Below are 60,948 nucleotides of genomic sequence, written 5' to 3'. Positions count from 1 at the left end.
AAGGATTGAGAACTTTCAGTGTGGGACAGAAGTTGTTTAAGGTGAGCCAACACATTCCTGATCAGCACAGAGGGAGCTCACTGGTCAGCTCCCCTTTGTTGCGGTTGTTGTGCCAGAGGTTTCTGTCATACAGCGGTTATCACGTTTTCTTTGCATGAGATAGGGCCCTCGTTCAATCCTGGCCACGAACTTTATGTTTCAACTTGCTTTAGAGGAACAATCAGAGGCGAGTTTATTCTCCTGGCAAATGCTGCCTGATCTGCTGAGATTTCCAGCATTTGCTGTTTTTATTTGCTATTTATTCTCCTGGCAAAAGGGCTCCCTTATTCCTTCATTGCTCTTTATTTCACTTCAGTAAATAGATAACTTTCAGTGAGAGAAAACGGATCCATCGGGGACCTTTCGTGTGTGAGGCCAACGTGATATCCGCTACACTGCAGCCCATCAAAGGGCGAGAAACCACTGAATATAAAGGATGAGATCACAAATATCAGGGTCAGTGCAGTCTGGTCAACGTCAAACCCTCCTTTCTTATTCAGCAGAGGCATGAACGGGAGTCAGACGCCACAAAATTTAATTAAAGACACAAATATAAGTAACACTTCCAAATCTTTTCACTGTAAAATTCTTTCACTTTATTTGAAATCCTACTGAATTGAATCTGAAAATGAGCACCATGGGATTTTATCCTCACTGCTGATTCTATTTTCTGTGCACGGTAGGAATAACCGGTGCTGTTAAATTTGACAAAAGTTGCCCCAGATTCCTGGCGTTATCGGCAATGAAGGTTTTGAACCAGAATCCTAAAATACAGTGTGTAAAATGGGTTAATATGCAGAAGAACATAAGAACATAAGAAATAGGAGCAGGAGTCGGCCACACGCCCCTCGAGCTTGCTCCGCCATTTAATACGATCATGGCCGATCCGATCATGGACTCAGGTCCACTTCCCTGCCCGCTCCCCAAAGCACAGGACAAATGATTGATGTATCGACTGTCCCTCAGTTAGCATTTCTTTCATTGTGCAAAAGAAGGTGAGGGGTTAATTAATGATGCTTTCCCGTGAAAGCAACACAAATGTTTCAGAAAAAAACATAAGGTGACTGGCAGTTGAGCGCTGCTTCTGATACCTGGTGGGAATGGGCAGGGATTTTAAAGTCACTTGTATTGTGAAACCTTCATATAGACGAACATCCCACACGTTCTGCGTAGGCGTCGTGGCGCAATGGTAGCGCGTCTGACTCCAGATCAGAAGGTTGCGTGTTCAAATCACGTCGGGGTCACTGTATTTTTGGAAATTGTTCTTCCAGAATTAATATTTTCTTTGCTGTTTGGCAATAACCAGACCCTTGCTCCAAAGTCTGTCTCACTGTTTCCCCGGTGTCAGGCAGAGATACGCCTGGTGCCCTCATTTATTTCATGTGACAGGACACTACAGTTCAAAATCAACCTGCAGGTGGCCACACCCAGCACTCAATAGTCAGGATGTCCGAGCGGTCTAATGTGCTGTGTTCCGTTCGCAGTCTCCTCTGGAGGTGTTGATTTGAATCTGACATTTCTTACTTTTTATCATTAAGTGAAACTCATTGTTTGACACCACAACTCACTCCAAAAAACTGGGATTCAGCAGTTCACCTGCTCACTTCACATTTCCGTCTGACCTGGTGCTGAAAGTGGAGATGTTTCCGCAGTGTAGCGGTTCACATGTTTGCCTCACAAGTGAAAGCTCACTGGGCGGGAATGTTTTCTGTAGCTTTCTCCTCATGCATGCTCAGGGGCGAGTTTGTTCTCCTGTGAAAGGTCATAAGATCATAAGTATGGAAAGATTAGGGGCCGGAGTAGGCCATTCGGCTCCACAAGCCTGGTCCACTATTGAAGAAGATCCTGGCAGTTCCTCGACAGCAAGTTTAAACATCTGGTTATGTTCCTAACATCATTTGAACCGCAGTGTTTCCGTAGCGTCGTTGTTATCACGTTCGCTTCACACGCGAAAGGATCCCGGGCGGAACGTGATTTTTGAGACTATTTTTGCTGTGAAATAAATTGAACAAAACTCACCCCAGATTCCTTGTCACATGAGCAATAAACATTTTAAACCTGTCTCCTAAATACAGAGTGTTATGTCTTGAATAATGAATCTGACCAGATACTGCAAACTGAAAGTAAGGTGTGACCGTCGTCCTTTATTACAAGTCTCCAGTGTGCCTCTCCAACCTGTGAGGCCTCCTGGTGTACAGTGCTCCCAAGGGATTGTGGGATCCCTTGGGACTCCAGTGGATGAGCCCTCTGATGGTTAAACAAGGTATTTACAGGTTTACATATGTAACAACACTCCCCCCGCACCGCTCCCCCCAGCCTCCCCAAAGTCAGTAGTGTAACTATTTACAATTTGAGTCAATCTGTGGCCTTCCTTTCCCTGGTTGAACTTCTCGGTGCAAATGCTGGTTTTGGTGAGTCATTTGTTGGGCCCTCGCTGGCCTGCTGGGCGTGGTGAGTCCTGCTGGGCTGCTGCGGGTGATGGGTTCTGCTTCGTGGTCAACCGCTGGGTTGAGTGCCACTTGTGTGTGTGTTGGAGGAGCGAAAAAGGTAGAGTCTATTGTGGGTTGTTCTGGATAGTCCGTGAATCTGAGTTTGGTTTGGTCCAAGTGTTTTCTGCAGGTGAGTCCATATGCAAGTTTGACCAGGAACACCCTCCTTTCCTCTTTGGCCACGACAGTGCTGGGAAGCAACTTGGGACCTTGTCCATAGTTCAACATAAATACAGGACAATTAATCTCGATTTCGCGTGACACATTTGCTTCATCATGATATGTATTCTCTTGAAGCCGCCTGCTCTCTACCTGTTTGTGTAGATCAGGGTGGTCTAACGAGAGCCTTGCCTTTAGTGCCCTTTTCATGAGCAGTTCCACGGAGGGAACGCCAGTGAGCGAGTGGGGTCTTGTGCGGTAACTAAGCAGGACTCGGGATAGGTGACTCTGCAGTGAGCCCTCAGTTACCCTCTTCAAGCTCTGCTTGATTGCTGCACTGTTCTCTCTGTCTGACCATTGGATGTTGGTTTAAACGGGGCAGATGTGACATGTTTGATCCCATTGCGTGTCATGAACTCTTTGAACTCAGCACTGGTGAAGCACAGCCCATTGTCACGGACAAGAACGTTAGGCAGGCCGTGCGTGGCAAACATGATCCGCAAGCTTTCAATGGTGGCAGCGGACATCATCTCACATTCAATCCACTTGGAGTACGCATCTACAACCACAAGGAACATTTTACCCAAGAGCGGGCCTGCATAGTCGACGTGTGCCCTAGACCACGGTTTGGAGGGCCAAGACCAAAAACTTAGCAGCGCCTCCCTGGGTACATTGCTCAACTGCCAGCATGTATTACATCTGTGAACGCAGGACTCTAAGTCCGCATCGATACTGGGCCACCACACGTGGGATCTGGCTATTGCTTTCGTCATTACAATGCCTGGGTGGGTACTGTGGAGATCACTAATGAAAGTGTCCCTTCCCTTTTCTGGCACCACTACTTGATACAGTCTGCCTGTATGGACATTTTATCTCTGCGCCGCTGGTACGGCTTTATTTCTTCCTGCATCTCTAACGGAACACTGGACCAACTCTCGTGGAGCACACAGTTTTTTACTGAGGACAATGAGGGATCTGGGCTCATCTAGGTTCTAATCTGTCGGGCGGTAACAGGTGATTGCTCACTCTCGAAAGCTTCCATTACCATAACTAAATCTGGGGGCTGTGCCATCTCCACCCCTGTGGTGGGCAATGGCAGCCTACTGAGAGCATCGGCACAGTTTTCTGTGCCTGGTCTGTGGCGGATGGCGTAGTTGTATGCGGACAATGTGGGCGCCCATCTCTGGATGCGGACCGATGCATCTGTATTTATCCCCTTACTTTCAGAAAAGAGGGATAAAAGTGGCTTATGGTCAGTTTCCAATTCAAATTTGAGCCCAAACAGATATTGGTGCATTTTTTTTACTCCATAAACACATGCTAACACTTCTTTTTTGATCATGCTGTAGGCCCTCTCAGCCTTAGACAGACTCCTGGATGTATAAGTAACGCGTTGCAATTTCCCAGATTCATGAGCTTGATGCAATACACACTCAACATCGTATGACGACGCATCACATGTTAGCACCAAAGGCTTACATGCATCATACAGCACAAGCAATTTGGTTGAGCATAACAGTTTTCTAGCTTTTACAACGGCATTTTCTTGGCTTTTACCCCATACCCATTCATTGTCTTTATGCAGTAAAGCGTGCAGTGGTTCGAACAGTGTTCTGAGACACGGTAAGAAGATACGAAAGTAGTTCAGGATTCCTGGAAACGACCGCAGCTCCGTCACGTTCTGTGGCCTCGGTGCGTTGTCGATTGCCTCCATCTACGAATCGGTGGGCCTGATGCCGTCCGCCGCAATTCTTCTCCACAGGAACTCCACTTCAGGCGCCAGGACAATGCACTTCGAGCATTTTAACCTTTGCCCCACGCGATTAAGCCGACTAAGAACCTCCTCCAGGTTCTGCAGATGCTCATCTGTGTCCCGACCTGTAACCAAGATGTTGTCCTGGAAGACCACGGTGCGTGGGACCGAATTCAGTAAGCTTTCCATGTTTCTCTGGAATTCGCTGGCTGATCGAATCCCAAATGGGCATCTGTTGTGAATGAAGAGAGATTTGTGCGTGTTGATGCAGGTGAGGCCCTTCGATGATTCCTCCAGCTCCTGCGTCATGTAGGCTGAGGTCAAGTCCAGCTTCGTGAACGTCTTTCCTCCGCCAGCGTCGCAAAAAGGTTGTCTGCCTTTGGTAGTGGGTATTGATCCCGAAGGGAGAAACATTTGATAATTACTTTGTAATCACCACAGAATATGACGGTGCCCTCTCCCTTGAGGACTGGAACAATCGGACTGGTCCGCTCGTTCAATTCGATCGGCAAAATGATGCCCTCTCGTTGCAGCCTGTCCAGGTCGATCTCCACCCTCTCTCTCATCATGTACGGTACTGCTCTCGCTTGTGATGGATAGGTCGCGCCCCGGGGAATTAGGTGGATCTGCACTTTTGCTCTTTGGACCTTCATGATGCCTGGTTCGAACAACGAGGGGAATTTGTTTAAGATCTGGGCAGACGAAATGTTGTTGACGGGCGAGAGCACCCGGATGTCATTCCAGTTCCAGCGTATATTCCCCAGCCAGCTCCTGCCGAGCAGCGTGGGGCCATCGCCCGGTACCACCCAGAGTGGTAACTTGTGTATCGCTCCATCGTAGGAGACCTTTACAGTAGCACTGCCGATTACGGGAATCAGTTCATTTGTGTAAGGTCTCAGTTTAGTGCGAATGGAAGTCAGGACTGGCCTTGAGGCCTTGCTGCACCTCAATTTATCGAAAGTCTTTCTGCTCATAATGGACTGGCTCGCGCCCATGTCTCGCTCCATTGACACCGGGAGTCCATTTAATTCAACCTTCAACATTATCGGGGGCACTTTGTGGTAAATGTATGCACCCCATATACCTCTACCTCCTCGGTCTGATGCTCTGGTTCATTGTGATCTGCCGTGGATCTGCCCTCCTCTGCAACATAGAGGTTTGCAGGATCAGCAGGGTTTGCAGCTTGCCTGCACATTCGTTGCAGGTGTCCCATTGTTCCACAGCCCTTGCAAACGTATCCTTTGAAGCGGCATGATTGGAAACGATGATCACCCCCGCAGCGCCAACAAGATGTTAATGGCGTAGCATTCATCACTCTTGATGGTGGACTCTGAGACATCTGCAGACGTACAGCTACAGGCATGTGAGGCCTGCCCTGTACGTAACGATTTGAAAACAACATTACTTTGTTCACAATATTTGTACAGCACTCGTGTGCTGAGAGATTTGTTTGGTATTGTCACTGGTGGCGATAAACGCTTGGGCTATCGCTATGGCTTTACTCAAGGTTGGGGTCTCGACTGTCAAAATTAGTTTACGAAGTATTACTTCATGGCCAATGCGAAGTACAAAGAAGTCCCTGATCATGTGCTCCAAATGTCCTACAAATTCCAAATGCCTGCAAGGTGTCTTTGAACGACGACATAGCTCGCCACTTCCTGGCCTTCAGAACTTTTGCACATGTCGAACCGGAACCTCGCCATCAGAACGCTTTCCTTCAGGTTAAGATGCTCCCGGACCAGTGTGCACAAATCAACATACGATTTCTCTGTGCGTTTCGCTGGAGCAAGCAGCTTTAGTATGAGGCCATAAGATGGTGCCGCACAAACAGTGAGGTGAATCGCCCTTCCTTTGGCAGCATTCGCTTCTCCTTCCAGCTCGCTGGCCACGAAGTATTGGTCGAGTCGCTCCACTAAGGTTTCCCAATCATCTCCCTCCGAAAATTTCTCCAGGATGCCCATTGCTCTCTGCATCGTTGCGGTGGGGTTCGTCATCTGTATCTCATCACCAGATGTAGTGCATGAATAAAGAGTCTGACCAGATACTGTGAACTCAAAGTAATTTGTGACCTTAGTCTTTTATTGCAGGTCTCCAGAGTGTTTCTCCAGCCTGTGAGGCCTCCTTAAGTACAAGTGCTCCCAAGGGATTGTGGGATCTGTTGGGACTCCAGGGGATGAGCCCTCTGGTGGTTAAACAAGGTATTTGCAGGTTTACATACACAACACTTGTTTGCATAAGTTCTATGCAAATTGAAAGGCCTCATTCGGTATCTGAACGTGGAATCTCTCGCAAATTGCCATTAACAACCCTGAAGTGAGAATCATATCCCTGGACCAACGAAACGACTGCTTGACAAGAATGGCGATAATGTGTAACCATTATAAAAGCATGTTATTGTGTGTATCTATTCTTTGTAGCCGGAGCACATGAGACCGAATCAGTGACTTTGCTTTTTCGACCTGTCTTCTGAAGCGCCGCACGGTCCCACTCTGACAGTCAATGAGCTGTTGGGACGTTAGTATATCCAGGCTGTGGGTGGCCACCCCGAGCGCAGCAGAGGAGTTTCTGCATTAGTTCTGGGTGGGGACAGTATTTCCCCTTCTCTCTTCCTCTTGTCTATATCGTTGTGCTTTGATTTCTCTATTTATTCCTCGTCTCAGTTTCTCGTGTTTAAAAGGGAACAAACGATGAAATGGGTTTCACTGTCGAAAAGAATTTCTCTCACTTAAATTTAGACGTGCTACCGTTGCGTCCTGAGGTCTAGGCAGCTAGCCGTTGATATTCACGGTCATATATAAATATATATAAATATATCTACATGCATCGTAGCTGTTCCCTGGTGGTCGAGGGGTTAAGATCCGGCGCACTAACCTGGTAACGATACTCGATCAATTCGTCAAATAAAAATAATTGAGGTCTGTGAGACGATTAGCAATTGCTGTAATCACCATGAATAACCCCATTACTTTCTGTTACGGACCGAACTGACAGATTGTCTTGTTTCTCCTGCCCGTTGCTGGACACGTGTTCCGGGTTTAATTTTGAGTTCGCTGATCGCGGGGAGACGGTAGGAGCCTCTGTGGCCCCACTGTGAGGATGTGGAAGTGAACACGGTGGCTGGGTGATCCGTGACATTTCTGTAAAGGGCAGTGGAGGATAAGGATTGAGAGCTTTCAGTGTGGGACAGAAGTTGTTTTAGGTGAGCCAACACATTCCCGATCAGCACAGAGGGAACTCACTGGTCAGCTCCCCTCTGTTGTGCCAGCTGTGCCAGAGGTTTCCGTAGTGTACTGGTTATCACGTTCGCTTTGCACGCGAAAGGTCCCTGGTTCAATCCCGGGCGGAAACATTATGTTTAAAGTTGCTCGAGTGGAACAATCCGAAGCGAGTTTCGTCTCCTGGCAAGTGCTGCCTGACCTGCTGAGATTTCCAGCAATTGCTGTTTTTATTTGCTATTTATTCTCCTGGCAAAAGGGCTCCCTTATTCCTTCATTGCTCTTTATTCCACTTCAATAAATAGATAACTTTGAGTGAGAGAAAACGGATCCACCGGGGACCTTTCGCGTGTGAGGTCAACGTGATATCCGCGACACTGCAGCCCATCAAAGGGCGAGAAATCACTGAATATAAAGGATGAGCTCACAAATATCAGGCGCAGTGCAGTCTGGTCAACGTCAACCTCTCCTTTCTTATTCAGCAGTGGCATGAACGGGAGTCAGACGCCACAAAGTTTAATTAAAGATACAAATATAAGTAACACTTCCAAATCCTTTCACTGTAAAATTCTTTCACTTTATTTGAAACCCTACTGTGTTGAATCTGAAAATGAGCACCGTGGGATTTTATCTTCACTACTGATTCTATTTTCTGTGCATGGAAGGAATAACTGGTGCTGTTAAATTTGACAAAAGTTACCCCAGATTCCTGGTGTCATCAGCAATGAAGATTTTGAAAGAATCCCCGACAGAAATTGTGTAAAATGGGATCTGGTTTAACAGTTAACATGCAAAACAAAGAAGAAATGATTGAAGTATCGACTGTCCCTCAGTCAGCATTTCTTTCATTGTGCAAAAGATGGCAGTGGGTTCAGTCATGATGCTTTCCCGTGAAATAAAAACAAAAGTTCAATAAAAAAACGGACGGTGACTGGCAAGTGAGCGCTGCTTCTGACTCCGAGTGGGAATGGGCGGGGATATTAAAGCCCTTATTTTGAGGAACGTTCATATAGATAAACACCTCATATTCGTTGTGTCAAGCTAGTGGTGCAACGGTAACACATCTCACTCGAGATGAGGATACTGCTGTCGAAATCATGTCAGGGTTCCTGACCATTGGGATAATTCCGGAATCAATATTTTCTTTACTGTGTCTTAATAACCAGACCCTTGCTCCAAGGTCTGTCTCACTGTTTCCCCGGTGTCAGGCAGAGATACGCCTGCTGCCCTCATTTATTTCATGTGACAGGACACAAAAGTTCAAAATCAACCTGCAGGGGGCCAAACACAGCAGCACCGAGTCAGGATGGCTGAGCGTTCAAAGGTGCTGTGTTTGGATTACAATTGCATGTGGAGGAGTGGGTTCAAATCCAATGTCTGACACTTTCTGCTTTTAATCATGAAGCGAAACTCATTGTTTGACTCCTCGACCAACTCTTTAAAAGTGGCATTCTGCAGTTCACCTGCTCGCTTAACATTTCCGTCTGACCGGGTGCTGAAAGTGGAGATGTTTCCGCAGTGTAGCGGTTAACACGTTCGCCTCACACACGAAAGCTCACTGGGCGGGAATATTTTCTGGAGCTTTCTCCTCATGCATGCTCAGGGGCAATTTGTTCTCCTGTGAAAAGTCATGAGATGATAAACATGTAAGGATTAGGAGCCGGAGTAGGCCATTTGGCCCCTCGAGCCTGGTCCACCATTCAAGAAGATCCTGGCAGTTCCTCAACAGCAAGTTCAAACATCTGGGGCGGGGCCAACAGGCGCCTGGCTGCAATCAGCGACAAAAACCCGCATTTGGCAGAAGCCCCGCTCGATCAATTGGGAGAGCATGAAACTCTTAATCTTAGGCTCGCGGGTTCAAGCCCCACGTTGGGGCTTTTTGTTCAAGGTTATCCTGCATTCAATGGATCATTAATTAACCGATGATCTTCATTTGCATAATTAAAGAAATGCTAACTGAATGAGAGTCAATAATTTAATAATTTTGGACAAACAAGTGAAAGACACCTGGTGCTGGTGGGCAGTTTTGTTACCTTTATCATTGATGCTTGATCTACAATTCTAGTTATCAAATCGTGTGCTCAACCAGCAGTTACCTGTTAGAAATCAGCGGAGGAGAAATCAGTTTGTTGTCTAATGCTGCCTTTGCCTGCACAATGTGTGCTGAGATTATCTGTGCAATATGCATTCAGCAGGATGAATAAAAGCAACGCTTTTTGAAATGCAGGCACTGCATGTTTTGCACTCAATAAAAAATTGCATTTTCTTTTCATGCCAAGTATTTTGCATTAATGCATTGCAATGCCAACGCACTTTTTACCTGGCAAGACTGAAGTACAAGCTGTGATGAACAGTATGAAACAGAAAAAGCTTCTTGAGAACCCATAGCCTCGACGGTATCTGTGTGAATTGCTCTGCATCGATAATTAGCAGAGCGTAAAGTGGGGAAACTGACGGTGTGGATGAGAAAAGGCCGAGCCAAAGTGTAATGTTGGAGATGATCTTGTTTTTGAGAAATGTTTCAAAGAATTTGGCATCGTTGGTTCCATGGTGTAATGGTGAGCACTCTGGACATGAATCCAGCGATCTGAGTTTAAATCTCGGTGGAAACTGAATGCTTGCTGTCGCAGCTGCTAAAAATTTGGGACAAGCAAGTGAGAGACACCTGGTGCTGGTGGGCAGTTTTGTTGCCTTTGTCATTGATGCTTGATCTCCAAGTCCAGTTGTCAAATCCTGTGCTCTGTGTTAGCACAGTCCCGCATTGCTGAACTCTTTGCTTCAGCACGCAGTCTGAAGTTTGGATTAAATAACAGGAAGATTGAAGTTTGGATGGTAAAGAGACTGTTAGACAATGTTGTGCCTTCCAGCCAGTGAGATGTGTAACTGGTCATTGTCTGGATGTTAAATATTTGAGTACCTTGTTACGGTGGGAATAATGGAAACTCAGGACGAAACGATTTGATGATGTCTGTATGTTAAGTATTTGAGTGTAACCTTGTTACTATTTAATGACATCTGCAGGTTAAACAAGCAACATTAAGTCTGTCTGTTAAAAGATTCAGAAAGCAGTTAGTCAGGATTGTCTAAATGGAAAGAATAAGAGTTCAAAGGCTTTTTCAGTATAAAGATGAGACTTTTATGGACTGCAGAGACACAGACAGCAGAGACACTGGACATTCGGAAGGTGTGCGTCTCAAGCAGCCACGGAAATCGAAGCAAGCTGCCTTTGTGAAGTGTTCTCAGTAACTTTCATACTTGGTTTGTTTAGTATGAATGTTTAAATAAAAGACCCGATCCTGCCTTTACTACAACGGAGTGCGTGCGGGTAATTCGATATTAAAAGCAACGAAGCGAAAAGAGCAAGACAGCCGTTTACAACATTTTAGTGATTTTCAAAATTTCGTTGGCTTATTCGAAGTCCCCGACATGAAGCAGAAAGTTGGCTGAGTTGTTGGGATAAGTGTTTCCCACACATCAGTTCGAGGGGTGAGCATTCTCTTAGTTATCGTGATTAAACGGATCTTCAGTTAGTAATGGGAGGCTCAGGGGATATTCCAGTTGAGCTCCAGTCATTTCTTAATGAATGTATTGAGTCGAAAGGGGGAACTTATGGGATAAGACAGGAAACAGTGACAGGAGGATGGAGAGAGACACGGCAGTCCTTAGTGAAGAGTGTCCAATTAAAAAAGATTAAAGTGTTTGGGTTAAAAAGTGATAAAAAGAGAAAAGCGTTCGTGTTGCAGTGTCTCATGCTGGGGATTCAAATGTTACGAGAAGAGGCTGAGGCTCGAGATAGGGAAGTCTCAGAACGCAGAGAGCAGCTAACAGCAGTGAGTAAAGAAGTAGAAAATTGGTGATTTCAGGCACTCGGGGCAGCCAGGACTGTTCTGACACTGGATCAGCATCTTGCTGATGAACAGAAGCGTAATCAAGATCGAGAGAAAGGAATATCTAAGCTGCAGCAGATGGTGTTATTAGGTTGCCCACGGAGACATCAATTGATAAAGCTGGGTGGTATTCGGAGGATTCCCCGGGTCTGTGAGTTGAAAAGGGAATTAAGGGACAGGGAAAATGCCCACCGTTCCCATCCACAGCTCCTTTGTCTTCTCTTACTTCGGAGCCTCGAACCCGTGTGGTTCACGTGGCAACGTTAGGATCGGAGGCGGAGCACGTAAATGCCTCTTTGGTTACTCAGCCGCTTAACACCCCACAACATTACACACGACCTTCCGGTAATGTGGAGAGTGGGGGAAGCACGCTCGAGCGGACAAGGCCAGAGCAGGATCATGATTCCTCTACTCCCTGTGGAGCTCGTGAAGGGAACACGACCTTAAGTGGTTTTGGGGTTTCCTGGTATGAGCGAGGAGGGGTAAAGTTACAGGACATGAGAGCTATCCTTAGTGAAGTGGGACCCGCACACCTTCAGGATCTTAATAAGTTTGCCCATTGGTGGTGTAATATTCTGGGATGGTGACAGTCTGGGAACATATCAGAGAAACCGAGGGTTCACATGGTTCTGTGAGCTTTAGGGAATCACTGGGGAACGGGAGTCGGTTTTGAAACAACTTCCCGGTCTCATGCTTGGTAGAATAATAGCTGCAATCTTTGTTACTCACTCAGGAAGGGGATTTCCCTCTTCAGAGACAGTTCCCCAACACCCCAGATACACGAGGAGCAGTTACTGAACAGTCAGAGATGAAAGCAGTGGGAGAAGCTTGTTCAGAAACATTTATAGTGTCTGCAGGAATGGGCTGTCTCAGAACTGATGAGATGTTCAGTGAAAAGCTCAAATGTGGGAGTTACATACATGATCTTGAAGGATGCGAAATAGAAGTTGGATCGTTGCAAATGTCGAGAGAGTGAATTACAGCAGTTCCGAAGGGTGAACTGAGAGAAGGACTGGGTCTCTCGACTGACTAAATAGCATTTCCGTCATCCTTTACTGCATGTTGTTACACTTCTCGCACAAAGCAGAGGAAATTGTTAAAACCTGTGCAGAGGGTAACAGACTTAGTCGAAGACACCGATTGTGAGTTTACATTTAAGAATGTAAACAGCATGGAATTCAATTAGAAACATCAAAAATTGAAAACTGACTTTTAGGTAAAAATGGATATGGTGATCACAGACTAAAGGACTTTAAAATGGCATCCTGAGAATCTGAATCTACAAGAACCCTACTTTGACCCGAAGCGTGCTGCTATTTGGAAGAAGGATATACGGAAATGGAATACAACATTTCAACAGCTACAGAGTTTGAATCAAGCAATCGTTGTGGACATTAACCATCACACTGCGGAAATCGAGAACGTGCACACAACTTTGGACCAGATTGAACATGTGAGTTGGGGGGAGTCATTGTTGGGATGGAGCCCGACGGCAACAGGTGTGATGAACACAATGATACACCCTGTCCTTATGCTGGTGCTGGTTCAGCTGGTCGTGCTGGTCATTTTGGTTTACTGTGGATGTTGTGTCAGAAAACAAGGACAACAACTGGACAATGCTGTTGAACGAGCTCGAGCCAGCATGCAAATGTATGTTACCCAGATAAGACCTGCAGAGAGGCGAGGAGAAGAAGTGGGGGAATGTGGGAGCACAGTCCCGCATTGCTGAACTCTTTGCTTCAGCACGTGGTCTGAAGTTTGAATTAAAAAACAGGAAGATTGAAGTTTGGATCGAAATAGACTGTTAGACAATGTGGTGCCTTCAGCCATTGAAATGAGTAATTGGTCATTGTCTGTATGTTAAATATTTGATTGTACCTTTGTTACTATTTAATGACATCTGTAGGTTAAACAAGCAATATTAAGTCTGAATGTTAAACAATTCACAAAGCAGTTAGCTGTGATTGTCTAAATGTAAAGAAATAATAGTATAAAGATGAGACTCACACACGCAGACACCAGAGACAGTGGACATTCAGAAGGTGTGTGTCTCAAGCAGCCACGGAAATCGAAGCAAGCTGCCTTTGTGAAGTGTTCTCAGTAACTTTCATACTTGGTTTGTTTGGTATGAATGTTTAAATAAAAGACCCGATCCTGCCTTTACTACAACTGAATGTGTGCGGGTAATTCGAGGTTAAAAGCAACGAAGCAAAAAGAGCAAGACAGCCGTTTACAACATTTTGTAACAGATAACTGATGGTTGAGCACACGATTGGATAACTAGACTTGTAGATCAAGCATCAATGACAAAGGCAACAAAACTGCCCACCAGCACCAGGTGTCTTTCACTTGTTTGTCCCAAATTTTCAGCAGCTGGGACAACAAGGAATCAGGTTCCACCGAGATTTGAACTCAGATCCCAGTGTGCTCACCATTACACTATGGAACCAACCACAGTCAAATCTTTGAAACAATTCTCAAAAACAACAAAATCATCTCCAACAGTACACTTTGTCTCGGCCTTTTCTCATCCACACCATCAGTTTCCTCTCTTTGCTCTCTGCTAATTATCGATGCAGAACAATTCACACAGATGCCATCGAGGCTATGGTTTTACAAGTAGCTGTTTCTGTTTCACACTGTTCATCACAGCTTGTACTTCAGTCTTGCCAGGTAAAAAGTGCGTTGGCATTGCAATGTATTAATGTAAAATGCTTGGCATGGAAAGAAAATGCAAAGTTTTGGTCAGTTAGCGAGTAGGTGACGAGGTTTGGGGTTGATGTGCGTCGCTTTCAATCTTTGAAATTTCACCAAGCAAAGAAACTGTGAATTGAACTGTCCCTGTGAGCATTGTGTTCGCATTTAATCACAGCAATATCCGCAGTCAGGAGCTGAAAAGGAATTAATACCTAATACCGGCTTCGGGACAATCAGAATACTTTGTCACAGACAAGGCACCGGAAGGCTGGAAGGTAGATCACACCGGTTGTGGGAGAGCTGGTTGGCGGTGACATGGAAGTGTCTGCAGTGTGCGGGACCAGACTGCTTCCACACATCCACAATGAATCTCCCACCCTTTACTTGGGAAAAGTACAACTGAGAGTGGACAAGTTCCATCCCGGTCAGAGCAATCTGAAGCTTTAACTGACTGACACCCTGGTTTGGGATGTCTTGCAGTGTGCAATTGTGGCAGTCTCTGTGGCGCAATGGGTTAGCGCGTTCGGCTGTTAACCGAAAGGTTGGTGGTTCGAGCCCACCCAAGGACGAAGCATTTAACTGTTTTTCCCCGTGGATTCGGTGCTGCACGATTCCAGGTTGTCATTGTGCGTTTTGGCTGCGCGAATATATTCCACAAACATTGCCAGCTGTGGTGTTCTCCAGTGAGTTCCCACTCCAGTATTTTTATGAGCATTCAGTTTGAGTGTATACAGAACTGAACAGAGATATCAGAAAATTTAACAAGGTTGTGGGACATTGTTTTTTGTTAATATTGAACCACTAATATGAATAAATCCATTTCTTCAAATATTTAATTGAACATGTTTTCAAAATGTCTCTGCGCAGTTTTGAACCAGGGACATTTCGCGTGTGAGGTGAATCTAATAACCACTACAGTACGGAAACACTAAAGCTATGTTCGGAACATAACCAGAGCTTTAACCGACACAGCTGATCTATACTTCAGGACCTGGTTTTATGAGAATAGAAAGATGGTGCTATATTTAGGAAGGCTGTGAGTGTGGCAGAAATTGATCTCGTGTTTCCCAGACTTTACACATAGGAACAGGAGATGGCCATTTAGCAGCGAGTGGTTAGGATCTGGAATGCACTGCTTGAAAGGGTGGTGGAGGCAGATTCAATCTTATCTTTCAAACGGGAGCTGGATCAGTGTCTGAAGGAAAAACAATTGCAGAGCTACAGGGAAAGGGCGGGGGAGTGGGACTCGCTGAGAGTCGGCACGGGCTCGACGGGCCGAATGGCCTTCCATGCTGTAACCATTCCATGATTCTATAAGTTAGTGGCACATTTCATAGTGTGGGTGGAAGCAGAACATTGCAAAGGGACATGGATTGAGTCGGCAAAACTAGAGGCATCTGATTCAGGAGATTCGGGGGGCGGGAAAATTCGAGAGTTTAATGACTTTGAAAGGAACATTTTTGTTTTGTGCAGTTGCGGTCAGAGAAATGTTTGTGAAAGGAATTTTTTGAACAGAGGAATGCAGCATTTAATCTTCTGCCTTAACACTTCTTCCTGGGTGTCGGGTTCACATTTCTTTTCGAGGTTATTCTTCTCAAAAAGGAGCTAGATGTAGTCCTTCAGACTAGGGGGATCAAGGGCTAGGCGAGAAAGCAGGAATGGGGTATTGAAGTTGCATGTTCAGCCATGAACTCATTGAATGGCGGTGCAGGCTCAAAGGGCCGAATGGCCTACCCCTGCACCTATTTTCTATGTTTTCGATGTTTCTTGAATTTATATTTCCTTTGGTGTTTCACAATAACCAGACCTTTGCTCTAAAGTCTTTCTCACTGTTTCCCCAGTCTCCTGTTGATGTTACCAGCAATGAACATTTTGAACCAGACACCGAAAACACACTGTGCAAAATGGGACATGCTTTAACAGTTAACGTGGGGCTCGAACCCCCAAATTCGAGATTAAGATTCTCATGCTCGACCGATTGATCTCACGGGGCTTCTACCAAATTGACGTTTTTGTCGTTGATTGCAGCCAGGCGCCTGTTGGCTCCGCCCCAGATGTTTAAACTTGCTGTCAAGGAACTGCCAGGATCTTCTTGAATGGTGGACCAGGCTCGAGGGGCCGAATGGCCTACTCCGGCCCCTAATCCTTACATGTTTATGACCTTATGACCTTTCACAGGAGAACAAACTCGCCCCTGAGCATGCATGAGGAGAAAGCTCCAGAAAATATTCCCGCCAGGTGAGCTTTCGCGTGTGAGGCGAACGTGTTAACCGCTACACTGCGGAAACATCTCCACTTTCAGCACCCGGTCAGACGGAAATGTTAAGCGAGCAGGTGGACTGCTGAATCCCACTTTGAAGGAGTTGATCGTGGTGTCAATCAATGAGTTTCATTTAATGATTAAAAATAAGAAATGTCAGATTTAAACACTGACCTCGAGAGAAGACTGCAACCTGAACACAGCACCTGAGACCGCTCGGCCATCCTGACTATTTAATGCTGTATGTGGCCATCTGCAGGTTGATTTTGAACTTTTGTATCCTGTCACATGAAATAAATGAGGGCAGCAGGCGTATCTCTGTCAGACACCGGGGAAACAGTGAGACAAACCTTGGAGCAAGGGTCTGATTATTGCCAAACAGCAAAAAATATATTAATTGTGGAAGAACAATATCTAAAAGTACAGTAACCCTGATGTGATTTAAACACGCTACCTTCGGAACTGAAATCAGTCACGCTACCATTGCGCCACGAGGTCTACATCATAAGACTCAGATGTTCGTCGATATGAAGGTGTCACAATACAAGGAGCTTTAAAATCTCCGCCCATTCCCACCTGGTGTCAGAAGCAGCGCTCATCTCCCAGTCACTGTATGTTTTTTTCTTAAACTTTTGTGTTGCTTTCACGGGAAAGCATCATTAATTAACCCATCACCTTCTTTTGCACAATGAAAGAAATGCTAACTGAGGGACAGTCGGATACTTCAATCATTTGTCCTGTGCTTTGTGGAGCGGGCAGGGAAGTGGACCTGAGTCCATGATCGCATCGACCATGATCATATTAAATGGCGGAGCAGGCTCGAGGGGCGTATGACCGATTCCTGCTCCAATTTCTTATGTTCTTCTGCATGTTGACCCATTTTACACACTGTATTCTAGGATCTGTTTCAAAATCTTCATTGCCGATGACATCAGGAATCGGGATAACTTTTGTCAAATTTAACAGCACCGGTTATTCCGACCATGCACAAAAATAGAATCAGCAGTGAAGATAAAAGCCCATGGTGCTCATTTTCATATTCAATGCAGTAGGATTTCAAATAAAGTTTAAGAATTTTGCAGTGAAAAGATTTGGAAGTGTTACATGCATTTGTGTCTTTAATTAAACTTTGTGGCGTCTGACTCCCGTTCATGCCTCTGCTGAATAAGAAAGGAGGGTTTGACGTTGACCAGACTGCACTGCCCCTGATATTTGTGAGCTCATCCTTTATATTCAGTGGTTTCTCGCCCTTTGATGGGCTGCAGTGTGGCGGATATCACGTTGGCGTCACACGCGAAATGTCCCCGGTGAATCCGTTTTCTCTCACAGAAAGTTATCTATTTATTGAAGTGAAATAAAGAGCACTTAAGGAATAAGGGATCACTTTTGCCAGGAGAATAAATAGAAAATAAAAACAGCAAATGCTGGAAATCTCAGCAGGTCCGGCAGCATTTGCCAGGAGACGAAACTCGCCTCTGATTGTTCCTCTATAGCAAGTTAAAACATAATGCTCCTTCCCGGGATCGAACCTCATACCTTTCATGTGTGATGCAAACGTGATAAGCACACGTGATAACCACTACACGACAGAAACCTCTGGCACAGCTGGCACAACAGTTGGGAGTTGACCAGTGAGCTCCCTCTGTGCTGATCAGGAATGTGTTGGCTCACCTGAAACAACTTCTGTCCCACACTGAAAGTTCTCAATCCTTCTCCTCCGCTGGCCTTTACAGAAATGTCACGGATCACCCAGCCACCGTGTTCACTTCCACATCCTCACAGTGGGGCCACAGAGGCTCCTACCGTCTCCCCGCGATCAGCGAACTCGCCCAGTTTACAAAATTAAACCCCAAACACGTGCCCGGCAAAGGGCAGGAGAAGCCAGATAGTCTGTAAGATCGGTCTATCACAGAAAGTATTGGTATTCATGGTGATTACAGCAATTATTAATCGTCTCACAGAACTCAATTATTTTAATGCGATGAACTGATCGACAATTGAAACCAGGTTAGTGCGCCGGATCTTAACCTCTCGACCACCAGGGAACGGTTATGATACATGTTGATATATTTATATATATTTATATATGAACCTGAATATCAACGGCTAGCTATCTAGACCTCATGGTGTAACGGTAGTGCGTCTAACTTTGAGTGAGAGAAATTGTTCCACAGTGACACCCATTTCATCTTTTGTTCGCTTTTAAACACGAGAAACTGAGACAGGGGGAATAAATAGAGAAATAAAAGCACAGGGATATGGACAAGAGGAAGAGAGAAGGGGAAAGTTCCTGTCCCCACCCAGAACTAATGTAGAAACCCCTCTGCTGCGCTTGGGGTGGCCACCCACAGCCTGGATAGACTAACGGGAGAACACGAGCGGCAGGTCGGGGCCATAAAAGGAACAGCGAGCGGCCCTGGGAGCAGCTTGGAGGTCCCGGGAGACTACTCCAGGGAGCAGCGCGAGCTGGTGCAGGAGGGCGGCGGCAGCGAAGAGTGACGTCATCAAGGTCCCGGTCGGTGATTGGAGCGTGGGCAGGTACCGCAGGAGCGCCGAGATCTGGGCGAAGGAACGGTGACAGACTGTAGAGGGATGTGATCAGGGCCCAGGGAAGGCATGAGTTCTGGGCCAGGGGCCCAGGGTTAGCACGGGCCAGCCCACACTGCGATATGTGTGCGCACCAGGTCTGTGCAGCAGAACTGGTCTCCAGTCGACCTGCATAACCCTTGCCACTGGACCAAGACCAAGCTCTGTCAAGCCCGTTTGAAGGCTGGGGTGCAACGGCCACCACACGTTGAAAAAATCCACGCACAGATATCTTCCACCCTTCGGGATGTAGTTCGGGTCCTTCATTGAAACACCTGTGAACTCATCCTTTTTCGGCGTGGAAGCAAGTCATCCTCGTTTCGAGGGACTGCCTATGATGATGATGATGATGGATACATTAACGTCCCAACAGCTCATTGGCTGCAGGAGTGGGACCGTGCGGCACTTCAGAAAACATGTTGAAAAGGCAAAGTCACTGATTCCGTCTCATGTGCTTCTCCGATCAAGAATAACAACACACACCAAAAATGCTTCAATAATGTTTACACTTTATCTCCGTGCAGCCTCTACAGTCTCAAGACACCACAACGGTAGTGCGAATACATTCTTCACATCAAAGTTCTATTTGTGCTACTTTGTTGTGGCAACTCTTGATTGCAGTCACCAAGATATCCCTTGAGATATAGGGTAAAACTCATGCTTTTCCTTTGGCAATGCTTTTCATAATCTGAGAAGAATTGACTGGAGGTTTATTGACAGATAGCACTTCGTAAGGCCTTTATCTCCATATTTGCTCAGCAATTGGCTCGTTGGTCTAGTTGTATGATTCTCACTTTGGGGTTGTTACTTGAAATTTGCGAGAGATCCCGGGCGAGCCCTTTTTTTGCCGTGAATTTTGAATTTGCATCGAACTTTTGCTAAGAAGCACTTGCATTTCTGCAGCGTCTGTCAGGAGCTCATAACGCCCCAAAGCGCTTTACAGCCGTTGAGTTACCTTTGAAATGTTGTCACGTGAGTAAAGATGTGCCCAAATCACACCACACGCACCTCAACTCTTTGTGAAGGAGTTCATAGAATCATAGAAGTTTACAGCACGGAAGGAGGCCAATTTGGCCCATCGTGTCCGCGTCAGCCAACAAGAGGCTATCCAGCCGAATCCCACTTTCCAGCTCTAGGTCCATAACCCTGCAGGTTACAGCACTTCAGGTCACATCCAAGCACTTGTTCAATGTGGTGAGTGTTTCTGCCTCTACCACCCTTTCAGGCAGTGAGTTCCAGACTCCCACAACACTCTGCGTGCAGAAATAAATAGGTGCAGGCGAAGGCCATTCGGCCCTTCGAGCCGCACCACCACGGAGAATGAAACAGTTAATTCAGAGACCATGGTCCAGAACTTAAAGAAGGGTAACTTTGAAGGTATGAGGCGTGAATTGGCTAGGATAGATTGGCGAATGATACTTGAGGGGTTGACAGTGGATGGGCAATGGCAGACATTTACAGACCGCATGGATGAACTGCAACAATTGTACATCCCTGTCTGGTGTAAAAATAAAAAAGGGAAGGTTGCTGAACCGTGGCTATCAACGGAAATCAGGGATAGTATTAAAGCCAAGGAAGTGGCATACAAATTGGCCAGAAATAGCAGCGAACCCGGGGACTGGGAGACATTTGGAACTTAGCAAAGGAGGACAAAGGTTTTGATTAGGGCAGGGAAAATAGAGTACGAGAGGAAGCTTGCAGGGAACATTAAAATGGATTGCAAAAGCTTCTATAGATATGTAAAGAAAAAAATGTCAGTAAAGACAAACGTAGGTCCCCTGCAGTCAGAATCAGGGGAAGTCATAACTGGAAACAAAGAAATGGCAGACCAATTGAACAAGTACTTTGGTTCGGTATTCACTAAGGAGGACACAAACAATCTTCCGGATATAAAAGGGGTCAGAGGTTCCAGTAAGAAGGAGGAACTGGGGGAAATCCTTATTAGTCGGGAAATTGTGTTGGGGAAACTGATGGGATTGAAGGCCGATATATCCCCAGGCCTGATGGTCTGCATCCCAGAGTACTTAAGGAGGTGGCCTTGGAAATAGCGGATGCATTGACATTCATTTTCCAACACTTCATAGATTCTGGATCAGTTCCTATGGAGTGGAGAAGGGCCAATGTAACCCCACTTTTTAAAAAAGGAGGGAGAGAGAAAGCAGGGAATTATAGACCGGTCAGCCTGACATCAGTAGTGGTGAAATTGATGGAATCAATTATTAAGGATGTCATAGCAGCGCATTTGGAAAGAGGTGACATGATAGGTCCAAGTCAGCATGGATTTGTGAAAGGGAAATCATGCTTGACAAATCTTCTGGAATTTGTTGAGGATGTTTCCAGTAGAGTGGACAAGGGAGAACCAGTTGATGTGGTGTATTTGGACTTTCAGAAGGCTTTCGACAAGGTCCCACACAAGAGATTAGTGTGCAAAGTTAATGCACATGGGATTGGGGGTAGTGTGCTGAAGTGGATTGAAAACTGGTTGGCAGACAGGAAGCAAAGAGTCGGAGGAAATGGGTATTTTTCAGAATGGAAGGCAGTGACTAGTGGGGCACCGCAAGGGCCCGAGCTGTTTACATTGTAAATTAATGATTTAGACGAGGGGACTAAATGTAGTGTCTCCAAATTTGCAGATGACACTAAGTTGGGTGGCAGTGTGAGCTGCGAAGAGGAGGCTATGAGGCTGCAGAGTGACTTGGATTGGTTAGGTGAGTGGGCAAATGCATGGCAGATGAAGTATAATGTGGATAAAGTTGAGGTTATCCACTTCGGTTGAAAAACAGAGAGACAGACTATTATCTGAATGGTGACAGATTAGGAAAAGGGGAGGTGCAAAGAGATCTGGGTGTCATGGTACATCAGTCACTGAAGGTTGGCATGCAGGTACAGCAGGTGGTTAAGAAAGCAAATGGCATGTTGGCCATCATAACGAGGGGATTTGAGAATAGTGGCAGGGAGGTGTTACTACAGTTGTACAGGGCCTTGGTGAGGCCACACCTGGAGTATTGTGTACAGTTTTGGTCTCCTAACTTGAGGAAGGACATTCTTGCTATTGAGGGAGTGCAGCGAAGGTTCACCAGACTGATTCCCGGGATGGCGGGACTGACATATCAAGAAAGACTGGATTCACTGGAGTTCAGACAAATGAGAGGGGATCTCATAGAAACGTTTAAAATTCTGGCGGGTTTAGACAGGTTAGATGCAGGAAGAATGTTCCTAATGTTGGGGAACTCCAGAACCAGGGGTCACAGTCTAAGGATAAGGGGTAAGCCATTTAGGAACGTGATGAGGAGAAATTTCTTCACCCAGAGAGTAGTGAACCTGTGGAATTCTCCACCACAGGAAGTTGTTGAGGCCAATTCACTAAATATATTCAAAAAGGAGTTAGACGTAGCCCTTACTACTCGGGGGATCAAGGGGTATGGCGAGAAAGCAGAAATGGGGTACTGAAGTTGTACGTTCAACCATAAACTCATTGAATGGTGGTGCAGGCTCGAAGGGCCGAATGGCCTACTCCTGCACCTATTTTCTATGTTTTTACATTCCAATAAGATCATGGCTGATCATTCACCTCAGTACCCCTTTCCTACTTTGTCTTCATACCCCTTGAGCCCTTTCGCCATAAAGGCCACAGCTAATTCCCTCTGGAATATATCAAATGAACTGGCACCAACAAATCTTTGCGGCAGACAATTCCACAGGTTAACAACTCTCTGAGTGAAGAAGTTTCTCCTCATCTCGGTCCTAAGTGGCTTACCCCTTATCCCTTCGACTCTGACCCCTGGTTCTGGACTTCCCCAACATCGGGCACATTCTTCCTGCCTCTAAACTGTCCAGACCCGTCAGAATTTTATATGTTTCTTTGAGATCCCCTCTCATTCTTCTAAACTCCGGTGAATACAGGTCTAGTCAATCCAGTCTCTCCTCATATGTCAGCCCTGCCATCCAGGGAATCAGTCTAGTGAACCTTCGCTGCACTCTCTCAGTCGCAAGAACATCCTTCTTCAGATTAGGAGACCAAAACGGAACACAATATTCCAGGTGAGGCCTCACCAAGGCCCTGTGCAACTGTAGTAACACCTCCCTGCCACAATACTCAAATCCCCCAGCTGTGAAGGCCAACATGCCATTTGCCTTCTTCACCGCCTGCTGAACCTGCATGCCAACTTTCAATGACTGATGTACCATGACACCCAGGTCTCGTTGCACCTCCCCTTTTCCTAATCTGCCGCCATTCAGATATTAATCTGCCTTCACGTTTTTGCCACCAAAGTGGATAACATCACATTTATCCACATTATAGTGCATCTGCCATGTATTTGACCACTCACCTAACCTTTCCAAGTCACTCTTCAGCCTCTTAGCATCCTCCTCACCGCTCACACCGTCACGCAGCTTCGAGTCACCTGCAAACTTGGAGATATAACACTCAATTTCTTCATCGAATCATTGATGTACATTGTAAATAGCTTGGGTTCCAGCACTTAGCCCTGCAGCACCCCACTCGTTACTTCCTGTCATTCTGAGAAGGACCCATTTATCCCGACTCTCTGCTACCTGTCTGCCAACCAGTTCTCTATCCATATCAATACATTACCCCCAAAACCATGTACTTTAATTTTGCACACTAATCTCTTGTGTGGGAACTTCTCAAAAGCCTTTTGAAAGTCCAAATACATTACTTCCACTGGTTTACCCTTGTCCAATCTCCTAGTTCCATCCTCAAAAAATTCTAGAAGATTTGTCAAGCATGATTTCCCTTTCCTAAATCCATGCTCACTTGGACCGATCTTGTCACTGCTTTCCAAATGCTATGCTATTTCATCCATAATAATTGATTCCAGCATTTTCCCCACTACTGATGTCAGGCTAACCGGTCGATAATTACCCGTTTTCTCTCTTCCTTCTTTTTTAAAAATGGTGTTATATTAGCTACCCTCCAGTCCATAGGAACTGATCCAGAATCGATCGACTGTTAGAAAATGATCACCAATGCATCCACTATTTCGAGGGTTACTTCCTTAACTACTCTGGAATGCAGACTATCTGGCCCTGGGATTTATCAGCTTCAATCCCAACAATTTCCTGAACACAATTTCCTGACTAATAAAGATTTCCTTCAGTTCCTCCTTCTCGCTGGACCCTCGGTCCCTGAGTACATTAGGAAGGTTATTTGTGTCTTCCTTCGTGAAGACAGAACCAAAGTATCCTTTGAACTGGTCCGCCATTTCTTTGTTCTCCATTATAAATTCACCTGATTCTGACTGCAAGTGACCGACGTTTGTCTTCACTAAGCTTTTTCTCTTCACATATCTATAGAAGCTTTCGCAGTCAGTTTTTATGTTCCCAGGAAGCTTCCTCTCATACTCTATTTTCCCACTCCATATTAAACCCTTTGTCCTCCTCTCCTGAATTCTACATTTCTTCCAGTCCTCAGGTTTGCTGCTTTTTCTGGCAAATTTATCGGCCTCTTCCTTGCATTTAACACTATCCCTACTTTCCCTTATTAGCCACGGTTGAGCCACCTTCCCCGTTTTATTTTTTCTCTCGACAGGGATGTACAATTGTTGAAGTTCATCCATGTGATCTTTAAATGTTTGCCATTTCCTATCCAGCGTCAACCTTTTAAGTCTCATTTGCCAGTCTATTCTAGCCAATTCACATCTCATGCAATCGAAGTTACCTTTCCTTAAGTTCAGGTCCCGAGTCTCTGAATTAAATGTTTCAATCTCCATCTTAATAAAGAATTCTACCATATTATGGTCACTCTTCTCCAAGGGGCCTCGCACAACAAGATTGCTAATTAGTCATTTTTCATTACACATCACCGAGTCCAGGATAGCCAGCCCTCAAGTTGGTTCCTCCACATATTGGTCTAGAAAACCATCCCTAATATACTCCAGGAAATCCTCCTCCACCGTATTTCTACCAGTTTGGTTAGCCCAGTCTATATGTAGATTAAAGTCGCCCATGATAACTGCTGTATCTTTATTGCACGCATCCATAATTTCTGGTTTGATACTGTCCCCAAACTCACTACTACTGTTTGGTGGTCTGTGCACAACTCCCACTCGTGTTTTCTGCCCTTTGGTATTCCGCAGCTCTATACATACAGAGTCCACACCATCCAAGCTAATGTCCTTCCTTAATATTGCGTTAATTTCCTCTTTCACGAGCATCGTTCCCCGACCTCCTATTCCTTTCTGTCTCTCCTCCTTGAATGTTGAATACCTCAGGATGTTGAGTTCCCAGCCTTGGTCACCCTGGAGCCATGTTTCTGGAATCCCAATTATAACATATTCGTGAATTGCTGCCTCTGAGAGAATTCATCCACCTTATTACGAATAATCCTCGCATTGAGGCACAGAGACTTCAGGCTTGTCTTTTTAATACACTTTGTCCCTTTAGAATTTTGCTGTAATGTGGCCCTTTTTAATTTTTGCCTTGTGTTTCTCTGTCCTCCGCTTTTACTTTTCTTCTTTCTACCTTTTGCTTCAGCCCCCATTTTACTTCTTTCTATCTCCCTGCATAGGTTCCTATCCCCCTGCCATATTAGTTTAACCCCTCCCCAACAGCACTAGCAAACATTCCCCGAGACATTGGTTCCGGTCCTGACCAGGTGCAGACCGTCCGGTTTGTACTGGTCCTACCTCCCCCAGAACCGGTTCCAATGTCCCAGGAATTTGAATCCCATCCTCCTGCACTATTCATCAAACCATATATTCATCTGAGCTATCCTGCATTTCCTATTCTGACTAGCTCGTGGCACTGGTAGCAATTCTGAGATTACTACCTTTTAATTTAATTCCTAGCTCCCTAAACTCAGCTTGTAGGACCTCATCCCGTTTTTCCCGATATCATTGGTACCATATACACCACGACAGCTGGCTATTCACCCACCCCCTCCAGAATGCACTGCAGCCACTCCGAGACATTCTTGACCTTTGCACCAGGGAGACAACATACCATTCTGCAGTCTCGATTGCAGCCGCAGAAATATCTATCTATTCCCCTTACAATAGAATCCCCTATCGCTATTGCTCTCCCACTCTTTTTCCTGCCCTCCTGTGTAGCAGAGCCACCCCTGGTGCCATGGACTTGGCTGCTGCTGCCCTCCCCTGATGAGTCATCTCCTCCAACAGTACCCAAGATGGTGTATCTGTTTTGCAGGGGGATGACCGCAGGGGACTCCTGCACTGTCTTCCTTCCACTGCTCTTCCTGATGTTTACCCATTCACTCTCTGCCTGAGTAACCTTTACCTACGGTGTGATCAACTCAATAACCGTGCTATTCACGACATGCTCAGCATTTTGGATGCTCCAGAGTGAATCCATGTGCAGCTCCAGTGCCGCAATGTGGCCTGTCAGGAGCTGCATGTGCATACACTTGCTGCACATGTAGTCATCAGGGACACTGGAAGCGCCCCTGACTTCCCACATAGCACAAGAGGAGCATAACATGTGTCCGAGCTCTCCTGCTATGACTTAACCATTAGATTTACTTAATTTGGCAACAATTCCAAAGTTTCCTTGCTGCTGAGAACAAGAAGAAATCAAAGAAACAGAAAACTACTCACCACTCAACCAGCCAATCACTTACCCTCTTGGCTGTGACGTCACCCTTTGATTACTTTTGACTTCTTTCTTACTTTTGACCCTGCACCAGCTGTAGCTCGCTGCTCGCTGCTCCTCCAGCCGCTGCTCCTCCGACTGCCGCCGATCCCCGGACTCCCGCTGGGCCTTTATAGGCCGCTGCTCACACCTCCTCCAATCACTGCTCCTCCCACTTTTGGAAAAAAATAATTCAGTCAGGCAGAGTCTGCATAGATTTATGAAAGGGAAGTCATGTTTGACAAATTTGCTGGAATTCTTAGAGGATGTAATGAACAGGGTGGATAAAGGGGATCCAGTGGATGTGGTGTATTTGGACTTCCAGAAGGCATTTTGACAAGATGCCACGTAAAAGATTACTGCACAAGATAAAAGTTCACGGGGTTGGGGGTAATATATTAGCATGGAGAGAGGATTGGCTAACTAACAGAAAACAGAGAGTCGGAATAAATGGTACGTTCTCTGTTTGGCAATCAGTAACTAATGGGTTGCTGCAGGGATCAGTGCTGGGACCCCAATCTTTACAATCTATATTAACGACTTGGATGAAGGGACCGAGTGTAATGCAGCCAAGTTTGCTGATGATACAAAGATGGGAGGAAAAGCAATGTGTGAGGAGGACACAAAAAATCTGCAAAAAGACATAGCCAGGTTAAGTGAGTGGGGAAAAATTTGGCAGATGGTGTATAATGTTGGAAAGTGCAAGGTTATGCATTTTGGCAGAAAAAAATCAAAGAACAAGTTATTAGTTAAAAGGAGAAAAATTGCACAGTGCTGCAGTACAGCGGGAGCTGCGCGTACTTGTGCATGAAACACAAAAGGTTAGTACGCAGGTACAGCAAGTGATCAGGAAGGCCAATGGAATCTTGGCCTTTATTGCAAAGGGGATGGAGTATAAAACAAAGAAGTCTTGCTGCAGTTATACAGGGTATTGGTGAGGCCAGACCTGGAACACTGCGTGCAGTTTTGGTTTCCATATTTAAGAAAGGATATAGATGCTTTGGAGGCAGTTCAGAGACGGTTCACTAGGTTGATTCCGGAGATGAGGGGGCTAACTTATGAGAAAAGGTTGAGAAGGTTGTGCCTCTACTCATTGGAATTCAGAAGATTGAGAGGTGATCTTATGGAAACGTGTAAGATTATGAGGGGCTTGACAAGGTGGATACAGAGAGGATGTTTCTGCAGACGAACCTTTTCTGTTTCATGTACAAGAACCCCCATGTCCCTCTGCACTGCAGCATTTCGTAATCTCTCCCCATTTAAATAATTATTTGCTTTTTTATTATTGCTACCACAGTGGATAACCTCATATTTCCCACATTATACTCCATCTGACAAATTTCTGCCCACCCACTGACCCTATCAATATTGCTTTGCAGATTGTTTGCGTCCTCCTCACAACTTGCTTTCCCACCTATCTTTGTATCATCAGCAAACTTGGTGACATTACAAACATGCAGAGCACAGAACAAATTATTGACGCAGTGACTTTCCCTCAGTTAGTATTTCTTTCATTGTGCAAAAGAAAATTATCGAATCATTAATTATGTTATCCCATGAAAGCAAAATAAAAGTTTAACGAAAATAATTGGCACATTTGAAAGGAACATTTTTGTTTTGTGCCGTTTCGGTCAGAGAAATGTTTGTGAAAGGAATTTTTTCAGAAAAAGGGATTCAGCATTTCAGCTTGTCGCTGAACACTTCTCTCTGGGCATTGCACGAGGCAGCAGTTTCCGAAGAAACAAACTTTAGAGAGCTTTTAGTGCCGAGGGCAGGTGCAAGTATACAAAGTGTTCCAACAACAGCAAAAACTTCATCATTTGTGTGTCTGCAGAGTACAGAGTTACGGTTTCTGTTAAAGGAACGGCATAAATGAGCAGTGGGAATTTGGCTAATTGGGACTTCCAATTTATTGAAATTATGTCACTGCCCCTAACATTTAATGGTCATCACTACATTGTCAGATACAGAACAAGGCCAAATATGGATCACACACAGAGTTACACAACGTCAATGACTATAATCACTGACCAGGAAGAGCAGTGACTGCAAGGATCACGTCGACTATTTTATCAATGATGGAAAATGTCGCAGGCATTGTCATGTATTCAACCAGCATTGTAACCCATGTATCAACCGACCTAAGTTGTACACCGTGAGAACACTGACCACTAGGTGGGAGACACTCCTAACCTGGACCTTCAGGTATAAAAGGGGAAGCTCCACCCACTTTCATCACTTGAGTGCCATGGAATAAAGAACAGGTCACAGACTGACCTTCTCTCAAGCATAGGCCTTGTGTGCATTTATACTGTGAAGTAAGGACGTATCAATGGCGAGAAGAAACTGGGATTTAAACCACGCGAGCATGGCCACTAGCAGAACAGACGAGAGGTATTGTGTTAAGGAGTGGTTGGGACAGAGATTCAACATTGTTTAAGCAGCACACAGTTCTCCAGGCAGACAAGGGCAGTCAGGCATGCCCCAACATGGAGTCGAACCCAGAGGGGGAGTTCGACAGAGACAATGGCAAGCTGAACAGCGATTCACGCCATTTCAAGGGACAATGTGACCAGTAATGGGGCCATCAACACCTGTTAATGGTGCACTCAAGGACAATAACAGGGGCAGTCAGGGACGATCGACTGGCAAGGGACCTTTTTTTTCAAACCGTAACTCATGCTGGAGGCGTGGAGGCATGCATTCAGCTGGAGTTTGCAGAGATGAGCAAAATACCTGCAGAAATTGCAGAAATGGACACTGGGGGAAATCGCTGGAAGCTGAAGTTCAGCGATTCATGTGGAGCAGGTATACAGTTCATACACCAGGACGCCACCAATAATGATGAAAGTGCTCCTCAATGGCATCCCAGTATCAATGGAGTTAGACACGGGTGCCAGCCAGTCCCTGATGGGTATCAAACAGTACAAAATGTTGTGGCTATCCAAGGCCAGGAGGCTAAAATTATCGCCGATTGACGCACAGCTGCGGACTTACACCAAGGAGATCATTCCAGTGCTTGGCAGCGCCACGGTAGTCGTGACCCACAAAGAGTCGGAGAAAAGGTTGCCACTCTGGATTGTCCCATGGGATGGTCCCGCACTACTGGGAAGGAGTTGGCTTGCTGTAATGAAATGGAAATGGGGCGATGTCAATGCAATTTCCTCTGTGGAGCGAGTATCATGCTCACAGGTCCAGGAAAAATTTGACTCATTATTTCAACCCGGCATTGGCACTTTCATGGGGGCCAAGGTAGTGATTCACATAAACCCGGACGCCAGACCAGTACACCACAAGGCCAGAGCGGTGCCGTACGTGATGCGGAAAAAGATAGAAGGCGAATTGGACCGCCTGTTGAGGGAAGGCATCATCTCGCCAGTTGAATTCAGTGACTGGGCGAGCCCGATTGTGCCGGTGCTCAAGGCGGATGGGTCGGTCAGGATAAGTGGCGATGACAAGGCCACCATCAATCCGGTGTCACTCCAAGACCAGTACCCACTACCGAGAGTGGAGGACCTCTTTGCGACGCTATCCTGTGGCAAACTCTTTTCAAAATTGGACCTGACCTCAGCTTACATGACCCAGGAGCTGGCGAGTGAGTCGAAGAAGCTGACCACCATCACGACACACAAGGGGTTGTTTGAGTACAACAGATGTCCGTTCGGGATTCGCTCGGTCGCCGCGCTCTTCCAACGAAATATGGAAAACCTCCTCAAGTCGATTCCAGGGACGGTGGTTTTTCAGGACGACATCCTCATTACGGGTTACGATACTGAAGAACACCTCCACAACCTGGAGGAGGTGCTACGCAGACTGGACCGGGTAGGTCTGCGACTGGAAAAGGCGAAGTGCACCTTCCTTGCTCCAGAGGTAGAATTCCTGTGGATGAGGGTAGCAGCAGACGGGATCAGCCCAACTGCATCCAAGACGGAAGCGATCCAGAGAGCACCCAGACCCGGGAACACGACGGAGCTGCATTCGTTCCTGGGGCTCCTGAACTATTTGGTAACTTTCTTCCCAAATTGAGCACGCTGCTTGAGCCGCTACACGTGCTCCTATGCAAAGGTCGTGAATGGGTCTGGGGGGACAGCCAGGAAAGGGCTTTTAATAGAGCACGCAATTTGTTATGTTCCAACAATTTGTTAATGCTATATGACCCATGCAAAGACTTGTGTTAACGTGGGATCTGTCGTCCTATGGTGTCGGGTGTGTGTTGCAGCATGTCAATGCCAAGGGTCAGTTACAGCCGGTAGCTTATGCCTCCAGGAGTCTGTCCCAGGCAGAAAGGGGCTACGGGATGGTAGAAAAGGAGGCGCTCGCATGTGTATATTCGGTAAAGAAAATGCACCAGTACCTGTTTGGCAGAAAATTTGAGCTGGAGACAGATCACAAACCCCTAACGTCCCTTTTGTCCGACAACAAGGCCATAAATGCAAACGCATCGGCCCGCATACAGAGGTGGGCACTCACATTAGCTGCCGATGACTACACAATTCGGCACAGACCGGGCACTGAAAACTGCGTCAATGCACTCAGCAGGCTCCCACTAGCCACCACTGAGGGGGCTACCGAGCATGCTGCTGAGATGGTCATGGCTGTTGAAGCTTTCGGAAGCGAAGGCTCACCCGTGACAGCCCATCAGATTAAAGTCTGGACAAATAGAGACCCGCTATTGTCCCTCGTCAAGAAATGTGTCCTGAATGGGGACTGGGCAGCCACGTACAGGGCATGCCCTGAGAAATTTAAACCATTTCACAGGCGCAAGGATGAACTCTCGATTCAGGCCGATTGCCTACTGTGGGGAAACCGCGTAGTCATGCCCCAGATGGGCAGAGAGGTGTTCATCAGAGAACTCCACAATGGGCACCCGGGCATTGTCACGATGAAGGCAATTGCCAGGTCACACGTTTGGTGGCCAGGGATAGACGCAGATCTGGAACTTTGTGTTCGCAGGTGCAACACGTGTGCCCAGCTGGGCCATGCGCCCAGGGAAGCCCCCTTTAGCCCCTGGCCATGGCCCGCCAAGCCTTGGTCATGAATCCATGTGGACTACGCAGGTCCTTTCATGGGGAAAATGTTTTTGGTTGTAGTAGACGCCTACTCCAAATGGATCGAGTGTGAAATTTTAAATTCAAGCACATCCTCTGCCACGGTAGAAAGTCTACGGGCAATGTTCGCCGCCCACGGTCTACCGGACATCTTGGTCAGTGACAATCGCCCGTGCTTCACAAGCACTGAATTCCAGGACTTCATGGCAGGCAATTGAATTAACCATGTCAGAAAGGCACCGTTCAAGCCGGCCTCAAACAGCCAGGCAGAACGAGCAGTGCAGATAATCAAACAGGGGATACTCAGATTCCAAGGGGGTTCCCTACAAACCCACTTATCACACCTCCTGTTGGCATATAGATCCCGACCACACTCGCTCACAGGGGTTCCACCCGCAGAGCTACTAATGAAAAGGACGCACAAAACCCGATTATCCCTTCTACACCCCACCATGAAAGAAATTGTCGAGAGCAGGCGCCAGTCACAATATAACTACCATGACAGGAATGCGAGGGCACGATGTATTGATGTAAATGATCCTGTTTTTGTCCTCAACTCCGCTGCAGGGCCAAAATGGCTCGCAGGCACTGTGGTTGCCAAAGAGGGAAATAGGTTTCTGGTATTTAAACTTACCAATGGACAAATATGCCGCAAACATGTGGATCAAACAAAAAGGAGGTTCAGCAACCCCATAGAAGAAGCAGAGGAAGAGAACGATACAGAGTTCACTCCACCACAGGTGACCGAACACCGGAACCAAAGGGAGGAGAGCCCAGTCACTGTGGGCAGTCCGGACAGGCCTGAGCACTGCAAACAGCAGACACTCAGGCCAGCGCCCAACAACCGGAGCCCCAACTCAGGCGCTCTACAAGGGAGCGTAAACCACCAGAGAGATTCAACCTGTGATCCCAATAAGACTTTGGGGGGGGAAGGTGATGTCATGTATTCAACCAGCATTGTAACCAATGTATAAACTGACCTATGTTGTACACCGTGAGAACACTGACCACTGGGTGGGAGACACGCCTAACCTGGACCTTCAGGTATAAAAGGGGAAGCTCCACCCACCTTCATCACTTGAGTGTGAAGGAATAAAGGACAGGTCACAGACTGACCTGCTCTCAAGCATGGGCCTCGTGTGTATTTATACTGTGTAGTAAGGACGTATGAGGCATTTTCTGTGTTAAGCGATGCTGCCTCTTCGTGCTTTAGGCAATCTCTCTGAATTAAACTCTGAAATATTCCCGGAGCCTTTCAATTATATCCTGTGGGCTCCCCACTGGGACAGTCAAGATGCAACAGAGTTGAAATTAGATTCAGTTGTTTGAACAAACACATTACGGCCGCTGATTTGAGTCCCTCATGACATGGAATATGTTTAAATGCAAAATTCCGAAATTGAAGCTAAACGTCCCAAAACTGGAAAATGTTGATCAGACTTATTATATCATGTAATTGGAAACGATGCTCTCTCTCTCCAATGGCCGTGTTCCTTCAAACACAATCAGACTCATTGTACACATTGTATATTGTTCTGATGAATGTTTTGCACTCTTCTGTGTTAATTCAGTGATTACTTTCCAAATGTTAGCTGAGTCTCTTGGGTCTGCTCTACTTCACTGTGGTATGCGGCTGCCTACTATAACTCTGGATATGTAATTCTCAATTAAAGTGCAGTGCTCATTTTACTGTCGAATACACATTTGTTCTAACTTAGAGTCAGCAATGAGTAAGGATCCATTTTTCCACAGCACCTCAAACAAATACAGCATGACAAATCAATGAATGAAACACCTCGAACTAATAAGATAAGGTGCAATTTTCCCTCATTGTATAAATCTTAAATGTACGGTTTCATTCTGGGTAATCTGCGATATACGCCTTCAAAGGCAATGGAAAAACATCGCCAGTGGTGTAAAATAAATTGTTCTGGACTCTGCATGTTTGTAATGTGGACAAATTTGCTGCTGATACAAAGAGAAGATTGGAAAGCAAGTTGCGAGGAGGATGCAAACAATCTGCAAAGCGATATAGATTGGCTCAGTGAGTGAGCAAAAAATTGGCAGCTGCAGTATAATGTGGGAAGTATGAGGTTATCCACTTTGGTAGGTAAAACAAAAAAAGGTAATAATTACTTAAATGGGGAGAGATTATAAAATGCTGTCGAGCAGAGGGATCTGGGAGTCCTTTTACAGAAGAACATAAGAAATAGGAGCAGGAATAGGCCATACGGCCCCTCGAGCCTGCTCTGCCTTTCAATAAGATCATGGCTGATCCGATCATGGACTCAGCTCCACTTCACTGCCCTCTCCCCATAACCCCTTATACCTTTATCATTTAAAAAGCTGTCAATTTCTCTCTTAAATTTATTCAATGTCCCAGCTTCCACAGCTCACTGAGGCAGGGAATTCCACAGTTTTACAACCCTCTGAGAGAAGAAATTTCTCCTCATCTCAGTTTTAAATGGGTGGCCCCTTATTCTAAGATCATGCCCTCTAGTTCTAGTCTCCCCATCAGTGGAAACATCCTCTCTGCATCCACCTTGTCAAGCCCCCTCATAATCTTACACGTTTCGATAAGATCACCTCTCATTCTTCTGAATTCCAATGAGTAGAGGCCCAACCTACTCAACCTTTCCTCATAAGTCAACCCCCTCATCTCCAGAATCAAACGAGTGAACCTTCTCTGAACTGCCTCCAAAGCAAGTATAGCCTTTCGTAAATATGGAAAACAGAACTGCATGCAGTATTCCAGGTGTGGCCTCACCAATACGTTATATAGCTGTCGCAGGACTTCCCTGCTTTTATACTCCACCCCTTTGCAATAAAGGCCAAGATACCATTGGCCTTCCTGATCACAAAAAGTTTGCATGCAGATACAGCAAGTAATTCGGAAGGCAAATGGAAAGTTGGCCTTTATTTCAAGGGGGAAGGAATATAAAAGTACGGAAGTCCTGCTACAACTGTACAGAGCACAGGTGAGACCACACCTGGAGTACTGCGTACAGTTTTGCTCTCCTCATTTCAGGAGGGATAAACTAACATTGGGGGCATTTCAGAGAAGATGCACAAGGTTGTCTTATGAAGAATGGTTGAACAGGTTGGTATCTACCTATTGGAGATTAGCAGAGTGAGAGATGATATCTTTGAAAGGTGTAAGATTCTGAGGGGGCTAGACAGGGTAGATGCAGAGAGGATGTTTCCCCTCGTGGGGGAATCTAGAACGAGGGGACATAGTTTCAGAATAAGGGGTTGCCCATTTAAAATGGGGATGAGGAGGAATTTCTTCCCTCAGAGGGGCGTGAATCTTTGTATTTCTACACCTGAGAGCTGTGAAGGCTCGGTCATTGAATATATTTAAGGTGGAGATAGACAGAATTTTGAACGATATGGGAGTCAAGGGTTAAGCGGAGATGGTAGGGAAGTGGAGTTGAGGCCAAGATCAGATCAGCCATGATCTCACGGAATGGTGGAACAGGCTCGAGGGGCTAAATGGCCTTCTCCTGTTCCTATGTCCCTCTGTGTAAGGTCTGGGAAACACACGGTGGTGATCTGTGGAAACTTCAACTAAATGGTGTTGTTTTAAAGGGGATGCAGAAACAGAGTGACCGAGAGATTTACACACAGCAATATTTGAAGGTGGGTAGACAAGTTGATAAGGCTATTAAAAAAGAATACAGGGCCCTTGGCTTGAAACGTGAAATAGATTACACCGGTCAGGAACTTACACCAAAGCTTTATAAATCCCTGCTTAGGCCTCAGTTGGATCCTGTTTACAGTTCTGGGCACCACAATTTAGGAAGAATATCGAGGATTTGGAGAGAACATAACAAATATATAAGAAACATTTTCTGTTGTTATTGAAAACACAAACACAGGTATTCATTGAAATCCAACCTGTAGGTGGCCACACACAGATTGAAGAGAGCCAGGGAGACTGACAGAATCAGGAAACACCGGGAAATGGACAAGAGATATTGACAAGGACTAAAACCGCTTTGAGACCAGACAATTGCGGCAACCCCTGTGGTTAATGAAAGGGCTTTGGATGGTTGATTTCCTGACACACTTGTAATGTGGGGAAAGATGTGACCAAATCACCCCGACATGGATCTCAACTCTTTCAGAAGCAAGAGAGTGTTTAACCTGGGTCTATAACATAAAGTAATGGGGTCCTTAACGATTAAAGCCCATTATTAATTCTCTCACACACTTCAATTATGTTTTTGAAATGAATTGATGGAAACTTCAACAACTGAACTTTAATGAGTTAAGGAACTTTAATCACTGATGAAGTTTTATCCCCTATCTGATTTTACACACACTGTATTTTAGGAGAGTGAGTTAAAATGCCCATCACTCATGATACAAGGAACCTGGGGCTACTTTTTAAAAATGTATTCCACAGAAAAATATTCTCCAAAATAATGTTTCTGTCCGTGCTCAAACCGGGGATATTTCACATGTGAGGCGAACGTGATAACCGTTACACAACGGAAACCTCTGCTTACACCTCGAAAAAAAGCATCCTGCAGCGCTGCCTCACTTCCCAGCAGCAGATCAAAGCCACAAACAAACCAATCGATTATTCCCACTTCCCCACCTCCACAGATACTGCCCGACCTGCTGAGTGTTTCCAGCATTTTCTGGGGTTGATGTGCGTCGCTTTCAATTTTTGAAATTTCACCAAGCAAAGAAACGGTCAATCGAACTGACCCTGTAAGCACTTTGTTCGTCTTTATTCACAGGAATACCCGCAATCGGGAGCAGAAAAGGAATTAAAACCGAATACCGTCTTCAGGACAATCAGAATATTTCGTCACAGACAAGGCACCGGAAGGCTGGAAGGTCGATCACACCGGTTGTGGGAGAGCTGGTTGCCGGTGACATGGAAGTGTCTGCAGTGTGCGGGACCAGACTGCTTCCACACATCCACAATGAATGTCCCACACTTTATTTGGGAAAAGTACAACTGTGAGTGGACAAGTTCCATCCCGGTTGGAGCAATCTGAAGGTTTAACTGACTGACACCCTGGTTTTGGATGTCTTGCAGTGTGCACTTGCGTCAGTCTCTGTGACGCAATGGTTTAGCGTGTTGGGCTATTGACCTAAAAGTTGGTGGTTCGAGCGCACCCAAAGGCGAAGTTTTTAACTGTGTTTTCCCCGAGGATTCGGTGCCGCACGGTTCCAGTTTGTCATTGCGCGTTTTGACTGCACAAACATATTCCGCAAACATTGCCAGCTGTGCTGTTATCCAGTGAGTTCGCACTCCAATACTTTTATGAGCATTCAGTTCAAGTGGAGAGTTTGAGTGTATACAGAACTGTACAGTGATATCAGAAAATTTAACAAGGCTGTGGGACATTGTGTTTTGTTAATATTGAACCACGAATATGAATAAATCCATTTTTTCCAATATTTAATTGAGCAAGTTTTCAAAATGTTTCCACCCAATTTTGAACCAGGAACTTTTCGCGTGTGAGGCAAATGTGAGAACCACTACACTACGGAAACACTGCATTTGAAGTAATGTTAGGAACACAACCAGAGTTTTAACCTACACAGCTGGACTACTCTTCAGGAGCTGGTTTTACGAGAATAGAAAGACGGTGCTATATTTTGGAAGGCTGTGAGTGTGGTAGGAATTGATCCAGTGTTTCACAGGCTTTACACATAGGAACAGGAGCTGGCCATTTAGCAGCGTGTGGTTCGGATCTGGAATGCACTGGAGGCAGACTCAATCTTATCTTTCAAACGGCAGTTGGATAAGTGACTGAAGGAAAAACAATTGCAGGCCTCAGGGGAAAGAGCGGGGGAGTGGGACTCGCTGAGAGTCGGCACGGGCTCGACGGGCCGAATGGCCTTCCGTGCTGTAACCATTCCATGATTCTATAAGTTAGTGGCACACTTCATAGTGTTGGTGGAAGCAGAACATTGCAAAGGGACATGGATTGAGTCGGCAAAACAAGATGCATCTGATTCAGGAGATTCAGGGTGCGTGGAAATTCGGGAGTTTAATGACTTTGAAAGGAACATTTTTGTTTTGAGCAGTTTTGGTCAGAGAAATGTTTGTGAAAGGAATTTTTTGCACAGAGGAATGCAGCATTTAATCTTCTGCCTTACCACTTCTTTCTGTGTGTCGAGGTCACATTTCTTTTCGATGTCATTCTTCCAGAATTGATATTTCATTTGCTGTTTCACAATAACCAGACCCTTGCTCTAAAGTCAGTCGCACTGTTTCCCCAGTCTCATGTTGATGTTACCAGCAATGAACATTTTGAATCAGATCCCTAAAGCACATTGTGTAAAATGGGACATGTTTTAACAATTAACGTGGGGCTCACACCCCTGAATCCAAGATTAAGATTCTCATGCTCGACCGATTGACCTAGCCGGGCTTCTGCCAAATGCACCTTTTTGTCGCTGATTGCAGCCAGGCGCCTGTTGGCTCCGCCCCAGATGTTTAAACTTGCTGTCGAGGAACTGACAGAATCCTCTTGAATGGTGGACCAGGCTCGAGTGGCCGAAAGGCCTAATCCAGTTCCGAATCCTGACATGTTTATGATCTTATAACCTTTCACAGGAGAACAAACTCGCCCCTGAGCATGCATGAGGACAAAGCTCCAGAAAATAATTCCGCCCGGTGAGCTTTCGCTTGTAAGTGTTAAGTCCTGACCCTGCAGTACAGACTCAGACGAGGCACATGCTGAAGTCAAGGTCACTCTGGACCTGCACCTTTATTTCACAGCTCTCATGTGCCACACTTGCCTGAGACCTGCCTTTATATACCTGTGTGGAACAGGTATGCAGTGTCTCCTGCAAGTGCACCCCTGGTGGTAACGTATGCTGTGGTTACAGGTCATATCTAGTTACAGTCATGTATAGCATGGTAAGATACAGTTATATACAGTAGTGTGAGATGCATGACATCAAACTCCCCCAAGGTCTTATTGTCTTTATAGATTCAGACTCTGAGGTGGTCTACGCTCTCGCGTGGAGCGTCTTAGTTGTGGTTCAGTTGTTTGCCTTGGTGCCTGTTTTTCTTTCAGTGTGATTGCTGGTATCTCGCCTGGGCTGTCTGTTGAGACTGCCCTTTCCTCAGGTTGTTCCCTCTGTCTGTCCACCAGGTGTGGTGTGAGTTCCATACTGTAGTCTGCCTCTCGTCCTGCAGTATTGTTGGTGAATCTACTTTTTACTTGGTCTACCTGCCTCCGACAGGTTTGGCGATTGTCCATTTGTACAACCAGTAGCCTGTTTCCTTCCTTGCCTGTTACTGTCCCTGTACGTCATTTGGGACCCCTGCCATAGTTTAGCACAAGCACTTTGTCCCCTATCTCATTCCACACCCCCCCCTCAAATTTAGGTCATGGTACTCAGTTAGCTTCCGGCGCTTAGCCTCAACAATTTCATGCATGTCTGGGAGGATTAACGAGAGCCTGGTCTTTAAGGTTCATTTCATCAATAATTGCGTGGGGGGAACCCCAGTCAACGAATGTGGACGAGATCTGTATGCCAGCAGCATTCGCGACAGGCGGCTCTGCAGCGTGGGACCTTGGATTCTGAGCATGCCTTGTTTAATGATCTGCACTGCTTGCTCCACCTGGCCATTGGAGGCCGGCTTTAACGGTGCCGTCTTAACGTGATTTATGCCGTGGTCAACTATAAATTCTTGAAATTCTGCACTAGTGAAGCACGGACCATTATCACTGACCAATATGTCAGGAATTCCGTGCATTGCAAACATGGTTCTCAGGCTCTCCACAGTGGTGGAGGTGGTGCTCGAGTTTAAAATGGTGAACTCGATCCATTTTGAAAATGCATCAACGGCTACGAGGAACATTTTGCCCATGAATGGGCCCGCATAGTCTACATGCACCTGCGACCACGGTTTTTGTGAGCCAGGGCCAGGGGCTTAGGGGGGCCTCCCTGGGGGCATTACTGAGTTGGGCACAAATGGTGTACCGACCGATGCAGAGCTGCAAGTCCGCGTCAATGCTTGGCCACCAGACGTGGGATCTGGCTATGGCCTTCATTAGGATGATCCCCGGGTGCTCGCGGTGGAGCTCCCGGACAAACGCCTCTCAGCCTCGCAAGGGCATAACTACTCGGCTGCCCCACATCAGGAAGTCTGCCTGTAGTGATAGTTCATGCCTGAGCCTATGGAAAGGTTTGATCTCCTCGGGGCAGGCATCGCGGGTCTCTGCCCTGTCACCAGTTAAAACGCATCTTTCGTCCAGGCTCTGATTTGGTGCGACATCATGGGCGAACCTGTGGATTCAAAGGCACTGATTGCCATGACCATCTTACAGTCCTGTTCGTCCGAACCTTCTGTGGTCGCCAGGGGTAGCCTGCTAAGCGCATCGGCACAGTTGTCTGTGCCTGGTCTGTGCCTTATTGTGTGGTCGTAAGACACCAGCATGAGTGCCCACAGCTGAATGCGTGCCAAGGCTTTGGCGTTTATTGCCTTGCACTCAGATAGCAGGGACGTGAGGGGTTTGTGGTTGGTTTCTAACCCGAACTTGGCCACGAAAAGGTATTGGTGCATCTTTTTGACATCGTACACGCACGCGAGCTCCTCCTTCTCAACCATATCGTAACCGCACGCCACCCGCGAAAGTGACCTGGAGGCATAATCAATGGGTTGTAATTTACCCGCATCATTGACCTGCTGTAAAACGCACCCGACCCCGTACGCTGACGCATCACATGTAAGAACTAACTTTTTACCTGGGTCAAAAAAGGCTAAAACACTGTTGGTACATAGAAGATTGAGTTCTTTATTGAAGGCGCGTTCTTGGGCGTCCCCCCAAAACCAATCGCACCCCTTTCTGAGTAGCATGTGGAGAGGCTCCAGCAGCGTGCTCAAGTTCTGCATAAAGTTCCCAAAGTAATTGAATAGCCCGAGAAAGGCAGGCAGTTCCGAGATATTCCAGGGCCTGGGTGCCAGACGAATTGCTTCAGTTTTTGATTCTGTTGGGCAGATTCCATCAGCGGCAATCCTTCTGCCCAAAAATTCAACCTCAGGCGCGAGAAACAGACACTTGGATTTCTTAACTCTTCGGCCTACTCGATCCAATCGACTTAGTACTTCCTGCAAATTGCGGAGATGGGAGTCGGTGTCCCTGCCCGTGATGAGTATGTCATCTTGAAACACAACCGTCCCCAGGATGGACTTGAGCAGACTCTCCATGTTGCGCTGGAATATAGCAGCTGCCGACCTGATGCCGAATGGGCATCGATTGTACATAAAAAGGCCTCGATGTGTGTTGATGGTGGTTAGTAGCTGAGACTCTTCGGTCAGTTCTTGCGTCATATACGCAGATGTAAGATCTAGTTTCGAGAAAATTTTCCTCCAGCCAACGTGGCAAATAGGTCCTCTGCTCTGGGCAGCGGGTATTGGTCCTGTAGGGAGACTCTGTTATGGTAGACTTGTAATCCCCACAGATTTGTATGGATTCATCAGGCTTCATGACGGGGATGATGGGACTTGACCAGTCGCTAAATTCCACGGATGAGATAATGCCTTCCCTAAGGTCCAGTTCGTGTTCAATCTTTTCCCTCATCACATAAGGCACAGCTCTAGCCTTGTGATGGACCGGTCTGGCATCTTGTGTGATGTAGATTTTAACTTTAGCCCCTTTGAAGGTACCCACACCTGGCTGAAAGAGATGTTCAAAACGACTTAGAACTGCAGAGTAGTGTGAGATACATGACAGTAAGGTGAACGTGTGAACGGCCACACTGCGGAAACATCTCCACCTTCAGCACCAGGTCAGACGGAGATGCTGAGTGAGCAGGTGAACTGCAGGATCCCACTTTTTAGGAGATGATCGTTGTGCCAAGCAAATGAGTTTTGCTTAATGACTAAAAATAAAAGGTGCTAGAAGTGGGATTCAAACCCACACTTTCAGAGCAGACTGAACACAACAGCTTAGACCACTCGGCTGTCCTGACTATCCAGTGCTGTGTGTGGCCACCTGCAGGTTGATTTTGAACTTTTGTGTCTTGTCACAAGAAATAAATGAGGGCAACAGGTGTTTCTCTGACTGACACCGGGGAAACAGTGAGACAGACCTTGGCAAGGGTCTGGTTGTTGCCAAACAGCAAAGAAAATATTAATTCTGGGATTACCCAAAAGAGCAGTGACCTCGACGTGATTTGGACACGCAACCTTCTGATCTGGAGTCAGACGCACTACCGTTGCACCACGAGGCCGACACAGGGAGCTTGAGATGTTCGTCTATGTGAAGATTCCGCAATACAAGGCGCTTTAAAATCCCTGTCCATTCCCACCAGGTATCAGAAGAAGCGCTCACCTGCCAGTCACCGTATGTTTTTTGTTTAACTTTTGTGTTGTTTTCACGGGAAAGCATCATTAATTAACCCGTCATCTTCTTTTGTACAATGAAAGAAATGCTGACTGAGGGACAGTCGATACTTCAATCATTTGTTCTGTGCTTTGTATGTTAACTGTTCAACCATATCCCATTTTACACACAGTGTTTTAGGAGTCTGGTTCAAAATCCTCATCGCTGGCGACACCAGGAATCTGGTGCAACTTTTGTCAAATTTAACCGCACCGGTTATTCCGACACGCCAAAGTTCCCTGGTGGATCCATTTTCTCTCGCTAAAAGTTATCTATTTATTGGTGAAATAAAGAGCAATTAAGGAATAAGGGAGCTCTTTTGCTCGGAGAATAAATAGCAAATGCTGGAAATCTCAGCAGGTCAGTTCGCATTTGCCAGGAGACAAGACTCGCCTCCAATTGTTCCCCTATAGGAAATTTCAACACAATGTTCTCGCCCGGCATCGAACCAGTGACCTTGCATGTGTAAAGTAAACGTGATAACCGCGACACTAGGGAAACCTCTGGCACAGTGATCTCGACAGAGGGGAGCTGACCAGTGAGCTCCCTCTGTGCTGATCACCACTGATTTTTAATTTGGAAGCAAGTCATCCTCGACTCCGGGATTACCTAAGAAGAGAGGAGGATCAGGAATGTGTTGGCTCACCTGAAGCAACTTCTGTCCCACACTGAAAGTTCTCAATCCTTCTCCTCTGCTGCCCTTTACAGAAATGTCACGTGTTCACTTCCACATCCTCACAGTGGGGCCACAGAGGATCCTACCGTCTCCCCGCGATCAGCAAACTCGCCTAGTTTGTAAAATTAAAACCGGTACATGTGTCCGGCAAAGGGCAGGAGAAGCGGGAGAGTGTGTAAGCTCATTCTGTAACAGATAGTAGTGGGGTTATTAACGGCGATTACAGCAATCATTAATCCTCTCACACACCTCAATTATGTTTCTGCAATGAACTGATTGAGAATGGAAAGGGTTAAAGCTCGGGATCTTAACCACTCAACCAGGGAACAGCTTCGATAACTTGTATCAATAAAAAATATATATTTATATATGAACCTGTATGTCAACGGCAAGCTGTGTAGACCTCATGGCACAACGGTCGTGAATCTAACTTTGAGCGAGAGAAATTATTCCACAGTGACACCCATTTCATCTTTTATTCCCTTTTAAACACTAGAAACTGAGACAGGGGGAATAAATAGAGAAATAAAAGCACATTGATACAGACAAGAGGAAGAGAGAAGGGGAAATACTGTCCCCACCCAGAACTAATGCAGAACCCCCTCTGCTGCGCTCGGGGTGGCCACCCCAGCCTGGATACACTAACGTCCCAACAGCTCATTGACTGTCGGAGTGGGACCGTGCGGCGCTTCAGAAGACAGGTCGAAAAAGCAAAGTCACTGATTCGGTCTCACGTGCTTCTCTAATCAAGTGTAGCCACACACTAAAACTTGCTTTTATAATGGCTATACATTACCATTACCATCAAGCAGTTGGTTCATTGATCTAAAGGTGTGACTTTAGATGAGTCGAAGTTAAATGAAATTTGTGAGAAGTCCAGGGTTCCAATCCTGGACGAGTCCATTATTTTGCCGGCGAGTTTTGAAATTGCATAGAAATTTTGCAAAGGAAGACTTGCATTTCTGCAGTGCCTTTCAGGAACTCATGATGCCCCAAAGCGCTTTGCAGCCGTTGAGTTATGTTTAAAGTGTTGTAGTGTGGGGAAAGATGTGCCCAAATCACCCCACATGAACCTCAATTCTTTACAAAGAAGTTTGGTGCAAATAACCAGGTGCCTCAGGGACTTGGACTTTCTTTGAATGAGCTCTGCTTGTACCTGCATTCAAGCTTGAAACAGCAACTGGGCTTCCATCTCACGGGAGCAGCGTGTAGCGGTTCGCGAGCATGTGACGAGGTTTGGGGTTGATGTGCGTCACTTTCAATCTTTGAAATTTCACCAAGCAAAGAAATGGTGAATCCAACTGTCCCTGCAAGCATTTAGTTCCCGTTTAATCACAGGAATATCCGCAGTCAGGAGCTGAAAAGGAATTAAAACCTAATAAGGCTTCGGGACAATCAGAATACTTTGTCACAGACAAGGCACCGGAAGGCTGGAAGGTAGATCACACCGGTTGCGGGAGAGCTGGTTGGTGGTGACATGGAAGTGTCTGCAGTGTGCGGGACCAGACTGCTTCCACGCATCCACAATGAATGTCCCACTCTTTATTTGGGAAAAGTGCAACTGAGAGTAGACAAAATCCAACTGGTCGGAGCAATCTGAAGCTTTAACTGACGGACGCCCTGGTTTGGGATGTCTTGCAGTATACACTTGTGTCAGTCTCTGTGGCGCAATGGGTTAGCGTGTTCGGTTGTGAACCAAAAAGTTGGTGGTTTAAGCCCTCTCAGGGACTTCAACTGTTTTCCCCGAGGATACTGTGCCGCACAGTTCCAGGTTGTCATTGTGTGCTTTGGTGTCACGAATATATTCCGCAAACATTGCCAGCTGTGCTGTTATCCAGTGAGTTCCCACTCCAATACTTATATGAGCATTCAGTTCAAGTGTCGAGTTTGAGTGTATACAGAACTGAACATAGATATCAGAAAATTTAACAAGGCTGTGGGACATTGTGTTTTGTTAATATTGAAACATTAATATGAATAAATCCATTTTTTCTAATATTTAATTAAACGGGTTTTCAAAATGTTTACGCCCAGTTTCGAACCAGCGATCATTCGCGGGTGAAGAAAATGTGACAACCACTACACTACGGAAACACTGCAATTGAAGTGATGTGCGGAACATAACCTGAGCTTTCACCTACACAGCTGGCCTACACTTCAGGAGCTGGTTTTATGAGAATAGAGTGATGCTGCTATATTTAGGAAGTCTGTGAGTGTGGCAGGAATTGATCTCGTGTTTCCCAGACTTTACACATAGGAACAGGAGATGACCATTTAGCAGCATGTGGTTAGGATCTGGAATGCACGGCTTGAAAGGGTGATGGAGGCAGACTCAATCTTATCTTTCAAACGGGAGTTGGATCAGTGTCTGAAGGAAAAACAATTGCAGGGCTACGTTAAAAGGGCGGGGGAGTGGGATTCGCTGACAGTCGGCACTGGCTCGACGGGCTGAATGGCCTTCCGTGCTGCAACCATTCCATGATTCTATAAGTTAGCGGCACATTTCATAGTGTGGGTGGAAGCAGAACATTGCAAAGGTACATGGATTGAGTCGGCAAAACTAGAGGCATCTGATTCAGGAGATTCTGGTGAAGCGGAAATTCGGGAGTTTAATGACTTTGCAACGAACATTTTTGTTTTGTGCAGCTTCGGTCAGAGAAATGTTTGTGAAAGAAATTTTTTGCAGAAAGGGATGCAGCATTTCATCTTCTGTCTTAACACTTCTTTCTGGGTGTAGGGTCACATTTCCATTCGATGTTATTCTTCCAGAATGTATATTTTCTTTGGTGTTTCACAATAACCAGACCCTTGCTCTAAAGTCAGTCTCACTGTTTCCCCAGTCTCCTGTTGATGTTACCAGCAATGAACATTTTGAACCAGACCCCGAAAGCAGTGTGTAAAATGGTTTATGGTTTAAGAGTTAACTTGCAGAGCATAGGTAAATTATCCAATTATGGAATCTCCTTCAGTTAGAATTATTTATTTGTGCAAAAGAAGATCATCGGTTAATTAACGATGTATTCCCGTGAAAGCAACATAACATGTAGTTAAAAAGTAATCAACAAACTTGGTGTTCGAACCCGAGAATCTGAGATTAAAAATCTCACGCTGTATCAACTGAGCTCGCTGTGCTTCTGCTAAAGCAAACGTTTTTGTCACTGTTTGCTGACAGGCGCCTGTTGGCTCCGCCCCAGATGTTTAAACTTGATGTCGAAGAACTGCCAGGATCTTCTTGAATGGTGGACCAGGCTCGAGGGGCCGAATGGCCTACTCCAGCTCCTAATCCTTACATGTTTATGATCATATGACCTTTCACAGGAGAACAATCTCGCCCTGAGCATGTATGAGGAGATAGCTCCAGCAAATATTCCCACCCGGTGAGCTTTCGCGTGTGAGGCGAACGTGTTAACCGCTACACTGCGGAAACATCGCCACTTTCAGCACCCGGTCAGACGGAAATGTTAAGCGAGCAGGTGAACTGCTGAATCCCACTTTTAAGGAGCTGGTCGTGGTGCCAAGCAAATGAGTTTTGCTTAATGACTAAAAATAAGAAAAGGGATTTGAAACCGCGCTTTAAGAGCAGACTGCAAACTGAACGCAGCACCTTCGACAGCTCGGCCATCCAGACTGTAAGTTCATTTAAATTTTGAACTTTTGTGTCTTGTTACATGAAGTAAATGAGGGCAACTGGCATATCTGTGCCTGACACCGGGGAAATAGTGAGATAAACATTGGAGCAAGTGTCAGGTTATAGCCAAACAGCAAAGAATTTCGCAACTTTTGAAGAACTATGATCCCGACATGATTTGAATACACAACTTTTTGATCGGGAGTCAGACACACTACCGTTGCACCACAAGGTCTACAGTGCAAATTGTTCATGTTTGGAAACATGAAGGTTCCTGAAACATAGTTTCATTTACCCTGCATTGGTGCAATAAAAGGGCTTTAAAATGCCCGGCCACTCCCACCGTGGGTCAGACAGCATCAGAAGCAGTGCCCACCTGTCACTCACCCTCTCACGCCCGCTTTCATCACCTGCTGCCCGCGGACTGCAGCAAATCCAGTTCATCATCATCATAGGCAGTCCCTCGAAGAGAGGATGACTTGCTTCCTCGCCAAAAAAGGATGAGTTCACAGGTGTTTCAATATTCCAGGTCCTGAAATGTATGTTGAAGGGTGGAAGATGCCTGTGCGTGGATTTTTTTTCCGTGTGATGGCCGTTGCACCCCAGCCATCACATGGGCTTGACAGAGCGAGGTATTCGTCCAGTGGCAAGGGTTACACAAGACGACTGGAGACCAGCTCTGCTGCGCAGACCCAGTGTGCACACATATCGCAGTGTGGGCTGGCCCGTGCTAACCCTGGGCCCCTGGCCCCAAACTCATGCCTCCGCTGGGCCCCGATCACGTCCCTCTACAGTCTCTCGCCGCTCCTTTGCCCCGATCTCGCCGCTCCTGCTGTATCTGCTCACGCTCCAATCACTGACCTGGACCTTGATGACGTCACTCTTCGCTGCCGCCGCCCTCCTGCACCAGCTCACGCTGCTCCCTGGAGCAGTCTCCCGGGACCTCCAAGCTGCTCCCAGGGCCACTCGCCATTCCTTTTATGGCCCCGACCTGCCGCTGGTGTTCTCCCGTTAGTGTATCCAGGCTGTGGGTGGCCACTCCGAGCTCAGCAGAGGGGTTTCTGCATTAGTTCTGGGTGGGGGCAGTATCTTTCCCCTTCTCTCTTCCTCTTGTCTGCATCCCTATGCTTTTATTTCTCTATTTATTCCCCCTGTCTCAGTTTCTAGTGTATAAAAGGGAACAAAAGATGAAATGGGTTTCAATGCGGAACAATTTACTTCACTCAAAGTTAGATGCACTGCTGTTCGCCATGAGGTCAAGGTAGCTAGCCGTTGATATTCAGGTTCTTATATAAATATATATAAATATATCAACATCTATCATAACTGTTCCCTGGTGGTCGAGGGGTTAAGATCTGCCGCACTGACGTGGTAACGATACTCGATCAATTCATCGCATAAAAATAATTGAGGTCTGTGAGACGATTAATAATTGCTGCAAGCACCAGGAATACCAATACTTTCTGCGATAGACCGAGCTTACAGACTATCTGGCTTCTCCTGCCCTTTGCCGGGCACGTGTTCTGGGTTTAATTTTACAAACTGGGTGAGTTCGCTGATCTCGGGGAGACGGTAGGAGCCTCTGTGGCCCCACTGTGAGGATGTGGAAGTGAACACGGTGGCTGGGTGATCCGTGACATTTCTGTAAAGGGCAGCGGAGGAGAAGGATTGAGAACTTTCAGTGTGGGACAGAAGTTGTTTCAGGTGAGCCTCCTCATTCCCGATCAGCGCAGAGGGAGCTCATTGGTCAGCTCCCCTCTGTTGGGGCTGTTGTACCAGTGGTTTCTGTAGTGTAATGGTTATCATGTTTGCTTTACACGCAAAAGGTCCCTGCTTCAATCCCAGGCAGGAACATTTTGTTTAAACTTGCCAAATGGGAACAATCGGAGGCGAGTTGAGTCTCCTGGCAAATGCTGCCTGATTTGCTGAGATTTGCAGAATTTGCTGTTTTTATTTGCTATTTATTCTCCTGGCAAAAGGGTTCCCTTATTCCTGAATTGCTCTTTATTTAACCAATAAATAGATAACTTTGAGTGAGAGAAAACGGATCCACCGGGGACCTTTCGTGTGTGAGGCCAACGTGATATCCGCGACACTGCAGCCCATCAAAGGGCGAGAAACCACTGAATATAAAGGATGAGCTCACAAATATCAGGGGCAGTGCAGTCTGGTCAACGTCAAACCCTCCTTTCTTATTCAGCAGAGGCATGAACGGGAATCAGACGCCACAAAGTTTAATTAAAGACACAAATACAAGTAACACTTCTAAATCTTTTCACTGTAAAATTCTTTTACTTTATTTGAAATCCTGCTGCATTGAATCTGAAAATGAGCACCGTAGGATTTCATCTTCACTACTGATTCTATTTTCTGTGCACGGTCGGAATAACCGGTGCTGTTAAATTTGACAAAAGTTGCCCCAGATTCCTGGTGTCATCAGCAATGAAGATTTTGAACCAGACTCCTAAAATACAGTGAGTAAAATGGGTCAACATGAATCAGAACATAAGAAGATAAGAAATAGGAGCAGTAGTCGACCATACGCCCCTCGAGCCTGCTCCGACATTTAATACGATCATGGCCGATGCAATCATGGACTCAGGTCCACTTCCCTGCCCACTCCCCAAAGCACAGGACAAATGATTGAAGTATCGACTCTCCCTCAGTTAGCATTTCTTTCATTGTGCAAAAGAAGGTGAGGGGTTAATTAATGATGCTTTCCCGTGAAAACAATACAAAAGTTTAAGAAAAAAACATACGGTGACTGGCAGGTGAGCGCTGCTTCTGATACCTGGTGGGAATCGGCGGGGATTTTAAAGCCCCTTGTATTGTGAAACCTTCATATTGCCGAACATCTCAGACTTCATGTGTGGACCTTATCAGGCAATGGTAGCATGCCTGACTCCAAATCGAAAGGTTGTGTGTTCCAATCATGTTGGGGTTGCAATTAATTTCAACATTGTTCTTCCAGAAAATATTTTCTTTGCTGCTTGGCAATAACCAGACCCTTGCTCCAAGGTCTGTCTCACTGTTTCCCCGGTGTCAGGCAGAGATACGCCTGCTGCCCTCATTTATTTCATGTGTCAGGACACAAAAGTTCAAAATCAACCTGCATGTGGCCACATCTAGCATTGAATACGCAGGGTGGCGGAGTGGTTTAAAGTGCTGTGTTCAGATTGCAGTCTCCTCTGGAGATGCATGTTCGACTTTGACGTTTCTTATTTTTAATCATTTAGTGAAACTCTTTGTTTGACACCACGACCAACTCCTTAAAAGTGGGATTCTGCAGTTCACCTGCTCGCTTCACATTTCTGTCTGACCAGGTGCTGAAAGTGGAGATATTTCCACAGTGTCGCGCTTAACACGTTCACCTCACAAGCGAAAGCTCCCTGGCCGAGAATATTTGCTGGAGTTTTTTCCTCATACATGCTCAGGGGCGCATTCTATCCTGAACACTCGAGCTAAAGCGCTGAGTTCATTGCCCATGTTGTTAGCAGCCTGCCAGTGAATCTGTTTAAGATGTTCAAACAGATTCCTGACAAAGCTGTCCCGGCTCGCTTCCCGGAGACACTGTGGTCACCAGTGCCCCAGTTTCAGTGGGTCAGCCCCAGGAGGTAGGCCATCCGTTAGAGAATACCCAAGATCAGGGAACAGTCTACGGACAGGAATCCCCAGCCGGCAGCCTTCGGCGGTGAGGGACTCACGGGAGAGGTTGTCGTGGACCAGCCACGAACTGAGAGTCCCCAGCCTACAGCCCCCGGCTGTGCAGAATCCTCAGTTAATGAAATGAACTCAGCAGCCACACCTAAAGAGGAAGTGCGTTGTTGCCCCAGAGGGGCCATTCCCCCGATAATGTGGGACTCAGGCACACCTCCAGTCAGAACACTCTGGGTCCTGCGGTACAGACCGCCTTACCGCCGGCCACACAGGCAAACCAGAGGCTGAATAAGGGAAGGAGAAGAACAGGGATTAACTTGGCCAGTCAGAGACGGGTGGCACATGTATATAATAGCACAAAATGAGTTTACGAATATTGAAGAGTTCTAGTTTTAAATTAAGATTTTAGAAATTTCAGGTCACCACAACCTCACGAGGAATCCATGGGTAAAGAAGCAGTGAGAGGAATAAGATCGGTTATGAAGGAGTTGTGGCCGGCAGTGTAAGGGGTGGTTTTAATGGGGTCAGCTTTCCCTTCTGACCTTATATGAGCGGTTCCGAATCGCTCCCTGACCCTTGGTTCTCGACACTGGAATTATGAAGGGACTGTAAAAGACTTGACAGACAATCGGTTTCAAGGTAGGAAGAAGGTATGGCTTTATTGTGTTTATAAAGAAGTAAAAGGCACACCTTTAATAACACACACAGACCAATACACACTGAGGGGTACAACACATTGAATAAATTGTCAAATTACAGCCTGTGGGGAAAAGAATACAGCTTAAACTCTGAATGGAGTAAAGAGGAGAATGCAGATACATTTACACAAGTTATCCAAGCCTCCCACCTCCCAATTCCCGTAACTAACTAAGTTATAGCTCTTAGGGTTCAGGGGCTATGCTCACCAATCCCTTTTGACAGTTGCCGGTGATATGCGGTTTCGGGGTTCGCTGCACTTGGCCTTCTCGGCGAGCCGTACCCCGGACAGAGGAGAGGACTTCGGACTGCGTAGTCTTCGGTTGGGGTGCGTCCGTTGATGCGCTAAGTTGCGTTTTGGATGTATGGGGTAAGTACCCACTTTCTTTGGTTCGGAATAGTTTTAGTTAGTCCCTTTTGGTAATTTCTCCCCCGTTGGGTCGTTCAGAAGTAGATTGTAGGGTGGTTGTCAATTTGGTTGCTGACAACCTTCCGTTTCGTGGGCCTCGTGCTCGGTCAGTTCTTGATGAGTTCTGGTAGTTTCCTTCACTGTTCCATTTCTTCACTGTAGAGGAAGCAGGCTGCTTGTGTCTGTGTCTGTGTTCCAGTCTGTGTCGTTGTTCGAGTCAGTGCGAGTTCCAGTCTGTGTTCTGTTAGTTTTTCCTTGTAAAACTGGGGGATAGATATATCCCCCAAAAAAGGCTTTGTTATCTCCCATCCAATCTCTTGGGCTCTGTTTAAACTGTTCTGTCCATTGATTTTCAAATGTCTCCTTTGTCGGCAGTAACTCGATTAGGGTGTGAGAATGTGCTATCACTGGTTTTGCATTGTTTGAGGATTGTCCAGTTTCCTGACCATGATTTCCATTGTGCTTGATTGGGTAATTCGATTATCTCTTATGGGGTGAATAGTTCCCCCCAGACAGTCTGGGATCCTTAATACATGAATTTGCTTCACAGAGTTTAGCCCCACCTTCTGTACTCGGTAACTCTTTTTCACAGCCAAAATGTTGTAGAATCTTAAAATTGATCTGCTCCTTTCCATAGATGTTTAGGGGATCTCAGGCTTCTGAAATTTCGGTCCATTTTGAATTCTCTTTCCTATGAGTCCAAACACTGTGGGGGGGGGGGTCTCGATGAATGCATTCCCTTTTATCCCCTGCAGGCGTCGTCTGCCCCTTTAAACTCATTTTAAAAGCCCAGAAAGGGATTCTTCTCCTCTGCAGGGGAAAGGTACCAGGAATCTTTGCGAGATATTGGTAAATTCTACATTCCCCCCCTGTGATACCATGTCATTTATGGTATCATCTTACAGGTGAGCAAAGTTCCTGGCTCCCAAGAAATAACCTTCCCTGTAAATTAACTAAACTAACGCCAAAATATGCATTACACTTATGCAACATCACCACAGATACACACTTTTCCCTTTACAGGTACAAACTTTTTACGTTTATACCCTCCCAGCTTGGAGGGGGTTCCATCCCTACAATTGCATTTCAGCACAGTTACATTTCATTTCAATTACATTATATTCACCAGCATGTAGGCAACGTACAACCACATTACAGAAGGAAGAACATAGATTAAAATTAAACAACATCAATTGGTCTCCTGAGGTTTGTCCATCAACTGGTAATGTCTGGATCCTGCCCTTGAGAACTGCTCTCAGGCTGGCTGACACACAAGACAAACTCAAAACAATCACCTAAACATTACTGCAACATTACCCTCAATTCTAAACTAAACCTTAAAATGTAAAATGGTGCAGTCAGCTACCTTAGACTAAAAATTAGAGCTATGTACAGCCGCCACCCGTCTCAGGGTGGCCTGGTTAGTCCCTGTCAGGCCCATGCCTGGTGCGGTCTGATAGCCGCCTGGATGCTAGGGTTTCCCCGCAGCCGGTGAGCTGGAGACCCTTGTCTCTGGGACAGCTCGATGCTACTGCTCCTGTGAGACCCTCACCGCTGGAGGCGGCTGGCTGGGGGTCCCTACTCTGAGTGGCCTCTGTACTTCTGACCTTCGGCCTTTCCTGTCAGGCTGCCCTTCTCCTAGGGTAGAATCGGTGAGGCTCAGATGCCGGTGACCACGGTATCTTTGGCCGTGGTTTACGGAGGGTCCTTCTCAGGGCTTGGGTTACTGGGGGTGCGTCCGAATCCCAAACGATGGGTGAGATAGCCCCTCCAGTACTGCAATTCACCGTCCCTATAGGCACGGTTTCTGAGCCTGCCACATTCCCTGTGGGCCCTCCACCGTCGGGGGCGGCCAACGGAGGAACCCTGTCCTGAGGACAGTTCACACATCCCGGCTGCGCTCTGTGCTTGGCTGACCCTGGGTTGTACAGCTTGCACTGGTTGATGTGGAACCACTTAGTACAGCGGGGCAACTTTATGGCATAGACCATCGGGCTTGCCTTGTCGACAATGCTGTATGGCCTCATATATAATGCTTCACAAACCCCGACCCGAGCATGGTTCCTCACCATGACCTGGCCTCCTATCTCCCATTCGTGGTGTTTGCTGGGTTCTAGCAGCAATCGGTTACTCTGATGCTGTCTGCCCATGTTACTAGCAGCCTGCCAGTGAATATGTTTGAGGTGTTGAAACAGGTTCCTGACAAACCAGTCCCAGTTCACCTCTCTGAGCTGACCTTCTGTGAGCACCGGGGCTAGGACATGGGTGGGGGTCCGCATGATCCGGCCAGTCATGAGCTCGCATGGGGAATACCCCGTGCTCTTTGACTGGCTGGCTCGGATCCCCATTAGGACCAACGGTAAGACCTCCACCCAATTTTGGGGTGAGTCTCCTGTCTCCTTCCGCAGCCTTTCTTTAATGGTGTAGTTTAAAAGCTGCACATTACCCGATGACTGTAGATTGTGGGCAATGTGCCATTTCCCCTCAATGCCGAGCACGTTAAGGGTTGCCTGCAATAACTGCCCGGTGAAATGGCTCCCCTGGTCCGACTCCACATACTGTGGGAGTCCCCACCGGGAGAACACTTCCCTCACTAGAATCTTAGCTGTCCCTATTGCGGTGGTTGTTCGGCAGTTGAAGGCTTCAATCCATTTTGAGAACACGTCCACCAGGACTAGGCAGTATTTGTAGCCTCCGTGGGCGGTGGGTAGGGGCCCGATGTAGTCAATTTGGATTGACTGCCATGGTCCCTCTATCCTCCTGACGTGTCCTAGGAATACCTTCCTTTTCTGGGGTTCAGGGTTGTTCGCAGACACACCAGGCAGTTCGCACAGAACCCACGGACATCCTCCCTGAGTCCCGGCCACCATCCTGCCTGTTCCACCCGTTGCCAGGTGGTCTCAGGCCTGGGGTGTCCCGCTCCTGGACCCTCATGGGCCAGTTTTAGGAATTCCCTCTGGTGCTGCTGTGGCACGACCCATTGTCCCTTTTTAAACAGCATGCCTTCCTTAACGGTAATGGCTGCTGTGCCGTACGGACCTTCTACTCTCTCTCCTCTAGCTAGCGCGTTCAGGACAGCTTTCAGGACCGGGTCCTGTGCCTGAACTGTTTTTAAGTCCGGGGCCAAAGCTACCCCTGCACTCTCTGCTGCCCTGTTCTTATTCTTGACCGCTGCTATGCGGCCGGTGTCATAGGGGTCCCAGAACTTTACCATGCGGGCACCTTCTTTGGCCAGTTTGTCAGCCTGTTGGTTTCCCTCTGCACGGGGTTCAGTTTTTGAATGGTCCTTCACCTTATGTATGCAGACCTTTCCTTCTTCCCCCACAACTGTCAATATTTTCTCCAGCAGTGGCTTGATTGCCAGGGGTCTCCCGTCAGCGGACGTGTATCCGCGACGTGACCAGATAGCCAGGTACTCTGTACACGAAATGCAGGTGAACATACTGTCCGAGCAAATCGTGTACGGGGTAGGGAATTCCTCGGGGTGGGACACCACGTACATTACGGCGGACAGTTCAGCATGCTGGGCGCTCATGATGCTGCGGAGCTTGATTACCCGGGCAATACCTGACCTTGGGTCATAGGCTCCGCACTCAGTGAGTCGTTTGCCAGCAGATACCATGCTGGACCCGTCCACGTAGATGTCCCGGCCTGTAGGGTGAAACCCCGCCCGAAGGCCAATGTTTACCTCCCATACCCCTTCTACGGAGCACCTGTGGGCTTTCTCTGGGTAGATTAGGTTGGCTGCGAGCCTTGGCTCATGGGGGCCTTCTACTCTGAGGTCCATCTGGGAGAGGAGCAGGGTGCAGCGAGCAATGCGGGCACTGCTCACCGTCGCGTCCTTAATCATCCCATCTAGGAGCATCTGAATAGGTGTGTGGTGGGTTAGGATTGTTAGAGGAGACCCTCCCGTGAAGATCAAGGATCTTTTCACTGCCCAATGTGTGGCGAGGAGGTGTCTCTCACAGTTGGAGTACCCCTTCTCCACATCTGCGAGGATCCTGGAGGAGTAAACCACCGGTCTCAGCTGGCCGTTCCGCTCTTGAAGCAGCACTGAGCTCAAACTGTCCCCCCTGGCTGCCACCTCCAGGAAAAACTCTTTTCCTACATCTACCGCTCCGAAGGCTGGTGCGGTCTGCAAGTCCTTCTTGAGCTGATTAAATGCTGCCTCGCAAACCCTCATCCCAGTCCCACTCTATCCCCTTGTGTAGGAGCCTGAGCAGAGGGGCTGCGGTGGCTACATAATCCTCAATGAAGTCTCTGCAGTGCCCAGTGAGCCCTAGAAAGGATCTTACCCCTGTCACTGTGTTGGGGGCTGGTAACTCCTGTACTGCCTCCCTTCTAGCCTTGTCTATGGCCCTTTTCCCAGCGCGCACAGTCAGCCCCAGGAATTTGACTTCCTTCTGGCCGATCTGTGCCTTATTCGGGTTTACTTTAAACCCTTCTTCTTTTAGCAGCTCCAGCAGCTCAGCCAGCAGTGGGCCATGCTCCTCCCCCTGATCGGTGAACAGGAGCTGGTCATCCACATACTGCACCAACTGCTGGGGTCTGCTAAAGCCCTTTAAACAGTTCGCCATACATTGGTAAAAAATGCTGGGCTGTTGTGGAAGCCTTGGCGAAGACAGTTCCACGTGTATCGTTGGCCCTTAAAGGTAAAGGCGAACTTGTACTGGTCCTCCCGATTGAAAAGAATGGACCAGAACCCATTTGAAATGTCCAACACCGTGAAAGTGGTCGCGGATGCTGGAATACTCCCTCTGAGGTCCGCTACGGCTGCTACAGTGTGTGCACAGGCAGGGATATTCTTATTTAGTACTCGATAGCCCACGGTGGCCCTCCATGAGTTGGCCCATTTCTTAACCGGCCACAGTGGAGAGTTCACATGGGTTGCTATCGGTCTTAACACCCCTTGCTCTACCAGTGATCCCAGCGCCGTTGTCAGGACTACCTCTGCCTCCCTGGGGAAGTTATATGGCTTTTGTGGTTGGGTCATGGGGTCCACTTCTATACTAACTTCCACCCCCGTTACCCTGCCACAGTCATGTTTGTGGATGGCGAATGCTGCAAGGTGTGCCCTACATATGCCTGGTACTCCACTGGGGTGTTACTGACCAGTAATTCCAAGTCATAACACTCCTTTGGCTTCACGGGACACAACGTTCCCTTGGCCTCTTTTTCTGGGATCAACGCCACCTCACCTTCCCTGTCTGTCTCTATGGCTCCCCATCGACAGTGGTTCCTCAGATCCAAAGGATCTAGTGGCTAATGGTAAAATCAGCCCCCAGGATACATTTTCCCTCCTGCTCCCATTTCATCAGGACACACTTCCATTTGGTTTTGAGTGTCCCTAACTGAATGGTGAGCGGGATGGGAAACGAACCAGTTTGCTCGTTCCCTGTGAACCCCACTAGACTGTATGGGACCCCATTCGATAGAGGTGAGGTAGCCGGGTTATCTGCATGTACAAGGGTGCAGGAAGCACCAGTATCGAGCAGGTAGGTTCCGTTCACTTTCTCCACCTCCATTGTAACGCACGGTCTCTTCCAGGCATCGTACTCCAGGGAACACAGGTACACAGGCTGCGCTGACTCTAGTCATACACATGGGTGGGTTGGAGCAGAGGGATTTACCGTACCGGCTACTGTACCGGTTGCGGTAGCTACTGCTCCCAGTCCATTTACAAGTGTCTGTAGGGTGGCTACGAGTGTCTCATATGAGTCGGGTGTTCCTGCCCCGGCCTTGCGGGCTGGGGCTGAAGTGGCCTTTCCCTTAGTCTCTTTCCATGGGATCCGACAGTCCTTCCTCCAGTGCCCACTTTTCCCACACCCAAAACATTCACCCCCTTTGTGGGGAGGGTTCCCACCTTCCTGATGCCTTCTCTCTTGCCTTGGCTGGGTTTAATCTGATGGACCTTCCCGTTCCGGTAAGCCAGGGTCAACTGTCTGACCACTGTCTCCTCGGTGGTTCTGGGATCTCTTGCATCGAACCAGACCTGGGCTTTTGCATTTACTCAGGGAAAGCTGTTTGCCACCAGGCTGCGGAGCCAGTGAGCCAACTCGTTAGGGGCCAGGTGGGCCCAGTCAAGAACCCCACTACAGGCCCTTTCGTAGACCGGCCACAACCTGTCGGCGAAAGCCTGTGGAGTCTCCCCATGGAGCTGTAATGTCTTCTCCACTCGGGAGAAAGGACTCCTGTCGTTCATAACCATGGCCTCTAGAACCTCCTCCTTAACCATAGCGTACGTGTTTCGCCCCTTTCTGCTGTCTGCAGAGAGGGAATGGCACAGCTTGGTGTCTAGTGAGAGGAGCAACAGCTTAGCCTGCTCTGAATCATTGCACCCGTTAATATCCCCTGTGTGTTCCACTTCCAGGAAGTGTACCGAGGGATCCCCCTGTTGGGTGAGCTTACTTAGGTGGCCTATCATAGCCCTCAGTTTTTGGGTGTCATGGGGGCTATGAAATTGCTTACTAGGGGTTCTGCTGCCCCAATTGCACCAGGTGGGCCAAACGTCTGCTGCCGGACCGAGTGCATTGGCCCTGGTTCCAGCCCTAATTGTATTGGCTTGCCTGCTTCCCCCTGCTACCAAACCGATTTAAAACTCGGGGCCGCCGGTGTTGGTAGTTCGCAATCGTTACCTGCCCTGCACCCTGGTTGACACCCCCGCTGCTCTGGGCTGTTCCCAGGAGCTGCAGGCGGTGACTGCGTGGTTTCTCCTTGCTCTACCAGGTATTCCTGGGCTAAACACGGGTTTATCAGGCACACCATGCCTTTAGCCCGGGATAGAGCAAGGTTCAAGCCTTGGATCAGCTGCTGGCGGGGGCCATGGTCACCAGCCTCAAATTCCCTGGTACTGGCTACCTTATAGGCTACCTGAATGTCTTTCACCCTCTCCCCATAATCTTTAACTTGCTTGGCGAGGCAGGAATTATATTCCCGCAATGCAAGTTCGCTATTCTTGGCTTCAATAATCTGACACTGTAAAAGGTCCAGTTGGGTTTTGTGCCTTTCTTTAGTGAGCTCTCTACTTTCCTTTCACTGTCCCACCTCAGTCCACAGCCTTTCCCCTACTGTGTCCCTTGCACTGGACCTCTCTTCTGCCTGCCTCAATACTCCCTTTAATTTCTCATTCTCCTCATCTGGAAGCCGGATCTGTCGCTGAAGGCAAATTTGCCAAATGGCCTTCTCTATTGACTTTTTATTGTCCTTGCTCTCGGTCCATTGAGCTGCAGCATCTTCTGGACGCTCAGCATACAATAGATCGAGTCCCCACTCCTTCACCACATTTACCCTCTTAAACACTTACGAGGAAATCCCCTCTTCCTTTTTGCTTCTTTTCATGAAACCACTCTCTCTCTTATCACGTCCCTTGCCCCAGAGGCCCTTGGTGGTCACCATTATGTAAGGGGTGGTTTTCGGAGGGTCAGCTTTCCCTTCTGCCCTTAAATGAATCGCTCCCACACCCTTGGTTCTAGACACTTGAATTATAAAGGGGCTGTGACAGACTTGGGCAAACAATCGGTTTCAAGATAGGTAGCAGATATGGCTTTATTGTGTTTAAAAGGAAGTAAAAGGCACATCTTTAATAACACACACAGAATAGTAATAGCAATAGGCACTAAGGGGTACAACACGTTGAATAAATTGTCAACATACAGCCTATGGGGAAAAGAATACAGCTTAAACTCTAAATGGGGTAAAGAGGAGAATGCAGATGCATTTACACGAGTTATCCTAGCCTCCCCCGCTCTCAATTCCCCTGACTAATTAAGTTATAGCTCTGGGGGTTCAGGAGCTCTGCTCACCAATCGCTTTTGACAGTTGCCGGTGAATCGCGGTTTCGGGGTTCACTGCACTTGGCCTTCTAGGCGAGCCGTATCCCGGACGGAGGAGAGGACTTCGGACTTCGTAGTCTTCAGTTGGGGTGATGCGGTAAGTTGCGTTTTGGATGTATGGAGTAAGTACCCACTTTATTTGGTTAGGAATAGTTTTAGTTAGTCCTTTTTGGTAATTTCTCACCCGTTGGTCGTTCAGAAGTAGATCGTAGAGTGGAAATAAATGTCGATTCTTCGGTTTTTGCTGAGTTGGTTTCGGTTGGTCGTTTCGCTGGTTGTGTTGGTCCGGGTTGTCAATTTGGTTGCTGACAACCTTCCATTTCGTGGGCCTCATGCTGTTTGCATGCTCGGTCGGTCCTTGATGATTTCTTGCAGTTTTCTCCACGACTCCATTTCTTCAGTCTCCACCTCCGGCTGCTTGTGTTCTTTTCCTTGTAAAATTGGGAATAGATATATCCCAAAAAGGCTTCCTTATCTCCCACCAAATCTGGCCCAGCTCTTTGTTTCAAGGGAGCTGCTCATTAGTTTTGAGCTCTCTTCTTTGTCAGAATTTGTCGGGCTTGTTCAGCAGTAATTTGATTAAGTTGTGTCGTTTAGATAATGGTTGGTAATTTGATTATCTATTAGGGGGTGAATTGGTGTTGCATAGTTCCCCCAGACAGTCTGGGATCCTTAATACACGAATTTGCTTCACAGAGGTTAGCCCCATGTCATGTATTCGGTAACTCTTTTTTCGCAGCCAAAATGTTGTAGAATCTTAAAATTGAAATGCTGCTTCCCAGAGATGTTTAGGGGATCTCAGGCTTCTGTAATGTAGATCCAAATTAAATTCCCTTTCATATGAGTTAAAACACTGTGGGGCTCCATGAATGCATCCCCTTTTATCCCCTGCAGGGCTCGTCTTCCTCTTTAAACTCATTTGTGTCCCGAAGTTTGTCCTTCCATTTTAAAAGTCCAGAAAGGGATTCTTCTCCTCGGCAGGGGAACAGGTACAAAGAATCTTTGCGAAATATTGGTAAATTCTACATCTCCAAAGCAAGTAAAGCAGTTTTAAATATGGAAACCAAAACTGCACGCAGTATTCCAGGTCTTGCCTTACCAATCTCCTTTATAACTGCAACAAGACTTCTCTGCTTTTATACTCCATCCCCTTTGCAATAAAGGCCAAGATACCATTGGCCTTCTGATCAATTGCTGTACCTGCATACTAACCTTTTGTGTTTCATGCACAAGTACCCGCATGTCCCGCTGTTACTGCAGCACTGTGCAATTTTTCTCCATTTAAATAATAACTTGTCTTTGATTTTTTCTGCCAAAGTGCATAACCTTGCACTTTCCAACATTATACTCAATCTGCCAAATTTTTGCCCACTCACTAAGCCTGGCTATGTTGTTTTGCAGATTTGTTGTGGCCTCCTCACACATTGCTTTTCCTCCAATCTTTGACTACGTAACACTTAGTCCCTTCTTCCATGTCGTTAATATAGATTGTAAGTAGTTGGGGTCCCAGCACTGATCCCTGCAGCACCCCATTAGTTACTGTTGACCAACCAGAGAATGAACCATTTATCCCGACTTTCTGTTTTCTGTTAGTTAGCCAATCCTCTATCCATGCTAATATATTACCCCCAACCCCGTGAACTTTTATCTTGTGCAGTAATCTTTTATGTGGCACCTTGTCAAAATGCCTTCTGGAAGTCCAAATACACCACATCCACTGGTTCATCTTTATCCACCCTGTTCATTGCATCCTCAAAGAATTCCAGCAAATTTGTCAAACATGACTTCTCTTTCATAAATCCATGCAGACTCTGCCTGACTGAATTATTTTTTTCCAAAAGTTGGAGGAGCAGTGACCGGAGGAGGTGTGAGCAGCGGCCTATAAAGGCCCAGCGGGAGTCCGGGGATCGGCGGCAGTCGGAGGAGCAGCGGCTGGAGG

The 60,948-nt window shown here is 46.8% G+C and overlaps 5 non-coding genes across 5 annotated transcripts; 4 read left to right on the top strand and 1 right to left on the bottom strand.

Annotated features, from left to right (window-relative positions):
• Positions 1-1,211: 1,211 nt before the first annotated feature.
• trnaw-cca (transfer RNA tryptophan (anticodon CCA)) lies at positions 1,212-1,283 on the top strand. Its single transcript has one exon. It is a non-coding gene; the product is annotated as a tRNA-Trp (tRNA).
• Positions 1,284-7,716: 6,433 nt separating this feature from the next.
• Positions 7,717-7,789, top strand: trnaa-ugc (transfer RNA alanine (anticodon UGC)). The gene has a single exon. It is a non-coding gene; the product is annotated as a tRNA-Ala (tRNA).
• Positions 7,790-14,734: 6,945 nt separating this feature from the next.
• On the top strand, positions 14,735-14,808 carry trnan-guu (transfer RNA asparagine (anticodon GUU)). Its single transcript has one exon. It is a non-coding gene; the product is annotated as a tRNA-Asn (tRNA).
• A 27,079-nt stretch (positions 14,809-41,887) lies between these two features.
• trnaw-cca (transfer RNA tryptophan (anticodon CCA)) lies at positions 41,888-41,959 on the bottom strand. The gene has a single exon. It is a non-coding gene; the product is annotated as a tRNA-Trp (tRNA).
• Positions 41,960-48,196: 6,237 nt separating this feature from the next.
• trnav-uac (transfer RNA valine (anticodon UAC)) lies at positions 48,197-48,269 on the top strand. Its single transcript has one exon. It is a non-coding gene; the product is annotated as a tRNA-Val (tRNA).
• Positions 48,270-60,948: the final 12,679 nt, after the last annotated feature.

The sequence above is a fragment of the Pristiophorus japonicus genome, unplaced genomic scaffold, assembly GCF_044704955.1.
Source record: "Pristiophorus japonicus isolate sPriJap1 unplaced genomic scaffold, sPriJap1.hap1 HAP1_SCAFFOLD_52, whole genome shotgun sequence".
Taxonomy (NCBI): domain Eukaryota; kingdom Metazoa; phylum Chordata; class Chondrichthyes; family Pristiophoridae; genus Pristiophorus; species Pristiophorus japonicus.
This window is presented reverse-complemented; position numbering and strand designations above follow the sequence as displayed.